We start from the raw sequence: 69,369 nt of genomic DNA on the forward strand, positions 1-69,369 counted from the left end.
GAGAGAGAGAGAGAGATTATAAAGAACTATCCCAAACTCTTAAGGACTCGGACTCACCAGCAGCGGGGAGGCGCGGCGCTTTTTGGGTTTGGCGACAAAAAAAGGTGCAGGTCAAGATTTAATGTAGTTACCATAGTAACAGGATGACTCCGGGCGGTGCTTTGGAAGTTGGGGACGTATTTGTGTGTGTGTGTGTGTGTGTGTGTGTGTGTGTGTGTGTGTGTGTGTGTGTGTGTGTGTGTGTGTGTGTGTGTGTGCGTGTGTGTGTGCGTGTGGCCGCCGGTGGCGTCCTGCTGAGCGGACGTAGACGTTACGGATCACTGAGCGTCTTCTCGCTCCTCCTAATGGAGCTCTTTACTGGCTGCAGGCCGGGGCTATCCAAAAAAAGCGCGCGCGCGCCGTTGCACCCGTGCGGGAATAACACGGAGGCAGCGGGACGCGCGAGGTTATGGCGCTGCGAGGAATCAACATTTACATTGTTTTATTTTATTTCTCTGCGGCATTTTTTTTATTGTTAATGAATAATAATTTGAGTGTCCTAGTTCATCGTTTTTTATTGTATGATTTTAAAGAGTCGTCTGGCTGAGCTGCCCTCTTCAATACATACATTTTTGCACATCGAAGGAAACGTGTTAAACCTGGTAACGCGTAAAATAATTATGTTATTAATTATTTATTAATTTAACTATAAATATATTTGTGTGAAAAGACGGTTAAAAGAAAAGAACAATTAGATCCCAAACTGAAGATCGAATGAAGCTGGATGTTTGTGTGTAAATGGATGAGACACAGTGAACAAAACAACAACAGACCGGTTACATTTCGCTGAACCTTTCAATTTATGTACCTGAATTATGCTTTCAAGTATGCACAAAATGTATAGAAAACTAATTAAAAAATTTGAATAAAATGCGTATTTCAATAAATTACAAAAACTCTGCAACGGGAGAAACTTGTGAAGTTTTTATTTAAATGCTGAACGCGGAAGAACATAGAATATAATATTCGTTTTGAATTGTCGTATTTTTCTAAACCTTTGCAAGTGATCTCGTATTTTTTAATGTGTCCACACGTATTGTGCACTATTTAAAGTCCTAAATGTAATAAATATGCTAATACATATTCATTAGAGATGATGCTGCAGGGATTCTTTGTTTCATTCAATGTGTTTCAAGTTTCCCATCACTCGTCCTGAATGTTTTTCTCATATATATTATATATCAGTTGATATATATTATGTATCAGCAGATAAATAACAAACGGTGTTATTTGATCTCTGATCAGAGTCACTCTATCAGCACATAAAGATTTATGTTACGACACGTTAAACGTTCTAATAGTTTCGTTTCTGTTGCTGCCTGACACTTCTTCTCACACACGCGCACACACACACACACACACGCGCGCGCGCACACGCACGCACACACGCACACGTTGGCAGAGATTATCTCTCTCCATCCAACCGTCCAGAGCCGCCTGGCGCCTCCGCTGGGCCGCAAATGACAGCAGACAAGAGGTGTAGCGTTTCCTATTGTTACCTCCACACACACACACACACACACACACACACACACACACACCCTGAGCGAGGACCCCATAAGTAACAGGAATGTTACACCCTGCAGCAAAAAAAATAATATATATATATATTATTATTTTTTTTTTTTTTTGCTGTTATGCACCAACCGCCAAGTCAAGTTCCTTGGATGTCTGATATATTATGGCAATAAATGTTTCCTGGTTCCTGATTTCCTGATTTTTGTGTGTATATATATATATATATATATATATATATATATATATATACAAGCATTTATTTAATAAATGTCTATTTTAATCTTCATTCGGATTAATACTTATGAAGTTATTTTGCAAACATGACAAAGTATTTAAATTCAGAAACCAAGAAGATAAAATTGCAATTAACATTTTTAAAGTTGTATCTCTTAATAACTCTGTTTTGAACTGTGTGTATAACGAGGCTGAGCCACCAATTTGACACTGGATTTCACTGACATTTTATCTGACCGATCTGCCTTATCTCTGTTTATGTGAAAGATAAAGAGCCAAACAGAAGCTCCAAAGGTCGCCGTCTTCTTCCAGCTCTGTCAGCACCAGTCGCCTGTGAGCTGGACAGCCTCTTTCCTCCTGATGGACGTTTGTCTGAGTCCATAAACTCAGTCCTCCACTTCCCCCGCGTGGCTCCATAGACAAAGACAAAACCTCAGAGGTCCCACTCATGATCCCTGAGGTTCACCCACAGAAAACGCTTGAATATTCACTTCAATTTGATATATAAAAGGTTTTGCTGTAAACAGCTTCTTCTTCCTGCATGGAAACAATGTTGATGTGAGCCTTGAGATTTTAATGTATGTTTTGATATCAAAACAATTACAAGCTTTAAAAGCATTGTAAAGACGCAGGATGTGGCACAACTGTGTGTTTATTTTTCTGTATCTTTACAGAATAAATAGAAGGCAAACAGATTTGGGATTATTGGAGATTCAAATATTGTGTATTCTCACATATTTTTAGTAACATAAATGATGACATCCAAATAAAAACAGATTTTCTTCCCAAAGAGATTAAAAAAATACTAAAGGTGTATAGAGACCATCATGATCCATTCTTATTGTTGGTGACCTCTAGCGGTGGACGTAACGGTGACCGGAGCAAAGGTCGGGGTGGATGATCGGGGTCAACTCCTTTCTGATGCCCCTCAAAGAGACACAAATCAACCGGGAACCGGCTCAACATCACCACGGTGCAACAAAAAACAACCACATGAGGCACAGAAAGACCAGAGACCAAGTCACGAGTCGCCATATTAACTGAAATCTGGCTAAACACGACCTGCTTATTGGCCTGGAAACATTTTGGAAACACATCCTGGAGGTCCTTCAAGGACTCCTGGAGATCTCACATAAAACCAAATGTCCCTTAACCAAACAGTTGTATTCTCTCTGCCTCGTTGGATTTAAAGCTTATTTATAGTGAACGGAGGCTGCAGCAGCCGTCTAAACCTTCTTTACGAGCGAGAGATGATGATGACGATGATGATGATGATGTAGCGTGAACGGAAGAGAGAGTTACAGAGACAAGCTCACAGATCTGGTTCCAGAGCAGCACATCACATTGATTTGTCAGTATCAAAATGTTGACTATTTGATAAAGTGATTCTAATCTATTTTCTAATTTCTAGTTATTTTGAGTTTGTTTTGTCCCAATAATGCTTGTCTGAAATAGTCCAACGATTAGAGTTGAACTGTAATATTGTTGTTATTATTATAGTATTTAAAGATATTGAAGATGAAAGAGTCATTGAACATTATTATTCAGATAAACTTATTTGCAGGACATTAAATAAATCCTATAAAATGTAAAATATGTGTATTCATCAAACATCATTTCTAAAATCTATTTTGATGCGCTTTGCTGTTTGTTTTCAAGAACAAGAAAAACCTGCAAGGGGGGGGTCCTGCAAAACGGAGAGGGGGGGCTGATAGGAGCAGATTAGTTCTGCTAAAAACGTCAGTAAGTTTTTCCTGCAGGAATCTTAATTGCCCCGTGGGGGAGGAGGGGGGGGTGGGGGGGGCGCTTATCGGCCCAGGCCGGTTATTAATACGACACACCACGTGATAGAGAGGACGGAGACACCGAGAGAAGCCGGCTGCTGGACGGTGCAGCGGGGGGAGTGTGAGGGGGGGGGACTTTGGCATCTCTTTTAAACTGAAGAGCAAATATTTGAGAAGAATCTCAACCGACCTCGCGATGAATCCATCGACGAGTCTCTCTGAAACCAGACGTGCGTCCTTCTAGATCAGGTCTTCGGTCGGAATCTGTCAAAATACGCATCAACTTCGACCTCTTTAAGACACCGAGACTGTTATAAGTACGCGATTTGTGTGTGATGATGATGATGATGCTGATGATCGCAACGTTTGGTTCAGAACGTACGTATCAAATTAAACTACAGTGCCAAACAGGTCCCCCCCCCCCCCCCCCACCCTGACCTGTTGACCTTGGCGGGCCACCGATCCTGCAGCGCGCAACATCCACGTGGAAACCGACGATCTACTGTGGAATGATGAAGGTAGATGTTAGTGACGGGGGGGGGGGTGCGGGGGGTCTGAGAAATACTAAATGTCCATATTCACACAAGCCCAAAAACACAACTAGGAGTACGCCCCAGAACCCCCCAAACGCTCCCCTCCCAGGCTACGCGCACTTTCCATTTCGCACACCCCTCCCCCTGACATCAGAGGACGCTCCTTCGCCGCGGTCCAAACTCGGAGAGCCCGACGCTGCATCTGTCACACACAGGAGACCCGCGCGTGCTGCTGCGTTTCACGGCGATGCGGGATCCCAGAGGCTCGACGCACCTCCAAGTACAAGAGAAAGGGCTCCTACGCGCGGCGGTGTGTTAAAAGGGGGAGTGTGGCGCGAGAGAGGGGGGGGGGGAGGGGGGGGGGGGCGTGCATGTTACTCGGTGGGCTTCACTTCCTCGGCGCTGCAGAGCCGGAGCTGGACGACATGATGCTGCAGAGTCCGCTCACCTCCACGCCGTTTTCCGTCAAGGACATCCTCAAGCTGGAGCTGCAGCAGCAGCAGCAGCAGCAGCAGGCCGGGTCCTTGGAGCTCCAGCACCGAGTCCTCCTCACTCAGCACCAGCTGACTGGGTCTCCTCCCCAGCAGCAGCAGCAGCAGCGGCGGCGGCATTTCCAACCCCCGCCGTCCTGCATGCTGGCCGCGTCCCGTGACAGCCCCCCCTTCTCGGACGCAGAGGACAACCTGGCCTACCTCAGCGCGCTGGCGGCGCGCGAGGAGGACCGAGGGGAGACCAGCCTGTCCCCGGACATATACGTCCACGCGGGCCCGCAGGGAGCCAAGCTGGAGGAGCAGGAGGAGCAGGAGGAGCAGGAGGAGCAGGAGAGCAGTGAGTCGAAGCGCGAAGCCGCCGCAGACAAAAGGCAACAATGGACACGTGTGTCAATAATGGTCCGAATAACAGCAGAGGAAATATCAAAGCGCTGCAGGGTGGTTTGCGAATAAATCAGCTGTTTTTAGTGTTAACAATCAGGTTTTCAGCGCCTGTAATAATCATTTGTATGTTGAACCCAAAGCCGAACCGCTGCTGCGGCCGAAATAACGCGTTCCCTCCGTTACGCACCATGGAGCCACGTGAAGTAATTATTAAATAAAATACAGATGTGAGCCAGCTAGAAAAAACATCCAATATGCATTGTGTCATTTATAGAAATTAAATAGTAATAATAATAATAATCCTGCAGCTCCAATATTCCTGTTTAGTGTTTTTGTATGTGTATAAATTTAAGATGACGCAGAATATGAAAAACTGCTTTAGCTTAATAAAAATAATGTGTCTTCCACCTCAGACACCCGCCCAATAAAGAGCTATCAGATGGTGCGCGACACGAACCCAGTAAAGTGTGCAAATGTCAAACACCTTCTGCTTGTTATGATGTGCGATCATAAAGCGACAATTAGTTTAAAGAGGCTCGGAGAAGAAACGACACCGCGAAGTAGCGCCGGTGAACAGAGGAACAATTATTCATAACTTACAAAATAAAGGAATTAGGCTTTAAGCACCTCAGAAAGTCACTAAAATGTAGAATATAAATTGCTGAAGTCTGTATTTTTAGTGCAAATATGTCGTTTTTTCTACGTGTTGCAGTTTATCTCTGATGTTTTTGTATATTTAGTTGTCTACTTTCAATAATCTCACAGTACTGCACGTAAAACTTTTGTATTTTAGCACACATTTAAAAAAAAACCCGGAAATGTTTTGTCTTAAATAATAATATTTAGGCTCTGAGGTGTTAATGTGACTCCCCGTTCCCCCGCCCAGAGGTCTGTGCCGGAGTGCCCCGTGCGGAGCCCTCGCAGGGCGGCCCCGGCGACTCGGAGCGGCCGCAGCCGAAGCAGAGGAGCCGGCGGCGGCCCCGGGTGCTCTTCTCCCAGGCGCAGGTCTTCGAGCTGGAGCGGCGCTTCAAGCAGCAGCGCTACCTGTCCGCCCCCGAGCGCGAGCACCTGGCGACCACGCTCAAGCTCACCTCCAACCAGGTGAAGATCTGGTTCCAGAACCGCCGCTACAAGTGCAAGCGGCAGCGGCAGGACAAGTCCCTGGAGGGGGTGGGGCAGCAGCAGCAGCAGCAGCACCACCCTCCGCCGCCCCGGCGCGTCGCCGTGCCGGTGCTGGTGCGCGACGGGAAGCCGTGTCTGGGCGGGACGCAGAGCTACGCCGCCGCCGCTCCGTACGGATCCAACCCGTACGGCTACAACGGATACCCGGCGTACACGTACAACAGCCCCGCGTACAACACCAACTACAGCTGCACGTACACCAGCATCCCCGCGCTGCCCCCGTCCGGCACCGCCAACGCCTTCGTGAACATGAACTTGGGCAACGTGGGCGGCCTCGGCGGCTCCGCGCAGGGCCCCACGCACCAGGGGCCCGCGGTCCCCTCGTGCCAGGGCTCTCTGCAGGGCATCCGGGCCTGGTAGCGTCACCGGGACACAACGAGCGTCTTTCTCTTTATTTCTTTTTTTTTCTACGGAGCTCTTATATTTTTGGTCAAAACGCAAGTATTGTTCATATAATGGATGCGAGTTGGGATTCAGCTGAATTCCCGCTCACGTTCTCGGCTGCTTGAACTGCAACAAAGCCGAGACTTAGTGCACAAAGTCCGGGTGTGCTCTTGGCACCGAGAGGACTGATGCACATGAGGGGAAATGCACGCGCATCGTATTTCAATAACAAAGATTATACGTTTTTTTATGAAAGAAAATTGTTTTTTAACATGGTAACTTTTTAGACTTTGGAGGAATTGAATTGCTGTGTTGTTTTTTTTGTCCGACAGATAATTGTTTTAGTCTATTTCACATCTATTCAAATAAATCAGAGAAATCAGGGGGAGACAAATGTGCACGTGATTCTATTCTTGGGGGAAATAAATTGTGTCCTTTACATTTGGTTGTTAAACATCCTCTGCGCGGTGGGAATTACGGTAAATACATCACCGGCACACAAATCCAAACGTCCCCCCCTAAATAATGCCAAAGTAATATTAATAATCCAATAATAACAATAATAATATTAATTGCTCCCACTGAAGCGAAGGCAGAACTCTCGCTCCGCGTTAAGGGGCCGAGCTGCTGGAGGAGGCCGGGCCACAGGGACTCTTTGTCCCGGTGCCAGGCGACGTGAAAGGAGGAAGTTGTTCTCCATTTGAGGTCCTTTAAGGGACGCGATTAAGCACCTAAAATAACTCCGGAGAGCGAGCAGCAGCCGGGCCGGGGACACGGGAATAATGGCCCTTATTGGGCGGTCGCACAAAAGGAGCGTGGTAGGCAGAGCCGGGCACTCAGCAAAGACAAAGGCGACCAGGGGCCGTGAGATTGACGTCCTAATATTCCCATTTGAGGGCCCCGGCAGCGGGTTGTTCTGCGCGGAGGAGGGGGTGGGGGGGGGGTGGGGGGGGAATGTGGTCACTTTTGTTCCCCTTCAGGAGGCTTTTTTTTTTTTTGTTCGCGGAGAAAGGCTCCCCGAGAGCCCCCCAGCCGCGAGGCTTCGGGGGCAGCCGGGGATGGAGGTGATGGCAGCGGGGTGGCGTCTGTGTGAAAGAAGGGGGTATTATTGCTACAAGTTTCACCATTTATCCCGATGTGGAAAACGAACGGGGGAACTTTAGGGGGGGGGGGGGGGGGGGGGGGGGGCTTTTATTTCAGCTCAGACCGATGTTATTCTCACAGGTAACAGCCGAACCCTGCAGGGATCCTGTGATTCACTTGTATTTTAACATAAACCACAAAGCTGGAGAATTACAGTGATTTCACGGGAACAACGTGTCAAATTACAGACAAAAAAGGAGAAAGTCCTGCGTTTTTATGGGGATTTATGGGTCCAATGGTTCGAGCCGTTATTGATTTAATGATCCAAACCAAATTGTATGAGTGATTTTAAGTCTGGATTAATTGATGAGTCAAACAGGACATGTCCTTCATCAATGATCACCTTCATTCCAGCTCATTAAATGTGATACGTTTCTCCGTAATTTTACATAATTTAATTTTTTTTTCTCTCTCACTATTTCTGGACATCTTTTTGGCTAAAACATTATTGGTTATTCGAACAAATAATAGAGGGCAACTATATGTTGAACCCCCATTTGGTTTGAAAGGGAAACGTGTTTGGGAAGTTCTAATTATTCTTTATGAGGTCTTGTCTAGGTGGCTATTACCCACAAGTGAGGCCTACACATGATTACATGTGGCGTGCGCTTCACGTTAATGATGGGAACCAAACATGGCGACATGCATGCTTCTAGAGAACGACCGGGATCCAGGTAGTTGTGTGACATTCAGGGAGGGAACTCATCAATTGCTGTTTTTCTCTGCGCGTAAAAGTTCCTCCGGCCTGAGAACGCGTCGCTTCCCAAAAGCCATTATTGTATAATTACAGCCACACTCGTGTCCTGATGGGAGACACGAGAACAAACAGCAGGAGCCACATTCATGACAGAAACCTCCGGAGCTCGTTTATCCTGATTCACGGGCTTCTGTGGGAAATACACGGCTGTTCGTTTGGATGGAACCGTCTCCCGAAGGCTCCGCGTGGCCCTTCGTTAAGATACGATACATAACTCATTTCCTAACTCCGCGAGTGATTATGCTTTACAAACATCTCGGTTCTCTCACTTCAATCAGGTCTCAATTAGCCGGATGAAGACCAGAAGCGTCGAGGCTCGAGTGTCGTCGTTATCGGCGCAGATCGGCGCGTCTCTCTCGGTGCAGACAGTCGGCCTCTGAGCCCAGATTGAGATCCGTGCGTCTGAGCTGTGAACATCTGATCTTCTCCCCCCCCCCCCCCCCCCACACACACACACTAATGGGGATTAATTGAGAGATAAAGGGAGAGCTGATAAACCGCGCGCCCCGAGGTGCGTCCCGGCCGCGGGAAGCAAACAGAGACGAGACACGCAGGCGTCGGCAGGTAAGCGCCTCACCTGCAGGGCGCCCGAACAGTGACAGGAACAACAGCATGACTATCAGGACGAGGAAACCATGAAGTCATTAGAAATATAAATATACTAACAAAGCTATACAATTATTAATGATGATAATAAAAGATGCAACAATAACAATAATGCTAGATTATTAATTTGCTTCTGATTCTGAAATATTGAAAACGATATTCATTATAATCCCAATAATAATAATAATTATATTATGAAGTTAAAGATGGAAAACAATCATCGCCTTGTTGTATCAATATTAAACACAATAATTTGTTTTCTGCATTAAAGGAAAAATCTAGGATTTTACTTTCTTCCGTTTTACATTTAAAATAAAATAAATAAAATATGTATGTATTTACTCAGAATCAGCCTCATTGTGGATTATTTTTAACACATCAGTCAAGCTGCTCCCTAAAATACAATTGATTGTGTTAACAAGCTACTAATCCTATTTCACAGGAACTTTTAGAGCTGTTCCCGTTATTTTGTCTACCCCATGGGAATTAGTTACATCAGTTATCTCTGAATCTAAAGTGTTTAAACCCCTCGACCTTTTTTTTAAATGTTTATCTTGGACTCACATTACTGCTGCGTAAACTAAGATACTGAAAACCACCAAAGCAAAAAACACCAGTTTGCTTGTTTCAGTTTTAACATTTTATATGAAGCACCGACGCGTCAGTTTTACTTCAACCAACATGCTCCATCTGTAAAGAGTTAAGAGTTGCATTGATCACAATACTTACATGAGACGTTGTGCCTCAAACTGATCAGACTGATCCACCAGACTCCACCAGACTCCATCCGACTCCACCAGACTCCATCCAGCAGACTCCACCAGACTCCACCAGACTCCATCCAGCAGACTCCAGCAGACTCCAGCAGACTCCAGCAAACTCCATCCGACTCCACCAGACTCCATCAGACTCCACCAGACTCCATCAGACTCCATCCGACTCCATCCGACTCCAGCAGACTCCAGCAGACTCCATCCGACTCCATCCGACTCCATCCGACTCCACCAGACTCCACCAGACTCCAGCAGACTCCACCAGACTCCACCAGACTCCATCAGACTCCATCAGACTCCACCAGACTCCATCCGACTCCACCAGACTCCATCAGACTCCATCAGACTCCACCAGACTCCATCCGACTCCACCAGACTCCATCAGACTCCATCAGACTCCATCAGACTCCACCAGACTCCATCCGACTCCACCAGACTCCATCAGACTCCATCAGACTCCACCAGAATCCACCAGACTCCAGCAGACTCCACCAGACTCCACCAGACTCCATCAGACTCCATCAGACTCCACCAGACTCCATCCGACTCCACCAGACTCCATCAGACTCCATCAGACTCCACCAGAATCCACCAGACTCCACCAGACTCCGTGTATAGACTCTTCATCTCTCAATCTGACCTCTATTTTGATTTGGATTTAAGTCTATTTCTATTTTTATATTTAGGTGAAAAATAACCCCTAAAACTATCGTGTATAACCTTCATATGTAAAAAGTGAAAAAAATATTACTAATCATGCAATATTTTAGAAACACAGCAGAGAAAATGTGTGTTGTTTAGTTTGAACCAGCCATGTTTACGTGTGAAATAAAAGCTCTACTCTCTAATCCATAATAAAAGGGGCCAGACGCCCGCGAGCTGCACAGCTCAGATGCTTGATGTCACACTTTAAGTTGTCAAAAAGTAACAATCATTTCAAAATAATGACATCAGTTTGCATTCGGTTCCTGTGAGGTTGAAATAGTTCAGGCTTTTCTCTGCTGACGCTTTAGTCAAATGACTCTTCTAATAAAGAAGAAAAGAAAGCAGGTGTTGATGTGTGTCGTCTTTCTCTGAGTGTTCTTTCTGTCATTAACGCATGTTGTTGCAGGAGGAGCAGTCGATGGTTCTCCTCCTCTCACGTGGCCTCACGATCCGCCTGTGAGGAGCAACACTCCTCCCATCAGAGGCCCGACGGGCCGACGGGCCCAGACAGGCCGCCTTCACACACGGATCCATTACACGCTATTATCACCGCTAATGCTACGGCAACTACAGCCGCACCTCGTACCCGTAACAACCCCCGCCTAACAACCCGAGACTTGATCTCTAGCATAAAGACCTGAGACTTGACTTGGACTTTAGCCTAAAGACCTGAGACTTGACTTGGACTTTAGCCTAAAGACCTGAGACATGACTTGGACACTAGCCTATAAAGACCTGAGACATGACTTGGACTTTAGCCTAAAGACCTGGGACTTGACTTGGACTTTAGCCTAAAGACCTGAGACATGACCTCGACTCTAGCCTTAAGACCTGAGACATGACCTGGACTTTAGCCTAAAGACCTGAGACATGACTTGGACACTAGCCTATAAAGACCTGAGACATGACTTGGACTTTAGCCTAAAGACCTGAGACTTGACTTGGACTTTAGCCTAAAGACCTGAGACATGACTTGGACACTAGCCTATAAAGACCTGAGACTTGACTTGGACTTTAGCCTAAAGACCTGAGACATGACCTGGACTTTAGCCTAAAGACCTGAGACATGACCTGGACTTTAGCCTAAAGACCTGAGACATGACCTGGACTTTAGCCTAAAGACCTGAGACTTGACTTGGACTCTAGCATAAAGACCTGAGACTTGACTTGGACTCTAGCATAAAGACCTGAGACTTGATCTCTAGCCTAGACCAGAGACATGACTTGGACTCTAGACTAAAGACCTGAGACTTGCCTTGGACTCTAGCATAAAGACCTGAAACATGACCTGGACTCTAGCCTAAAGGTTCACCAGAAGGTCCTTCAGCAAATTTTCCACCAGGCCTCCAGCAGACCCGTCCACCGTGGCTAAATCAAAGCTCCTTGTGGCAAAACTTTCCTGTCGTGTCGGTAGTGAGAACTACTCCCCAGAGGAGGAATACGTTGCAAACGTTAAAGGACAGGACTCACACGACCGGGCTAACAACCTACAACAGCTTCCTCCATTTCCCTTCATTTCTGTTCCATTAAGAGAGTTGACCTTGATACTGAAGATGTGTACAAACAGCCACTTCTCTCCACTGATCAAATTTGGAGTTTGCAGTGACAAATAACAAATTCTAAATTGATCCGGGCACATTCATGTTGGTGTTATCGAGGATTGAGGCAACGGAATACGGCTGAATCCCAAAATGACCATATTTCATCCTTCCAATTATCTGTTTGGTGCTGAAGAACTTAAGAGCATCTATTGCCGTTTCATACATCTTACTCTAGACTCATAAACTGTCAAATTTCAAAGGCGGTATTGCCGTATGCCTGCGCCGCTATGCGTCCTGACTCCGCTAAATATCCCCGTGGATCTCTGTGGAGAGCAGCCTGTGGGAGTTTGGCCCTTAAATGAGATATCCACCAATTGAAGATGTGACACATGCAGGCTTTAGTGCAAAGTGCTCTTCAGAGGCTGCTCAGTGTCTTCTGAGTCAGCTCACACGTAATGCTCGCTGACGTCAACCTAGCACATTTCACAATGGACGTCAATGTTTGGAGATGTCTTCTTTAACTGGTTTCCCGTGTGTCCCGGGACGGGAGACGGGGAGGACGTCCGCGGGCCAAAACCAGAACTCGTCCATCAACCCCAGATATCTAAATATTTACCCTGCAATCCACATTTATCCGCTCGCCGCTGCGGCTTTCTGGGTTGAAAAACGTGATGTTTTCTGGGAAGAAACAGGAGTGTGCGCTGTTTATCCAACGCGACCCACACAGATTCATCCCAAACTGTCAGGCTTTGCAATAACACACATAAATTGCAGTTTGCGTCTCACCAAAAATCATTAGAACCATTAATTTGAGTTCTGCACCAGCTGGGAAAATCTGGGCAGGGAAAATGTTTCTAGCTCTCATCGGCAGCTGACAGCAGAGGAGTCTTGAGCAATAAAGCTTATGAACCAGCAGGAGAAGATCTGGGCCTCTGAGACCTGTTCATTTTATCCTTGAGGATATTAACTTTCCCTCCTAAATGAGAGGAGATTAATAATAATTAGGAGGGAACTTGTGTGGTATAATATACTCAAGTGATTGGTTAATAATTTAAGTATAATGTAAATATACACTAATACAAGGAGGAAGGAAGTATTCTCACAATGTATTGGTGCATTATTGGTTAAGGATTTATTTAATCGATAGCATCATATTTTTAGGACTTATTTCTATTCATGTAATAAATCCTCTGTCTATAAGTTTTTTTCAGAATTGTTATGATTGATATTTATGATTTCAAACAGTATTGCAAAATACTGTGATCTGGGAGGTTGAAAAAGTGCATTTTCTTTTGTTTTACCCACTGAATGATCAATAGATTTGTAACTTTCAATGAGCATTTGGTTAGTAAAGCAGAATCAACCTGAGAAGCAACGCAACATTTCTTACGTTGCACTTTTTTTTTTAAAAGTGTCAGAAAATGTTACGTCGAAAAAATAAAATAAAATTTTTTGGAAATTTTTTAAAGATATGTCAAAAAGTGTTGTGGAATTTTTTTTTTTTTTTGAAAAAACAGTGGAAATGTTCAAAAAATGACATGGAAAAACAAAGATTCTGGTCAAAGATATTAAAAAGAAATGAGTCAAAAACTTAGGGAAAATTGTTGAAAAATATTAAGTCAAAAAAAGTTTCTGAAAAAATGTGTACAAAATATGTTCGACAAATGTCAACTGAAAAAAAAATATTAAGTAAAAAAATAAAAAAGTCAAAAAATTACAGGTCAAAATGTTTTTTCAAAGAAAGTTTCAAAAAAAAATAACATGAAACGTTTTGAAAAAAATATATTTTCATTTGAAAATGTTTTATAAAAGAAACGAAATATCTATTTTTGAAAAAAATAATAAATTAAAACAATATTCTCCGGAATGTAATGGAAAAAAGTTAAAGATATTAGGCCGAAAAAGGATTTGAAAAGCTGAAAAATATCATCAGGGAAGTTTATTGCCACAGTAGACATACAAGGAATTTGACATGGTGGGTGGTGTGTATGTGGGCGTATGTGGTGCGTCATGGAAGCAAAGTAAAAAAAAAAAATGATACAGAAAGATATTTCTACTCATTTGTACAACAAAAGTAGCAATCGACCGCAATCATTGGTCACAGACCAAAACATCTGCTGGATGCTTTGTCCTTTCGTTTTGTACAAATATTTATGTTCCCCAGAAAACGACTGCTGGAGACTTTGTTTGGAGTTTGACATTTATGTCTTAAGTTTTTAGTGAAACCAAAGCTGTTGAACAACATCAACAAGCAACAACGCTGCTGTTGCCTCATTAGCTTCGGAGCTAACGTGACATGTTAATTCCAGGAAAAAAATAGCCCTGAATAGCCAGAGACAATATTAGGAAGCTTTTCATGCACAATTATGAAGCTTGTGATACGAGGACCATGTGATACATCGTAGACCTGTTACCCCGGTGTAAGTGTAGGATAGAAAGTCCTTTTGAACCCCGTGGTGTGGCGTTTGGCCTTGTGTGAAGTTCCTACTAATATACGTTATCGTCTATATTCGGGTGACTTGCAGGCAGAGCTATTTACTAGTCTCACACACACACGGCGAGTTGAGTTACTGACACCTCATTTATCTTGGTTTTTCCCTCCCACACACACACAAAGTTGACCTTGGCCCCGACCTGCTGCCATGCGTCGGGGGCCATGACCTCACATGCCTGGACCTTTCCTCACTGACTAAACGGATCTTCTTACGTTTCAGTGCAGCGCTGCTGGAGAGGGAACGGGGGGGGGGGGTTTGGTAAGGTTAGACGAGATGAAAGCCTGGTAACTTGTAGGCGGGGGAACCACGCGGGGCCCTCGAGCGAAGGTGCTGCTTCCTGTGCAAACGGGACGCTGGAGAGGACACAAAGCTTCCTGCCGATCCTGCTTCGCGCTGCAATTGTGTGTGTGTATATTTATATATATATATATGTATATATATATAAAGTATCTTCATTTGGCCTTTGCATCTCTATTGAGTTCGATCGGAGTTCTCTATAAGCTTTCAACAAGCTGGAGCTTTAACTTTTGGTTCTATTGGAGATCTTTTTCTTAATCAGGTTTAGATGATTTGTGGTTTAAGTCAATTAATTTAAGAAGCAATTCATATTTTAGTAAATGCAATTAAAATACTTCCAAGCCAAAGGTGATGCAACAGTAATTTTTTTGAACTCCTCAATATTCTTTGTGTTGAATCCTGAATAAAGTTTGGCCTCCTCACCGATGAATATCTGAAGGGAGTGCAGAAGGAAGACGAGGAGCCCAGGTAAGTTCTCTCTTTGCGAGCCAGCACCAAGAGAAGACCCTGCTTCTGCGAGGAGCTGCCTCACCACTTTATTTACACTTCACAACATACAGGCGTCAAGCTTTTGCACATTAGTGTCGTGCCAACGAGTCCCGGTTCCCCGACCTTTGAACTCCTCACGGACGACACATTTGTAAACCCCAGTTTAATCCGTACGGTGCGTTTTAATTCATAGCAGTCAAGCTTCTCTTAGTCGACAATCTACCACATCATCCCCTCTCTGTATTCGAGTCGACATAGAGGCTTGCTTAGAAACGTAAACCAGTAGAGTTTATATATATTTACTGTATATTATGTACAATGTCATCCTCTCTAGTAGTTGTGCGTTTGATGTGAGCGGCTAACTGAAGGCAGGCGTACACGTTATCCCGCGTTGTTCTTCTTCTTCTTCTTCAGTATCGTCTTGATATTGAAGAAGTCGCTTTAAGTGCTGCGGTGATGTGAACAAAACTAGAACCACACGAGTCAATAACAGGGATCCTGCGATGGGGCATCACGTTTTCTGCTGCACTTAATCTTGATATGTTGAACAGAAGAGCGCCCCCCTGTGGGCAGCCGGCGACGCGTCGTGATGCAGTTCTTAGGTATTTGTATCAGGGTTACGTTTGCTTTTAATGACAAATAATAACGTTTTTCGGCGACCAACGCAGGGGATGAACAGCCGGCTCGGTGGGGGCGGAGCCTCCGGCATCAACAGACATTCCAGACACCAAACGTCTCCGCGGCGCTTTGAACTCGACTTCATTTGGCGCCGTCTCGATCGCCTCCCCCGCGCCGCCGGCTCCGCTCGTGCCGCCGCTCCGTGATGACGTACTTGAAGAACTCGTAGACGGACCAGCTGATGGCCGTGGACGGCATCTGGTAGATGATGCGGGCGTGGACGCCTTTGAAGAAGGCCGGCGCGCCGCCCGTCCGGTACACCGTCCGACAGGCCTCGCCGAGGCCCGAGATGTGGCGCGCGCCGGGGGCCGAGGTGGTGGCGGTGGCGGCGGCGGCGGCGGGCCGCAGCAGGTGCACGGCCTGCGCCTCCTGCGTGTTGAGGAGGGTCTTGCAGACGTCGAGCGGGGTGGTGGCGGCGGCGGCGAGGGCCCCGGCCAGCGCGCCCGACGCCACGTGGGAGGACGGGTTGTACTGTCTGTGCGGGTTGAGCAGCTCCTGCAGGTACTCGTAGGTCATGAAGTGCAGCGCCTGGAAGGGCACGTTCATGGTCAGCTGGGTGGTGTAGCTGCGGTAGAACGCCGCCGGGCCGTCGCGCCGCAGCAGAGAGCCCACGCAGTCCAGCACGCCGCGGTACGGGGAGTTGAACATCTGCATCCGCTGTTTCACGACTGGGGGGGCGACAGACAGGAGACGAGCGTTAAGGGATGAAATGAGGAACCGAGGAGAGCGACTAGGAAGGAAGGACAGAGGGAAGGAACTAAACCGTCACAAAAACACAATAATCTTAATACCATTAATGTTGAGTAGAATTTCTGGGTGTATTATACGATAATAAATATGTTTAGAAAGGTAATAAATGAGTTAAAGGGAATAACACCTTCTGTAATCACATTCAATAACGCTACTTGTTCTTAATATGATAATAAGTATCTACTCATAATGTTCAGTTTTAACATGTTAACATTAAATACTAGTTTTATGGAAGTATTAATTAGATTAAATTATTAAATGATTAAAAAAGTGTTAGTTGAGATAAACATCCGTCGACTTGCTCAAACTACACGAAAAACAGTCTGTTAATATTGATTCTCAACATAAACACGAAGCGAGCCCACATTGTATATTCGTGTCTCTCTGGGACCGATGACGAGTCTTTAGCACCATCAAGTGTCCAGAGGACAGAAGGACGCCGAGGCGACTGATCACCGATGATCCATTTAGTTTGATTATGACACGTGAACACATCACGATGAGATGATTCACCTTCGCCCAATACTCGTATTCACTCGGAGCCTGAACCCATCACAACGCTACCGGTGCTGCTGCGGTTATTAGCTCTCCGGTCTCACAAACATCCGTAACGTCCTGATCATCGGTTGACAACGACGGTGAGTCAAGCTTTATTTCACCACCAATGTTAATGTTAGTCACAAAGAAGTCTGAGTGTGTGTGTGTGTGGGGGGTGGAGGGGGGGGCGGGGCTTTACCTTCAGCTGGGTTCATGATGGTGTCGTGCAGCACTGTTGCTACGCAACCTGCCACTCCTGCAGAGCAGACAAAACGATTCGTTAAGCCTGAACAAACTTCTCCAACGTCGTCAAACTATCGTCTCTGATCCAACAGGAGTTTCAGCACTCGAGCCTCAAGACGTTTCCTCCTACCGTTGGCGAAGTGGCTGTTGGCGCCCGGGTGGACGGAGTCGCTGAGCGAGAACTTGATCTTCTCGTAGCTGGCAAAGTAGAGCGCGTGGGCAGGCCCCGCCCCCACCGCCAGCACGTTCACGCCCCGGATCGGCCGCCACACGCCCTCCGTCCGCACGATCTGCCGCAGGGCGTCCATCACGTTCCGGTAGCGCGCCGCCGGCTCCGGGTGGAGGCTCTGCATGCGGGTCTGATGGGAGAGGAGCCGACGCCAAATCATTGTACACTCATCATTCAGGGCGGTGGCTGAAGAACGCACAACGTGTGTAAGATGCGTTTGTGTCTCACACTGACGACTAATGGCGCGTTTCCACCGAGCGGTACGGTACGGGTCGGTTAACCATGATTTGGCGAGCGTTTCCACCGCCAACAGTACCCTTACTTGAGAGGCGTGGTGTATTCCAGAAGGTAGTGATGAAGTCACTTGATAGGCGTGGTACATGGCGGAAAGTAGATTGACGTCATTCGATTACGCGAAAACTGAAAGCTAACCGCGAACAACGACGGAGGACATACAGCCGATCCGGTTCCTGCTTCTCGATATGTGGCTGTTTGTCACAAGGAGACGACACTCTTTGTTTGAGCAAAGGCTACATGCTGCAGGTGTGTTACGCGTGTTGTCTTCCCCCTTGCGGCACGCGCAAATGACGACACTCGTTCAACCAATCAACGCTCTGCAGAGAGTCTAGCTCCGCCCTTTAGTACCAAACAACTGTGCCAGGTGCCCCAAAGGAAGGGTACCCAAAAAGTGGTACGGTACGGGTCGGATTTTTGGTACCATTCTCAACTTTTGGCAGTGGAGACACAAATAAAAGGGTACCGACCCGACCCGTACTGCACCGCTCGGTGGAAACGCGCCCAGGTTGTGATCCAGACCTGAGGGAGGAGGAGCGCGCCGAGTGCACATAGGAAGTGGTGCAAAACAAATACCACCCGCCGCTGGCTGGTGAACATCCGTAAGCCCGGAAAAATCCCCTCAGATGAAGATTGCGCAATCGAAACCCTTTTCCTAACATGCAGTAAGTGAAGCCCCCCCCCCCCGCCAACGTGCTTCAGCAGGACGACACAGAGCGCTTTGTGTTCACACGTCACACAAGCACCAGCTGAGTGGCGATCAGGCGGCGTCACCGTCTCGCTGTGACACGAGGGGGGGCGGGGGGGGGTCATGCATTGACCCGTGTTAACAGGAAGTGATGGAGACCCCGATGAACGCATGTAACATGTGATTCGGTAAAAGATGTTCCACACGTTGTCCATGTGTACGAACACTTCAGTTATATTCTGTGTTGACATTACAAATATTGTGCACGTTTCCGTTGTGTCAGACTGCTCGTCGCTGTCGGCACGACAACAAGTCGCTACACAACACGTCCTTTGTGTGTAGTCGTTGACAGAAACACTACGACGTCTCTAATGAGGACATCTTGTTGGCGTGTGGGATCAATAAGCTGGACGGGTCAAATAAGAGAATATATGTGTCCAAACAACGTCCGTTCCACTGATTTAAACATCAAAAGTTTTGGCAAGTATGAAGATATGAAAAAAAATAGTCAATACTCAACATTGCTGCGACATTATGTAAAATACCGTCTGTTATAAGTGCGCCAATGAAGAAAAGAAGAGAAGAGCTACGGTTTTCCAGGTTTAAGTAACTCTGGAAAGTCCTCGGATGGATCCGGAAACAGGAAATCGAGTCACGATTTACTGGCAAGAATGAACTAATAGATTAAACACGTTTGCCAACAAGGAACTAAGATTGTAAAAATAAAAAAGGTCTTGGAATAGAGGAAGCTGCGTGCCAAACATTACTGTAAGAAACACCCACAAACATTTGTGCTTCCTCCTTCCGACTGAGGCTGAAACAAGCGACGGAGCAACACGAGACAAGACTTCAGAACCGGAGACCCGACCGGCCCGTTTTAAGCTGCACGGATTCAGATTTATGTTCAATGCTTTCTATTGAACAAAAACACACACACACAATGGGAATTCAAAGTAACACAATTCCAGCCAAGTGAGTCACAGTAATGTTTACTTCGACCTGCTGTAACTGACAGAAAGGTCATTGTGACAGAAGCCTGCAGTGGATTGTGTGAACTCATCATGAAGGAATCTGTTACTACAGAACTTTGTTTGACCCACGACGGCTCAAGAGGAACAATGTTCTTCATCTTCTGAACGACACGAGAGTCTGTAAAGAGAATTCATGTCCAAACGCCAAAACATCAATGAGATTTAAGTCATGTGTCCTTTCCTCCATGCGTATGCGGTGCAATGCATTGTGGGGCATTGGTGGTCTCTTTGAGACGGACCACGTGACGTCTCTCATATTGTGCAACTCCTGACAAACGCACATTCACACGAATAGAAGCTGGTAGTCAAACTGTGTCCGCTACACTTCCATCATTACATCATACGGTCATAAAACCATCCAGGGGTGTCCGCTGTATTGATTGACGGATTGGTAGCTGATAAGACACGCTGTCTTCTGTCAGAATCAGCGGGCTGTCGACCTTTGACCTAGATTAGAGACAGAAGGAGTCCTGCACGTTAAATCATCTTCTCTTCACGCAGACCTTCACCACGACCTCCTCGGTCACATCCTCAGTGATGTCCAAAGTATTCTCATTAACACACTAGTTTGTTTTTAAAAAGTACATATAGGAAATATACCTCTTAGCCGCAAGTGAAAATGGCGACGTAACCATTTAAATAAGAACTGTGGGGGGAAGTGGCGACTTCAGGAAGCTGTATTACTTCCATAAAGAGTAAGACGTGTCCGATAATGGAGGCATGTTAGCCAAAAGGTAAAACTGCTGCTAGCGCTAGCTAGCTAGCAGGCTAATGTCGGGAGCGTAGACGATATTGTCAATTTCTAATTACTCAATAAATTAATTATTGAAACGTTAAAATTCTGCAAACGTACTCACCCTGCTAGCGTTTTTTGTATTACTTTGACAACCTTGTGTTGCGTTTATTTTACGTTTATGTAACGCTGTCTAAGTTAGTTAACTGACCTCTGTTAGCTAGCTTAGCTCATAGCCTGACATTAATCGAGCTCCGGCTTGTATTTGGGCCTCCGTTAGCGCTGGGGTTTAACTCACTAACATTTAACGTTAACAGCCGCCGTTGTGACGCGAACGGGCCACGCAGACTATTCGGACAGGTCGCGAGCAGCTCTTGTATACCTTGACACAGTCGATGGGGTACATGAGGCAGTGCTCCATGATTCCGGCCACGGACCCCGCCAGCATGTGCGTGCTGGTCGCCGCTCCTGGAGGCAGCCCTTCGTAGTCTATTTCGGGCTCCACGGAGGTCGTTGTCTCCGTGGGAGTCAATCGATGCAACACCGGGGTAAAGTCCTGCTCCCCTGGGATTCTCGGCGAAAGAGACCCGACGAAGCCCCCCGTGGCGTCCAGCAGCCTGCCGCCCATCCATCGAAGCTCTGCCCCGGCTGCGGCGCCCGGAACCCGGCTGTCTACCCCCGGCGTCTCCATGGACGCTGCCCGGGACACAAAACCGTCCGCTTCCACCCGAGATGGAAAAAAAAAAAAAGGTAGACGCCGCGTAGAAGCTCTCAAAAACCGAGCGCTCTATCCCGGCAGCTCAGTCGGTCTCCCGGCCGGGGACGCGGAGTGTGGGCGAGTCGCTGCAACTGCGCGGCAGGCAGCTGTGGAGAGCCCGTGAACCGGGACGCCAGGCAGGAGGGACCTCGGTGGGTTTGCCGGTGAGTCACGGCAAAAGCTGAAGCCGATTGGTCGAGCTGACCGTCAGTGACTAATAATCCCCTCCGATTGGCCGAGTCCGTCTGGTAATAAGGCGGGTAAATTAAGTGGGCGGGGTCTTCGGCCAAAGTGGGTGCGGTTGATTTTATAACATCAGGAGGTCACGCGTATTTATGGGAAGTGTCCGAAACAGGACGTCCCGAGTTGGAATTGAAACCGTAACTAAAAATGTGCACTACAACTTAAGAGGGAAAGGAAAGTGAAATTAAGAAATATGAATTTAGAAAATAAGTATAAGAAATAAGTAACACTCAACCGACTCTCTGTCCTGCTCCTAAATGGCGGAACGAGCTCTCTCTACCTCCACTAAAAGACTAACAAATTGTAGCACTTACATTTCACTTATAATGGCTCTTATCTATAGCAAGTTGTACATCTTGTTTATCCTTCTTCTGGGTTTGTATCCTTATGGTGGAAATGCACTTACATTACACTTTTTTGTATAGTCCAACAGATATGGAATGATGAGCTGTTCCTCAGAGAGGCCTGAGGGAGGTAGATGTTTTTGTGTCTGGTGGTTTTGGCGCACAGAGCTCTGTGTGTGAAGTCAGAAAGAAACAACTAAGAAAACATTGAAGCAATTACAATAACAAATGCAACAATTCAATACAACCAATTGAAATGTCCCACTTGGTCATTATTATCTATTTCTTACTTGAAAATAAAACTGTTTCTGATACTGGCCAGATTAAACCTATATAATGCAAAGGTGCTGTAATCGATTGTTATGTTAGAAATGATTTATATCTCTTTACTTTACTCGCTGTTGTGGTGTCGCTGAATAAAGCAACTGCTGACAATCATCTACAGCTCGCTGTCATGTGGCCACACGGTGGTGCATGTTGCTCGAGTTGGGAGTGAAAATGTGGATATGAACACCTATAAAAATAAAATGTCCAAACATTCTAAATATAGATCTCGATCTGTACATCACAATCACATATGACATAATCTTTTTGGGATGAAGATGAAACTGCCCATAAATAATAGATTCTGACCATCCAATACTAGCATGTACAATGATAATAAAATAATTATTCAAAGTCAAATAAATCCATTTGTATCATCTTTGCATCGCACACGCCACACCCCCTTTGCGGGTGACTCGGAGTGGGCGTGGCTAAAGCCGCTTCATACTGCCCGCCTCATCCGTACATCCGATGACGTGTACGATGACGTAAGTGCGCAGGCAGACCGGAAGTGTGTTGGATTTTCGATCACTTCCTCCTGTTCGTCTCTGCCTGGGTCTTCTTCTTCTTCTTCTTCCTCCTTTTATTGTTTTTAATAATCCCCCTGAGACCCAAACGTGTACCTGCGCGCGTGCATTGCGGCGGAGGAACACCTGCTGCTGTCATGGCGGAGCTGCGGCGCGTGTAGGTGAGCTGATGGCGGGAGGAAGGGAGCATATGGACGGTTACCGCTAGCACACGGTGACCCGCCGGTAGCCGGTAGCCGTTACGTGTGTTTCGCGTGTCTTGGTGTTTACGTCGTTTATGTTCATTTAAAAACACGTGTCCATGTGCTCATTTACTGCGCTATACGTGGTTTACGTGACGTAATATGCTACACACATGTAACCCACACATACGTGTTGTACTTGATATCTGCTGCAGTAACATGTAACATGTTATACCAGTGTTACACACTGATAATACCGTGTGAATTTTGTTCCGTTTTCTTTTATTCGGCTTCTTTTTTTCTATGGTGGAATTTCAGCACATCAATAGAAGTCTGACCTTTGATGCTATAAAGTGCAGTGACGTCATTGTGTATGTAGGTCAGAGTAATTACTTCATTTATGGATCCCATGTTATGACACACACCTTTAAAAAGTTAATGTTCTGCAAATACTCAGGAATAATAATCGAGCGAGTAGAACAGAAACCAGGACGATGGCAGAACATTTATCAGTTTGATTCATTTCATAACTGGATTTCTTTACTATCGCCTGCTATTCGCCTCCTTTCTCTTCTGGCAGAAGACGAATGACTGGACGGCATCCCGATCAGACCGAAGGCACCATGAGGTGACGTCTGTGACATCTTGAATCCCCCCCTCCCCCCCCACACTCCACCACCGGGACACATGGCGAGGATCTCCTCCTCCTGCCTGCCGGCCTCCTGGTACTGCAGCGTGTCCCTGCTGTCGGTGGGCTGCGCCCCCAGGCAGCGGCTCCTGCTGCTGCTCCTCGTCGCCTCCGCCCTGCTCCTCCTGGGAACCTACCAGAGGCGCCTGTGGGGCCCGGCGCCGCCGCGGCGGCCCGGCTCCCACATCAACAAGTGAGTGAACGCCGAGTCCTCGGGTGCTCGGCCCGTCCGGAGAGGAAGGACCCGGCCGTTTGATTGACAGAATTCTGAAAGGCTTTTCCAAAGGAAACGACCACCGTAATGTTGTAAACGTGTTGTAAACATGTTGTAAACGCTTTGTAAACACCAATTAATTGTAAAGGAAAAGTAGAATCCACCCACTTTCCCACATTGCTGCTCCCACGTGAACGTCCGCTGATAAGTGTGTTATTGAGGCCAGTCGGCTCAAAGCGACGTGGACCCCCCCCGCGTGGGATCGTCTGCAGCTGCTGTCCTCAGAAGGCCGGAGGTCTGCTGTGTGTTTTAGAGGTTTCATGCAAAGCAGCAGGAACCTGTCGGTGGAGCCGGTGGAGCCTGAGGGACGAGGAACCAGCTGCAGGACCTGAAACTGAAACTATTCACTCGCCAGCTTCTTTTACATTCAGTATCTACGGAGCACGTTCCTCAGCTCATGTTCCTCTGCCCCCCCCCCCCCCCCCCCACACAGATACCTCTCCATCGCAGAGTCCATGGAGGTCACCGACGTCTCGGACGCGGCTCTGAACTACGGGGTCGTGGTGGACTGTGGCAGCAGCGGCTCTCGGGTCTTCGTGTACTACTGGCCCCCCCACAACGGGAACCCCCACACGCTGCTGGACATCCGGCAGATGAGGGACCGCGACCGCAAGCCGGTCGTCAAGAAGATCAAGCCCGGTGAGGAGGCGGAGCCCCGTCGGTCTGACGTGCGCGTGGCAGATTTCGTGTCGTCGCGCTGCGTGTTGTTTTTGCGATGGAGCCCCGTCCGCCCCCCCCCCCCGGGGCATTGTGGGAAAGCAGCATCTCTCAGTCGCTTTATTTCTTCATTTCAATGTTTGTTTATTGTTTCTAAACAAACCGGGGCCATGAATAAGTGTTCTGTGCCGAGTTAGCGGTGAAAAGGACAGAAACCGTCCTCATTGTGGGACTCAGCAGACGTCTCTGTGCAGCTGGAGGAGGATCAGTGCTTGTCTCCGTCCGTCAAAGCGGAGTGTGGAAGACGTAGAGCCGCGTGCAAAGCTCGTGTTCACCTTGATGGTCGACTTACTACATCAGTGAGGTAATAAGTCAATAAGGGACCATCGGGGGACTTTATCTCAGTCCCAGAGTGCAGATTAGATCCTCTCGGTTTGTCTCGCGTGGCAGTTTGGACTCTGAGTCCCACGATGTCCTCACAGTTCAATCATTCCAGATCTGATTCCCGGAGACAGTGAAATCTACAGATCCAAGAGATAAACCGTCTCTAAAAGGCCTCGCAGCATGCAAACCACGTAGTAACCATGGAAACTGCCCCCGTGCGTCTCCTCAGGTATCTCCACCCTGGCGACGGCGCCGACGCAGGCCAGCGACTACCTCCACCCTCTCCTCCACTTCGCCGCCGCCCACGTGCCGCGCAGCAAGCACAAGGAGACGCCGCTCTACATCCTCTGCACCGCCGGCATGAGGCTGCTGCCGGAGAGGTAGAGCGACCCGGGGAACCACAGAACCCCCCCCCGGCTCCCACCTGACGCCCCGTCACGTGTCCTTCAGAACCTTCGGTGATAATCCCGTTCCTTGTTTCTCTGCATCCAGCCAGCAGACGGACATCCTGCAGGACCTGGTGACCGACGTCCCCCTGCAGTTCAACTTCCTGTTTTCCAGCTCCCACGCCGAGGTCATCTCCGGGAAACAAGAAGGTGAGGCGGTGGCGTGAGGAATGAACGTCCACGACCTTTTAACGCCTGCTGACTGCGTCCCGCCTGTCCTTTGTCCCCCGGTGTCCCCCGCTGAAGGCGTGTACGCGTGGATCGGCATTAACTTCGTGTTGGGCCGCTTCGATCACGCCGATGAAGGTGAGCGCGAAGGTGTTCAGAAGTCTCTCTTCTCCATCTCCAGCAAAGTTGATTCTGTGGAAGTCTGTCAGCCTCCAGACTCCTTTGACAAAAGCATCGTTTTACCTGTGAGGACACAAGAGCTGCTGCTCTGCCTCAATCAACTAGATCGCTATATAATGTGACCTTTGTGTTTCTAGGCTCAGGGTCAAGGGTCAGTTTGTCACTCAGTAACTCCAACAAACTGCCGACCAGCATGAGCAGGGAGACATGGGAGGAGATTTTCCTTTGGGTTCGGTTTTTCCGAATGCAGGTTCTGTGATTTAAAATGAGTGTTTTTCTCAAAGGAGTCTGGTGTCTAAAGCGATGAAAGTATTGTGAATACAGCTGAACATTACTTTGTTTTTTCTCTCTTGTAACGTCCACTAATGACTCTAATATGGACTCTAAATAACGTCTCCGTGTTCCTCAGAAGACGTGACAGTCGAGGTGACGACGGGCGCTCAGAACCAGCAGCCGATGAGCAGGCGGCGCACGGTGGGCATCATGGATATGGGCGGAGCCTCGCTGCAGATCGCCTACGAGGTGCCGAGCGCCATCACCTTCAGCTCGCCGCAAGAGGTGAGCGGGAACACTGCAGGTGATCGGGTGATCGGGGCTGAGCCGTGATTGACGTTTAAAAAAAAATGGGTCTTTTTGTTTCAGGAGGAGGCGGGAAAAAGCGTCCTGGCCGAGTTCAACCTGGGCTGCGACGTGGAGCACACGCAGCACGTCTACCGGGTCTACGTCGCCACCTTCCTCGGCTTCGGGGGGAACATGGCCCGGCAGCGGTACGAGGACCGCCTGCTCAACGGCACCGTGGCGAAGAACAGGTTCGGACTCTCTCCTCCAGAACCGGACCGGAACTCCGCCCCTGGTTGCGGTTGCTCTTTTTGATGAAGGGCCACGGGTGAGCTCTTCCTCTCCCCCCTCGCAGGTTCCTCGCCTCGCAGACGGGCCTGAGCGAGGAGCAGCCGTACCTGGACCCCTGCCTGCCCGTCAGCGCGGCGGACACCGTCGTCAGGGACAACCGCACCGTGTACCTGAGGGGCCGGGGCGACTGGGCCCGGTGCCAAGAGGCCGTGCGACCTTTCCTGGGCCTCCACAACGGCACCATGTCGCCGGGCGGCGTCTACCAGGTACCCCCCCCATCCCCCCCCTCACTGGATCACCTGGATCCTCACGATGCCGGATCACCTTTAATCCCATGTTGTTTCCCCCTTTTTTTTTTTTAGGCGCCCATCAATTTCAGCAACAGCGAGTTCTACGGCTTCTCCGAGTTCTTCTACTGCACAGAGGACGTCCTGAGGATGGGGGGGCCGTACGACAGCCACAAGTACTCCAGAGCCGCCACGGTACCCGTTTCCTCTCCGCCAGTCAGAAGTCGGCGCGGCTGCTTGATGGCAGGAGGCTGACGGTTTGTTTCTCTGCAGGATTACTGCCTCACCAGGTGGTCCGTCCTCCAGCAGCGTCTGGACAACAAGCTCTTCTCCCAGCAGGCCGACGTCAGCCGCCTCAAGTCAGTGCTCCTCTCGTTGGGAGGGGTTCTTTCTTTTGTTTAATCAGTGTATATATATATATATCGATATATATATCTCAGTAGCGGCCAACCAGTTTCAGTGAACATCTCAGTATGATTCAATGCAAAAAAGGGTATCAAACATGCATTATTACTTACATTATTACAGTTATTTGCAACATTTCTTATCTTATTCAAACAATTCAGTATATCAATGAATGAATATATATAAATAAAACAATGTGTATATATATATATATTGAGATGAACCCGATCAGTTGAGGAAAGACCAACTCAAAAGCCCCACAAAACACACAAAGAATTATTTTGGATAAAATGTGTCTGTTTTCATCCACTTCCCGGTATAATTTACAGGCAATACTACAAGTTTTCCTTGTTCAACAGCAATTGGTACTGAATTAGAATCGTTATAGAACGTGTGAGTTAATAGATTGACTTTAGATGAATAAGAGTAAACACTATTATCCTTTGTAGGAGATGCTTCGTGCCTCTGAAAGTTGAGTTTAAGACGTGGTGAGAGGACAGCTGCTGCCAGATGTGTCCCCGCAGATAGATATTAGATTTACTGGAATGGTTACCACATGTCGCGGGTTTGTTTTGGGGTGTAAACGTGTTGTTTAGCACCACAAGGAGGCGCTGCTGAGTCACGTCTGCGTCTCGTCTCACTTCCTGGTTGTAAAGTCTCGCGTGTGTTGCAGAGCGATTCACCTCCAGAACAACAGGTGGAGTCACGTGTTTCTGTTGAAGACGACCTGCAGAGTCACGTCTGTGTGTGGAAGTCGTTGGTGGCTTTATTTATTGATCATAGACTTTATTGCCCCGTGCGTCCACACTGCTGCTTTTCATCAAGGACACATTTGCCCCGTATTTTCCTCCACGACTTTGTTCCCCTCGTTTGTGGAGATCTCCCTCCATGAATCAGAGGCCGTCCGGCGTCCTCATAGTCCGCCAGTGACGGCTTGTACAAGCGCTCATATTTAAAAGCTCTTCAATCTGATCTGTTCTCTCGTCGACGTTCTTCCTTTTAATAACGGCCGTATTGTGCTGTGAAAACGGAGACGTGAGACTCCGTAAAGGACGTAGTCAGCAGACCAATCACAGCCTGGTGCTGCAGGACGCTGCGTCGCTTTAGACGCTAGTCTATAAAAATGGGTCGACGCACACAAGGAGGTGTGAAAAGACACGCAGGGGACACGCGAGGGGACACGGGACTCTTGCGTCTCTGAAAACGCAGGAGCATAAACTAGGCTTCACGCGCTCTTCTTTTGCTCTAAAGCACTGATGTGTGATCTGGTGACGCGCGTGTTCTCAGGTATCAGTGCTTCAAGTCGGCCTGGATGTACGAGGTGCTGCACTCCGGCTTCCGCTTCCCCCCCGACTACCAGAACCTGAAAACGGCCCAGCTGGTCCACGACAAGGAGGTCCAGTGGACTCTGGGAGCCATCCTCTTCAAAACCCGGTTCCTGCCCCTCAGGTAACACACACACACACACACACACACACACACACACACACATGAAGACAGGTGACTACGATCTCACTACTGCAGAGGTGAAAGGATAAATAAAGAACACGGCTGCCCTCCGTCTTCCGTCCCTGGACGTAGATGAATACACTACGATCGAGATGTGACCTCTGACCCCTCCCTGCAGGGACCTGCGGCAGGAGGTGCTGAGGCAGAACCACCCCAGCTGGCTGCGCTCCTCCTTCGTCTACAACCACCACCTGTTCTCGCTGTGCATCCTGGTGGTGCTGCTCGCCATCCTGCTATACATCCTGCGCCTGCGGAGGATCCACCAGCGCGAGCAGCGGCAGGCCGACACCCTCAACCTGCTGTGGGCCGAGGAGGGGGAGGCCCTCCTCCCGTGAGGGGGAGGAGGAGCCCGGAGAGTCTGTTCATCGCCGCGGCAGCTCGTCCTCTGCGTCTCTCCGGGGGACGGAGGGGAGTCCACGCGGCACAGCAGGGACTCCACAAGTAACTCCGTGGGAGAGCGTAGCCACTTAGCATGCTAACGTCGGCTAATTAAATGTTAAACATCTTAAGGGCAGCGTTGCCTCTCGTGATTCTTCACGGTTTCTTCCTCTTTTGTTGTGGGAGAGTTTGTATATTTTTGTAGGGTTGTATTCCAGATGTGTCTGCATCTGGTGACACGCCAGAACATTCCTTGATTTGATGCTCCGACGCCACTTGTGATGATGTTTGTATGTGTGGGGGGCAGCAAAGAAGCCCCCTTCAGGGCGGATTTGAAACACTCTCAATGCAATAACTCCTTGAATAGAGAGCGTGGTTCGTGACGTCTGACGCGGTTTCTGAAATCGCCATTTATGAGGAAAAAAAAGCCACAAAAAGAAGCATTTCAAAGCTGTAACTGAGGCCAGTTGTTTGTTCTTACGTAACGTGCAAACTGCACAGATGTGCTGACTGTGCAGATGCAGAGAAAGCATGACGATACAAATGTGAGCAGCAGCAGCTGAAGCTTCCAGAGGAGTCGAATGACGCGTTGATCCCACTGTGGGAAGGTTTTCTACCCAATGAGGGGGCCTCTGTTCTCACACACACACACACACACACAGGCCTCCTATTGGCGGTGACGCTGATGCGTCCCGACACTCACCTGTCAAACTGTCCCCGTGTGTTTGTCCTTGTCTCAGCTCCTCTACTTCTCCCTCAGTCCTGCAGCGTCTTCACTTTTAAATGGCGACAGAAGCATTTTTTCTTTTTTTTTTTTAACCCTGCATTCCCCTCACTTGACCTTTTGACCTCTCCGATGGGTCCCGGTGGAGTGTGTCCTTCCAGAGCTGGGCGTCGTGCAATGTTTGACTGTGATGAAGGCACCTTTCTAACATGTGAATAGAATCTATTCCGGTCCAATAAAGGGTCCTTTCCATAAAGCATCAGTCCGTTCTGTTCACCGCAAACATGTCGGCTGCGTATTTCTACGTTGACCCTGTTCGACCTTTTGGGGGAGGAGCCTGATCTTCAGCCGCCTCGCGTCTCCAGCCCGTAAGAAACAATCCTCGGTGCAGTGACCGGCGTGCGGCCTGCAGGCGGCGCTCTGCGGCCTTTAGGCGCCCACTGATCCAACACCTGGAAACATCAGCACCGCGCGGCAGGTTCCTGAGGAGACGTTAAGGTTTAAAGCAACACGGAGACGCTTTTATTTTAAAAATATACTTTTAATACAACAGCTGCATATAAATATTAAAATATACATAATACAGGTGTACAGTACACTCACACAAAACAAAATATTAGGCTTCTATTTGTACGGCACTTGTATTTTTTTTTTTGTTTGTTTTGTAACTATTTTCTTAAAGGTAACTTACGTTAAAGATGTGTGTTAATGTGTTATCGTGGTTACTAGGTTACGGAGACGGGAAGAAGTATACGTGTTGCTGTACATAATATGTGACGTGACGTTGTGGAATGTTTGCGCTGCATCGCTTCCCATCATGCAACGCGACGACAACCGGGCTGTCGGTTAAAAGCCACGGAGGTTCGTCTCAGCCGCCTCTCGAGTATCATCGTCATCGTCATCTGATGAGCGGAGACACACGAGCTGTAAAAACACCAGCAGCTTTGCAGAGAACAACTCGGCTTCCTCCGTCAGGTGAGATCAGACAGCCGAGTGCGGCCATCAATCAATGGACTATCAAGGCCCGCCCCTTTTTTATCAGACGTCCTTCTTCTCTGATCACGCTTGGATTGCGCCACGCTAACGTTAACATAGGAATGTTTGTCATTGTAAAAGAGCATTTGTGGTAAAAATGTGTAAAGACAATAAGGGAAATGCGAGTAAGGAGAAGTGACGGCGTTTCGCTCACGGAGCCGCGTAACGACGATAAATGTTACAGCGTAAAACCGACGACGAGGCGCTAAGTTGACGAACATCGGAACGTGGCAGAATTCAACCGGATCAAAAGCGTGTTTGTCTCTGTACGTAATGAGGCCCACGGAGACAGAAACGAAAAGCTCGTTGACCATTTGCCAAGTCCAGCCCCCCCCCAACTAAACAGCCAATGTGGATCCAGCTTTCACTTTCTCCTCAAAGAGGGGGGGCTGAGGACTGTTTACTTCCCTCTGTCTCCGGCTGACTTTATGCAAAGTCACGCTCCACTAAAGGTGCTCTGGCGCATCGCAGCGCCCCGTCTCAAAAGCCCGGGCCCCTCGAGGAGGTGAGGAGGTCAGGGCTCCTCCCCCAGCGGAGACAGGAAGTGGAGCTTCTGTCGGAGGGCCGGCGGCGCGTTGCAGAGATTTGGAACGCCGCCCAGACGAGAGCTCATCAAGGCTGGAAACAAAGCTGAGCGGCTTCTGCCTCCATGTTCCTCAATCGGAGGGCGACATTTTGGTTGCCTTGTTTTTGGCTGTGTGTGCGTGTGTGTGTGTGTGTCTGTGTGTGTGTGTCTGTGTGCGTGTGTGCGTGCAGTAGTCATGGTGACTCGGCTGCACGTGGGGCTCTGAGCTGCAGGCACTTCACAAGGCGACGCAAACAAACTGCTCATTACAACAGAACATAAAGTGCCCCCCCCCCTCTTGTGCCCCTACACGTTTGCATTGCTTTATCTTTTCTTACAGTAGCACCACACTCCGTCTCTTCTCCACCTCGGGGGGGCGGGGGGAGGTGCTTGTTTACCACAGTGCAGTTCAAAAGGGTCTTTGCTCTTTTCGTTTTTTACGTCCGACAACATTTAGAGACCTCGGACACGTCGGTCTGCAGCTTCAGCAAAGACCACAGAAGAAGGGCTGATTTTAGAAATCTGACCGACGCCCACTACGTGAGCGTTGGGGGGGGGGGGGCATCATCAAAAAACAACAAAATCATAACTAAAAAAAACAACAGCAAAACAAATCTTATTTGCTTTCTAGATTGTTTTTTTTCTTCTAGTCGTTCAGGCAGGTGAGCTACAGGAATCAGGTCGGGGGGGCTGAGGAGACGGCTCGGGGGGGGGGGGCACAAGGCATCGAGGACTCTTCCCTTTCTTGGGGAGGGGGGGGGCGTTTGAACATCGTGAAGCCGGAGCAGATGGGTGAAAAGGAGCCTCGCTGTAGTGCATTTAAGGGGACGTTATGCAGGCAGGTAACCACGACGACGATCACCAAACAGCTCCGTCACCCCCGACAACGACGTCTGACGGAGCGCTCAGCAGTTTCTTTGGTCAGTTTGAATTAAGGTGCAGGTTTTCTTTTTTTTCCCCCACTGTTCTCTGCTTTCAATGGGGTGAAGGGTGTTAATGGGGGGGTGAGAGGGGGGGGTCGGGGGGGTCGGGGTTAAAGCTTCGTCCACACAGCAAATGTGACGTTGTTCCCCCGTAACATCTGAATGGTGTGCAGCCCTCAGAGGACAGACATGTATGTATAAAGCACAAACAGGCTCCTCCCACTTCCTCATTTTAGGATTTCATCCTTAAATACCCCCTGGACCTCACTACCCCCCCCCCACCCCCCCGACGACTACGACCATCTACAGAACAGTGCAATGTCTATTCAGAGGCACACTGGGACACACACACACACACACACTCAGAGGGAGAGAGGACCAGTATGTACACACACACACACACACACACACACACACACACACACACACACACTGATGACGGAGGCCTCTCTGGCGGAGCAGCCTGACGGAGCGGTGAAGAAGGCTGTTTGGAGGCAGATTCCTCCTCCTCCTCCTCCTCCTCCTTCTTTCAGCACCTCCACCCACAGGTGTGTGTGTCTCCGTGGAGCGGAGGCGGGGGGGCCGAGCAGCGTGGTCGGAGTCGTGGTGCTGTGTCTGGTGGTGCCGGGAGGGAGGAGGCTTGGGAGGTGATGGGGGCGGGGGTTCAGCCCACCTCCTCGTCCCCCCCTTTCCGCTGGCCGCCCGCGCTGGCCGCTAAAATCCTCTGCACGAAGTCCTTGGTCCGCCCGGCGACGAGAGGACCTGCGGTTGTCATGGAAACAAATTGGGACAGTGAAGGTGAAGCAGAAGGTGAGTTTGTATCAAAACGTCCACGTTCATCGATGACATCGTCTTTATATTTAATACGTTTGATCCTTGGAAGAGTCTCACCGCTGGACTCCAGCAGGATGTCCTCCAGGCGGCGGGTCATCCCCCGCTCGTCCTCCTCCTCCTCCTCCTCCTCCTCGCTGCTCTCCACCCGCAGACGGATCACCTCCTTGATCCTCAGCAGGGCTCCCAGCAGGTTCTCTGGGGGTCAGTTAATGTTATTGTTTTATCTATTTTACTGTTCCCCAAGTTACAACTTAAAATGTGGATTTAAGTGGTAAATGAAAATCCATATTAACACATTAAGCATGAACAGTGTTTTATGTGGATAAAAAGAAGTACAGCTTCATTGCAGACTGACGCTCTCATCTTGAGGTCAAAGCTTTCAGCTTGTTTATTATTAAGAACCATTTCCCAGAAACCTGCTGGTTGGTGTTTGTTTAAAGAGCAAAAAGGAAAGTGAAAGGAAAGCAAAGAGGGGGGAGACGAGGGGGAGAGGGGGGGGGGACGAGGGGGAGACGAGGGGGGGCTTGTGTGCTGTGGCTTCCTGCCTGACAGATTTCTTTCTGAAGAACGAACCGCTGGTCTGGAATCAGGGATGACTGGAATGTTAAAAATGTGACGGGAAGAAGAAGAAAAACCGAACAGACAAAGAAGGTCAGATGGTGGTTGTTGAGGAGGAGGAGGAGGAGGAGGAAGAGGAGGAGGAAGAGGAGGGGTGACGGAGCCTCGAGAATCTTGTTACGATCGGCTTTCTGCTCGATTTCCCTGAGTGGCTTAAAGACGACGGTTCCACATCCTGCTTTGTGACCTCTCTGCTTCTCATCATGTGACCTCTCTGCTTCTCATCATGTGACCTCTGCTTCTCATCATGTGACCTCTGCTTCTCATCATGTGACCTCTCTGCTTCTCATCATGTGACCTCTCTGCTTCTCATCATTTCACCTCTGCTTCTCATCATGTGACCTCTGCTTCTCATCATGTGACCTCTCTGCTTCTCATCATGTGACCTCTCTGCTTCTCATCATGTGACCTCTCTGCTTCTCATCATTTGACCTCTGCTTCTCATCATGTGACCTCTGAACTCACCGTATTCCTGGTTGAGCCCCCACAGCTTGATCTTGTTGGCTTCGTGTTGGGCCTTCTTCTTCAGCCGGCAGGCCCTGCACAAGAGAAGAGGAGCAGCGTCAGCCTCCAGGTCCCGTCACTGTGCAACCCCCCCCCCCCCCCCCCCCCCGCGTGTTTGCAGTGAGGCTGAGGTTTAAAAGGTCATCCTCAGTACGGTGAGTTTAAATCAGAAGTCAGAAAGATTGGATGTGAAACCCCTCAACCGTCTCCTCAAGCGCTGTACAGTCGCTAACCCCTCCCCCTCTCCGCCCCCCCCCGAGCTGTGACTCTGGTGGGGGGGGGCAGCTGGGTGGACCCTCTGGTACCTGGAGGCCAGCTTGTTCTTCTCCTTGCGGGACCGGGCCCGGGCCGGGGCGGGCAGGTCGTTGACGGGGCCCATGCCGTCGATGGCGGCGTTGAGCTTCTGCAGCTGCTCGCCGATGCTGCGGAGCTTCACGGGGTTCGGCGTCAGGTCGCTGGCGTCCGTCTTACGGGCTTTGCGCCGCCCTTTTTTGCCTGGGTGAATAAAACATTTATTTATTGTAAACACGAGTTCATGGTCTCGGTCTCTAGTCGTCTTCAACACAGCGTGATGTTCTGTTAGTGAATCATCGTCTTTATGTAAGATGAGCCAGGATCCACTTGAAGAGTCGTATGTAGGGCGCACGCCTCGGGGTCCAGATCACATGAGAGACGGAAACGGGACACGTCCGCGGGACACGCTTTGTAGTCTCCCCCTCGCTCGGTCCGTGGTTACACTCGTTTATGTGGATGGTCCTCACCTTCCCGCCGGTACAGCGTGCTGGGCAGAGTGCTGGAGCTCCAGGACAGGGACCAGTGGACGTCTCCGCCATGTTTCTTTTTGGTGGCCGACTGGCGGGCGCGGCGGTACTCCCAGAAGCATCGGCGCTTCGAGGGCCGCTCGCCCGGCTGCCGCGCAGGCTCCGCCTCCGCCTCTGCAGGGGGAAGAGAGACGTAGGAAGGTGTCGTCAATCTTCACGCAGAAGGAATGCCTTGTTTAGGAGTAATCCATACACAGGACGTAGCGTCGACACATAAAGAGAACACTGACCGGGTACTTCATCGATACCGGAGGACTATCCTGTCAGGTCACATGACATGCTGTCAAACACATGCCCACTGCACCGCGTGACCCCGCGAACGACAACAACGCCGCTTCAAAACCCACAGTCACACGCAGCGAGATCACGTCAGACACACACACACACACACACACACGACAGGGGCGTCACGGCGACCTCCCCGTGACCTCGTATCATGAAGTCTGAGATTTGTTGTCGCCGGGGGCGATGTGAGGACGTCACTTCGCGTTGGCGTTATTAAATCTACACGCTTGTGTTTCTGTAGTCTGAAGGTCGACATGTTGACGAGTATCTTATCTGGATTATATTATTTATATTTATATATATTATATTATAATGATCGCTGCGTCATAATTAAAAACGAGTCGACTCGCTGCACCATTCAGATCAATGAGGAGAAAATGACAACAATATCGTTTATCGCAACTATTTTTAGGACAACAGATCCGACAAGCGGTCTCTCCCGTCTCAGGTAGGGTCAAAGGTCAACGCGAGGACGGCGTGCTGAACGAGCTTCGCTGCGGACGCGATGCGGTCCGAGGCCTCCGCGTGAAACTCACCACACTCCGTTTCAGAGGAGCTGGAGAGTTCGGCCTCCGCCGCCGTCTCCTCCTCTCCCTCGTCTCCCTCCTCGTCCTCATCGTCGTCCTCTTCCTCCTCGTCCTCCTCCTCATCCAGCTCCTCGGCATCCAGCTCGGCCTCGTTCTGGCTCTCCTCCCGGCACGCCGCCTCCTGCAGCGCCTCCCTGACCCGCCCGCCCTCCTTCCGCGAGTTGTATGCTGGCCCCGCCCCCTCCCCCTGGCCCAGGGAGTAGTTGTGCTCCTCGCTGCAGTGCTCCAACGCCAGACCGGCGGCCTCCTCCTCCTCCTCCTCCTCCTCCTCCTCCTGTGCCACTTGATAAACTTCCAGCTCCCTCGGCGCCCCCCCGCCTTGTCCCGCTCCGTCCGCTCTTCCCGCAGAGCAGAGCGCCCTCTCCGTGGTCGCGCCAGCAGAGCCACGCCCGTCCCCCCTCGCCGCCGCGTCGGCCCGCATCACTTCCTGGGGGACGGGGGAGGGCGCGCGTCTGCTGCTGCTCCTCCTCTCCTCTTCCTCCTGCTCCTCCCGGCTCCTCCCCCAGCGGCCCATGAGGACGGCCTCCTCCGAGCAGGCCAGCAGCCCCCCCCCCACGCCGAGGCCCAGCTTGGTGTAGCGCGCCATCTCGTCCAGCGAGGACACGTCCCAGCGCTCCGGGTGCAGGTCCTCGCCCGCGCCCCCGTCGTCCACCAGGTCGCTTAGCAACTCAAAGGGCCGTTTCCGAGGCGACGCCGGGGAGCCCAGCATGAGGAGCACGGTCTGGAAAGGGAACAGAGACGTGCTTTGAGCGCGAGCGCCATCACGCGTGACCTCCGTCGCAATACGTAGAATAACGGCTGCGCTCGCTTCGCCGCGGGTCACCCGGCGGCCCTCACCTGGTCGTACTCGGTCCTGCCCCCTTGTGGCGACATGGCCAGCGGGTAGGGGCTCAGCAGGCCGCGGTGACCCCCGTAGGCCTCGCCAAACACAGGCTCCATCCCATTCATACCCGGCTGGGAGGGAGGAGAGGCGGGGTGAGGGAGGAGAGAAAAAAGAACAATAACAACCATTGGGGGGAGGGAGGGGGGGGTCCTACTCTACCTGAGGCATGCCCGACGCGGGAGGGGTCAGGTTTTGGTCACGGCGTCGACTTCTGCTGCGTGAAAGAAACACAAAACAACGGCGTTTAGATGGAAGTCAAAGAGAGTCCAGAGAAGAAGAGGAGATGACGACATTACGGTGTTTTACCACAGGTCAAGAGTTGAGAGGGTCCAAAGGGGCGGAGCTCCTTTCACATGGCGCAGCTTCCAGCCTCCCAGCCTGGGGGGGAGGAGGGGGGGGGGGGCAAGTAGAGGAGGGAGGGAGGAGGTGAAGGAGGAAGGAGTCAGACACGGCTTCCAGGCATGCTGGGAAGCTGTCTTCCACAATAGAAAATATACCAATAAAAGAACCAGATGTCAAAACTGTGACGTCGTCCTGTCAGCATCTATTCGAAGGATTAGGAATTAAATGATTGGATTTGTCTTTAGATATTTGCTCTAATAGAAACGTACGCGGGATCAATACAGTAACCAAATATCAATGTAATATTAAACCTCACGTGGGCCAGAAACAGTGGAACACAGAAGCCTCGTTATGATATCCGACACGTGCAGTGGTTCCCATTACAACTCAAAAAATATTAACAATAATAGAAAAAATATATACATTTTCCCGGTTATTTTTCCACGCTGACATTATTGTGTCCTGAATAAGTCCGCGTGGCGCTCGGTCCTGCCCCGACTGTCGGCCCTGTTCAGCCTGTTCGGCCTGTTCGCTCACACACTTCATTAAACATCCCAACAGAAAAAAAGGAATCTGTAAAATGTCGCATTTAAAAAAAAACATAATGGAGCTCAGCCATTATTTTCTGGCTTCTTCTATTAATAAATCTTTGTAAGCAACATAAAGAAGACACCAACGTGCTGCTGGTGACACAAATGCGGGACACGAGGAGCATTTAAAACAGAAAGCGCAGAAGGTTGCGGAGCAGCAAAGTATTCATGTCACATTTGTAGATGATTACCAGCATCATTTAAACACTACGAGCATCCAAGGACCTCATTTGTTCATAACTACGCGCTCATCCTCACAGGCACAAGATCTCTCACCGCTTTAGTCAAACCCAAAGTAAAAAAACACGGCAGGAGGAGGCTAAACGTTAGCATCGGTGTGCTAAGCTAGCCAGGTTAGCGTTGAGGTGAATTTAGCAGCGCCGGCGTGTTGTGAGTAAAACAATAAACAAAAAGTCAGTAACATTTATATCGTGGTTCCGTTTCATATAAGTTCTTATTGTCACTCTTCCACGTGTTGAATTACATATTTAATACAATATTATAGAGACGCTGGGACGTTTAGTTTGCAACGCAACTTCCTGTTGGACAACTGTCCCCCCCCAAACCAATCCGCTGTAACTCATCCTGGACCAGGAAGTCCAGAACCACTCAAACTGGAAGAGGAGGCCGTTCGTCCCCAATGTGGAACCAGAAATCCCAAAACCGGGAACTTTTCCCAACTAAATGCTCTCGTGTGGGACGGAAGTTTATTTTGAAAAGGTCTGCAAAACTGTCTGCGCGTAACAGGAGGAAATTAACAAATGTATCCGGAACAAATGAGGAATGACTGGGGTGCTTTCTTTGCACGAGGGGGAAAACCGCTGTGGTGGTCCCCGACAAAAACACAGAAGGAGCCCGGCCCCCTAAAGAGCCGCTCCATCGGCTCCACCCATTACAGACCAACCTCCACCCGCGAGGCCGCCCCACCATCGACTCCAGACTCACCACAGAGAGAAACGGGAGGCCACGGTTTATGAAAACGGCAATCGCATCGAGCTCCTTTAAGAAGGGGGGGGGGGGTGTATGATGAAACCCCGAGCAACACACACACACACACACACACACACACGCAGCGTTAACAATGGCGACCCACTGTTCGGTACCTGGAGGAAGCGGCTCAAACTGACCCGGGATCAGCGGGCAGAGAACAATGCTTCCTCCGCCCCCGGGTTGACCTCAGGCGACCTCGGCATGAGAAAGAGAGTCTCGGCCGTGAGGCGCCGCCTTGGCACGCCGCGTGGAAGATAAAAAAAAAAAAAACGGCGTTTGGCACAAGGCAGCCGAGCCAGCCGGCGGTGCAGACGAGACACTTGTCAGACACACACGCGCGCGGCGGGCTGGAGGAGATGCGGCAGATGGAACCCGGCGGAGTAATCCCAGGGATAGGAATTTACATCTTGCTCGGCTGAGAGGAAGATGTGCGATCGCGGAACACAAAGTTTACTCAACAATCACAAATCGCACAACGTCTTTCTCCTGATCGGCTGTGTTTGCTATGTGCTAAATGCTAAATGTGCTAGTTTACATGATCTATGCGCTGAATGCTACATGCTACATGCTATTTGCGCCCTCATGTTCGCCTCTATATCCAACTATGTTGTTTAATATGCAACGCTGTTTTCTCACGTTATGCGTTCGGCGTTGAAAGTTTATTTATCTTCTCGATATGTTTGTTTGTTTATTAAAAGGTGAAACATAAATGTCTCGTTTTGTTTATAATCACTTTGCTGTCACACAGGAGGAAAGAAAGAAAAAAAAATTCACATCGAAGACGCCGGAATCAAAGGATTTGGACGCAATAATTTGGGCTTATAGTTGATAGATAATCTTATAATAATATAATCATGTTTTTTATTAGTTCATCACCACAGCGATGCATAAGTGTATTTATCTGTATGTGCATCAGTGCACATCTCATCCTATAATCATCACATTACAGGTCCTTTAGCTGTCGCTTTTATCCAAAGCGACTTACATTACATTTAACACGTGGCTTCCTTTTACATTTTGCCCAGGGGGGCAATTAGGGGTCAGGCGTCTTTGCTCAGGGACACTTTGACGCGGAGCAGCCGGGGTTCGAACCGTCAACCTTGTGGTTCCCAGCTCACGCTCTCTACTCCTGCGATTGTGTGTCGGTTCATCATATTCTCGGTCCAAAGGTCTCCACACACACACACAGACACACACACACACACAGACACACACACAGTCTACGGGGGAAACAATGGGAGAATTGAGGCACCTAGAAACCCAGCGGGGGGCCGATAAGCGGTGAGAAGCGCCGGCTTTTGGTCGCGATCCGCTCTGTAAACAAGTCGGAACAAGTGTGTGTGTGTGTGTGTGTGTTTGTTTGTTTACAGTGTGGTGGGTTGTGGTTGGTGCGCTGCAAATTCTACTTTCACTTCTACGCACATTTTAATGTCCTCTCTCGACAATACAAAGACACAGTAGACACACCTGCAGCTGCTGCTGGGGGACGGGGGGCTATTAATGACTAATAACAGGAAATAATAATAATAATAAGCGTGTTAAATGTGTTTGTGGTAAAAATAGGTGACACAATATCACAAGAACTACCTAAAAGTCATACTTTTTTTTACCACAATCACACCTTTTTATTCTTTGTTGAGGTTCTTCATAAGTTCTTAGTACTCACACGTGAGCTCAGTACCGACCTTTCAAAATAAAAGGTACTCAGAAGACAATTTACCAAATTAAAGCTGCTCAAAAAACAACTGCGCTGGTTGATAAAGCCCCCCCCCCCCCCCCACCACACGTTAATCTGGGAAGAATGAACCCGATCCGTGCAACAGAACTGGAGCGGGGGGGGGCGGTGCTGTGTCCGCATACCAGAGAAGGTTCCGTGGGAGCGGCGAGTCCCGCATGGCACGGCGACCCCCCCATTTCACACTGCTTAAAGTCACAATCCATGATCCTCATTTTATTTTGAAATGAAGCGTAATCCCAGCAGACAGGAGCGCGGAGGGAGACGGGATGTCCGGATGTCCGACACGTGGGTCGATTCCACGGGTCCGACAGGTGGACAAAGTCTCGTTTTATTATTTAGGCGAAACAATATGTGAAATATATGCAAAATAGTGGCGCGTGCAGCGTGTCGATGTTGCCACGCAACCGCGTGAAAACACGAACGCATTTAACGTGTAACACTGGGATCGAACCCGTGTTTCTAATCGACCCCCCGGGGGCCCGGAGCCCTCGCGCGCTGCCCGCCGCCTGGATCCACGCGTCCGAGGCCATGTTTGTGTCACAAGGGAGCCGCTAAAAGGCTCCGGATCCCGGTGACGACACGACGTCACCTTCAGCGCTCGCTGAAATTCGCAATAAAAACGCGCGTTTATTTACGGTGCGGCGCGCGTTGTTTTTGTGTTTACCTTGTCGCGTGTCCTCGGGTGTCCTCGCGCCGGAGTGAAGACTCCGCCGCAAACGAGGAGGGTAAAAAAAAAAAAAAAAAAAAATGTCGGCCTCTCCGGGTGATGTTATCAAGCACCATCCGCGAATAAATCCCGGGTTAGATCCGCGGGCAGGAAGTTAGTCCGCGGCGGTGGTCGAGTCCGTCCTTCATGGCGGACAACCGGGACGGAGAAGACGGGTGTAGGATCCTCCCTCCCCCCCACACACACACACACACACACACACACCCTCCCTCCATTGGAGCAGAAGCTCAGAGCTTTTAGAAGCCGAATCCTTTATTAATAAAGTTGTAACCTCTGTACAGCTGCCCCCCCCCCTCTTTGTGTTAACATGGTAGCGTCCGCGGTGCTTCGCAGACACTCTCACAACGGGCCCGCGGGTCAAAACACTTTATTTTAGGGGACGCAGAAGGAGCCGCGACGAGAGCGAGAGAGGGCGTGTGCGCGCGAGGTGTTCGGTGCTCTTTGTTGTTGTTGTTGTGTAGGCTACCAGTGGTGGTGGTGGTGGTGGTTGTTGTTGTTGACGCAGTAGTTCGCTAACGTTGAACGTCTCGGCGGACCGCTAAAGGAACAGAACACAGACGTGGGACACTGACCTGATCGAAGCGGGTCAGCTGTGAAAACAGTCGCGGCGCTCGGCGGCGGGTTGAAGGGGCATTTGAGGTGAGCAGTGATCCCGTAAACGAAACGGTAGAAGCCTGCGGAAAGCGCGGAGGTCTGGTCCCGCCCGGCTTCCGGCGCGGCTTTCAAAATAAAGGTCGACCAGAATAAGATACGGGTCTTTGTACGTTGTACGGTCCAAGTAACGTTGGACGCACAATTTGGTTTAATGATCGGTGCCTCACAATAAATAAGGTACACTGGTAAAATACATCATCTACATAGGAAATGTTGAACAGTTATGAATACACTTAAACAAGTATCGTGTATAGAAAATAGTTGTGCAAGGGTGTGTGACTATAAGTAATTGTTCTCAGGATGACATAGTAGATCAATATTACCGATACCCTTTCTATTCTCTAAAAAAAATGTAAACCGTTTTATATACATGTAAACTTTAGATCAGAAATCTTCAACACACTTGTTTTTCTTCGTAATGTGTTAATTTAACTTTATTTTACCACTAAAGCAAATTGAATATGATTGAATGATTAGGGGAATATTTTCTAAATAATTCCTTTGCAATATTTTCTTATTAGTGCATCTTCCAACAGCAGTCTTACATCATGACACACTCAAACACATTTTCCATATATTCATATATTACATTGTAATTCCATGCGACTTAACTTGTGTAAAATAAAACATATGTCAAAACAGATTATGTTGCACATAGAATACTAAATGGGCGTTTGCGGGATTTCACGTGGCAGCATTTTAGATTTAAGATCGAACACGTGAACGGTTGTTAGCGTCCTGCTTTTATGACGAAAGGACAACCTCCGTACTTCCGGTCTTGGTGCCACCTCGTTGCCGACAGCTTGACCCGCGTTGAGGTCTGTGAAAACGAATACGGTTGATGGCCACGTCACGGAGACGTCACGGGGGCGTGGTCACACGACCCGTCTTTAAGGACACCGGAGGTCCGTTTCAAGTAGGAGGTTTAACAAACTGAGTCAAACCATAAACTCTGAGTTGATCTCGGACACATTATCCCACAGTACTCCGCTCCTCCGCGCTCTTCACTGGTTACCAGTGGCACTTATTGTAAGTCGCTTTGGATAAAAGCGGCAGCCTAATGACATGTGATGTGATGTAATGTGATGTAATGTAATGAGTAGGTTGACTCAGCGTTGTATGAAGGCAGCATGAATGGAGCCGTGATACTACGAGTTACCATGGCAACCGCCTATGGACCTGGACATATTGACGCAAACGCACGGCGAGAATGAAGCCGTAATTGGAAAGAAAAGCAACACCGCCACTGCAGCAAGGGACAGAGAGACCGCTGTTCCAATATAGTGTTGTCAGTTAATAGTTAATGTGCACACTAATCATAATCCAAACGTTTTACTAATTCACAGTGGGAAAATGACATTTTCTACACCGCTCGTTAGGATGCGCTACACACAGGCTTGAAATACACACCCATGCTCATGTTTAATCACAAGAACCATATCTGGGACAATGGTATTGGACGGGCACGTGCACAGACATTGTGGGGCACCCGTCGCCAAAACGATTCATGAAATTAAAAATAATAACAACAGTAGGACATTTTCCCTGTTCTTCTGCATTGTGCTGCAAATTTAAATGAGATAAACAATGTTGTGCATAATAATCAAAAGCTGACAACACACACACACACATTTGTTTGTACTGTTTTCTGACGGAGTTGAAGCATAAGCAGCATTACACTGACGCTCAGCGCTGCACGAGGAGGAGGAGGAGGAGGGGGGGCGCCGCGGAGCATTCACTCAATAACTATAATATAACTCAAATAAATGCTCCGTCAGATATTAAAACACATTTGGGGGGAATTGATGACAGAAAGAGTGATTGTTATTCTTAAATATTGATGAATGAAGAATTGTGCTCCAGCAGAAGGAGCACTTTTCTTATCCAGGGCCAAAGGGCAACAGGGGTCTGTGCACGTGCCTGGTATTGGATCTATAATGTGTTTTATTCTGTGTAACTCCTCTTCAATGGCTCCACTGGTGTGTGAGAGAGAACAAAAAGGTTTAACAGACGTTTCAGAGCAACGCACATGTTCCCCCGGTCTGCATGCAGCAGCTTTACCAATATTCTGATGTTGTAGGAAACTGCGGTTTGTAGAAAAAAGGTAATATGGTAATGTGAGAGCGTGTCCACGATGAGGGACGTTAGTTATATGAGGACTGATGATAATGAGATATGCTGTGTGATTGGCTGGGCTGCTGCCAGAGGGAGGAGCCTGTGGAAGGAGAAAGAAGACCTGCTCCCGACCAGGTGATGTTCACAGGCTCAGTTACCATGGTGACTGAGCCTGAGCTTTAGTTACCTCCCTTTGTGAAACAAGCCAGAGTTTCTCTCATCTCAGGGTGAACAAACTCTGAGTTTCCTGAAACGGACCCCGGGAGGATCGAAGCCGTTGACCCCGCTGACCTCACCGCTGCCCCACGGTAGCTAACCCGCTGCCCATTTTATTTTGAATAGCCTAATATCACAAAGGAAGAAGTCCTTTATAAAACTTTGTATTAAGAGTATCGCTATAAGGCATTATGTGTACGTGTGAGTGCTTATAACTATAACATTGTAAGTGTGTTTTATTGCATTATAAACATGCATTTTTTCAGGCTTGCTCATATCAAAGTTCCATTTTCATTTCAGGTAGTTGAGTTAATTCTTTAAAGTTCTTTGTTCTTGGTGTTAAATTGTTGTCACAAACACCATAGTTATATTTTTTCATTTAGTGGTTAAAACCTAAATATAAAGAGGATTTTTGCACCTGCGCGATGAAGCATTTTGAAATCTGTTGAAAGTTGTATTTCAACACAAAACAACAATTCCGGTCCAAACAACATACCGCGTTACATTATACATTAAAAAGATGGTGCCATAGATGATGTGGTTTCTCACCACTTGGTATTAATAATAAATCCATGCATCTTAGTCATAATCATTTTAATAACCTTGCATATCAAAACGTTTGTTAATGGGGAAAGAAATGAGCTCCATTGTTAAATATCAACCTCCTGATTAGCCTCAATTATCCTGCCGTTCTTTCACCGTGTATTTAAATAAATATTAAAATATGCATCGTGAAGCGGCTCCCTCGTGACGAGGAGAAACCAGCGTCCACAGGGGAGCTGCTGTTATTCAGACCGCCTCGTACAGCCGCCTGCGCGAAGGCCGTTAAATCTTAATGTGGAGAAAGTGGGTTGCCATGGCGCTAAGCCACAGTTTATGAATATTACAGCAGATAAGCTGCGGGGCGTCTATCCGCCGGGAGAAGCTTGTAAGCTTTGGACAACAAGCGTTCATCTGTTCCACAGATACGTCCCACATAAAGGAGAAACCTGCCATTATTTGGCGTGATATCAGTCCTTTATCAATCAAAATCTACAACACGATAATCTGCGTCCAGGGAGAGACGAGGCGGCGCCGTGTTCGTCCTCTCAGGCGCTAATGACACAAGTCGCTTCACATGCAGCACAACAAGGAGCTTCCAGGTCCACGTTCAACAAAGCTTTATTTAAAAAGCTTCCTCATTAACAACAGACGTGTAGAAACCAGAGACTGAGACCATAAACTCATGTTTACAGTGTTTACTGAGGGAATAAATCCAGAGAGAAGTAGAGTCATTTCCTCATAGACGTCTATGGGAGCAGAGGAGTCGCCCCCTGCTGGTCACTGCAGAGAAGTAGAGTCATTTCCTCATAGACGTCTATGGGAGCAGAGGAGTCGCCCCCTGCTGGTCACTACAGAGAAGTAGAGTCATTTCCTCATAGACGTCTATGGGAGCAGAGGAGTCGCCCCCTGCTGGTCACTACAGAGAAGTAGAGTCATTTCCTCATAGACGTCTATGGGAGCAGAGGAGTCGCCCCCTGCTGGTCACTACAGAGAAGTAGAGTCATTTCCTCATAGACGTCTATGGGAGCAGAGGAGTCGCCCCCTGCTGGTCACTACAGAGAAGTAGAGTCATTTCCTCATAGACGTCTATGGGAGCAGAGGAGTCGCCCCCTGCTGGTCACTACAGAGAAGTAGAGTCATTTCCTCATAGACGTCTATGGGAGCAGAGGAGTCGCCCCCTGCTGGTCACTACAGAGAAGTAGAGTCATTTCCTCATAGACGTCTATGGGAGCAGAGGAGTCGCCCCCTGCTGGTCACTACAGAGAAGTAGAGTCATTTCCTCATAGACGTCTATGGGAGCAGAGGAGTCGCCCCCTGCTGGTCACCGCACATAATGCAGTTTCACATTCCGCTTCACTCGATCGAATGAAAAATGCTAAAAGCAGAAGTATGAAACATGAGATGCTGAGTAAATGATTTTACTGGTTAATAGAAACTTTTTACAAAAAAAAACAAGTGGATCAAAGCTGCAAGCTGCACAGAATGCAGCTTTAAGACGTGACGCATCGTCTTCACTCTTCAGAGCCGGAGGTTAACTTTAACATTTTGTGACGCAAATGAGCGAGTAAATGCACCTTCCTCTTACCGTCTGTTCCCTCCGTTAAACCTGCCTCCGATGAGGTGTGTGTGTGTGTCTGTGTGTGTCTGTGTGTGTGTGTGTGTCACTGTGGGAATCGGGCATGTGGGACTCAACCTTGTCCTTGGTTGTCGAGGTGACTTTAAACTGCACGAGTCCTTCACCTCACGCACATCTGCCTCAGCAGCAACATCTGCAGCCAACAGGATCCATTCAGTCTCTTTCGCACACACGCACACACACACGCACACACACACACACACACACACACACGAGCCTCAAGCAATACGATTGACAGGCCAAATGTTTGTAATGGAGAGGTGTGTGTGTGTGTGTGTGTGTGTGTTTTGGTCACAATCAAAACAGCAGCAGGAGACGCGTGTTTGTTTCTGTGTTTTATTCTTTATTTCACATTCACATAGAAGCTTTGACTTCACACTAACACACGGTCACGTGATCTCGTCTCCACCAACCAGCGGGTCTGTTGCTCAGTGGCTTCCACACACACACACACACACACACACACACACGCACACACATGCACACACGCACACACACACACACAGACAGAAGATGTTATACGGGCGGATTCATGAGAGAAGAACGAAGTAGTAACGGTGACGTTTGCCTAAATAATCCAATATTATTCCCGATCGCTGGTAGAAAACGAGCGTCTCCTGAGCCGACATCCAGATGTTCCTCAGCGTTGCAGCTGTGTCCCGAGGAGACGAGAGACACGCCGTGTGCATCACTCACCGAGGGATCTTATTTGTAAAAAACAGTCTGGACCTTTTTCTTTTTTTCCTCATAAACTCTGTCTGACCCCCCCTCCTCCATCTAGCTCTGCAAGATAACCACCAGAGCCTCGTGCTCCAGATGTGCAGGTGCGCTCTGGGAGGCGACGCCGCCGCCACGACCGCCGAAGAGGGCTGGAGGAAAAGATACAACGCAATTTGGTCTTTCTAAAAAGTAGCTGTATATTGATTTTGATTCTTTTTGGCTGAAGCAAAGTGGTTTTGGAGAGGATGGAGGGGGGTGGGGGGGCTGTCAGGGTGGAGGAATGGGGCGTGGAACAGGGGGGGGGGGCGGAGGCGTCTGAAAACGGAGGCCGGCAGGTGGATATCCAGCAGATCAGAGCGGGATGCTGAGGTTCAGAATCGTCTCCATGTGGTGATGAAGAGGTTGATGTCGGTCATGTGACTGAGCTTCTCTGTCTCCTTCAGGAACTCCTCCATCACCAAACTCTACATCTTCTCTCCTCTTTCCTTCCCCCCAGAGACTCCTTCATGCGTCTTTCTATTCGCATAAATATGCAGAAATTGGATTTGCATTTATGCAGCGATACAAACAGTGAAAATCTTTGACTCCAGCAAATGAAACCAGAACGTTTTTTCTGTTCTGGTAATAATTGCGAATCAGCACATATTTTAGAAGCCTTGCATGTGGAAACACGGAATTTGAGAAGCAGAAATTACTTTAATGTGAAGTAATGAACAGTTTAAATATTGATTACTGTTCCGAAGGCTTCTGATAGTGAAAAATAAAATAAAATAATCTTCCATTTCCACCAAAAGGGGTCGAGAGAGGGCCTGAATGGTGCAACGAGATCACCATGGCAACGAGAGCCTCGGCGGCGTGCGGAGGGAATGTGGGAGGAGCTTCATGCTGGAGTGGAAGGGAGATTCTCGTGGCCACACACACACACACACACACACACACACACACATTACGTCACAGATAACCACGGCTACACAACAGGGCGGCTCGGACGGCGAGGTCATCACTGACGTCACCGCACAGCGGCCAATAAATACAAATACTACAAATAGTTCACGTTCCCTGACGGCAGGGACACACGAAAACAGCCCAAACAGATAAACGTAAATAAGTTAAGCTCCTACAGATTGCACGTTTCAGAAGGAGGAACATCTACAGCTAAAGGACGACGTCACGGTTTCATCATTAGAACAGGAACTCAGCTGTTTAGTTGTGACTCCGAACTACGTTCGATCAGCAAAGAATGATTCTTAATCCTTAATGTCGATATTTACAAAGGCGGAAAATAAAAAGTAACTCTTCAGGTGTGTGTGTGTGTGTGTGTGTGTGCGCGTGTGTCTTTGTGTGTGTATATGTGTGTTAAATGGGGCGTTATGTTGAAATAAAAATCGAGAAACGGAATGATGGAGAGGCATCACGTCACATGGTCCTGGAAGAGAGAGAGAGAGAGAGAGAGAGAGAGTAGATATGAACCATACGAACCTGATTGATCATAAACTTGTACGTTCTTTAGGAAATCTCACTAACAGGTAAATCGTCCAATCACAGCTCAGTGGGGCGGGACTAAGTGGTGCATAATGTGCACAAAAAGTCTCAGTAAACAATCATTTGATTCTTTTGTTGTCACCAGACATCTGAAGATGCTGCCGGTCAGTAACCGGTTGTATTCATTGATAATAAATAATAATAATACGTTGTTACACGGTTGGTTTCGTTCCGCCTCCTGTGATAAACTCACCTGCTTCACTCCCAGAAGTAACGCAGGTACCAGATGGTCTCGTTCTTCAGCTGCGGGCCGAACAGAGGGTTGGCCTGCGCCAAGATGGCCACCAGCCAGCTGGGCAGAGAGGGGGGGGGGGGGGGGGGGTTAGAAACACTTTACGGCACAGGACAACGATAGATCACCGTGGCAACCGCGAGAGACTCTCAGCTGTCGTCCTGGGAGCTTAATTCATCCTTAATCCGTTAATGACGCACGGCGGCCCGTTGCCTCGGTGAAGCTGCCCCCCCCCCCACACACACACGCACCTCCATGGCGAGGTTTATTTCTAAACAAATCACTCCTTCCGTTGTCAATAATCCCTCAAGTGACATTCTGCACCATGCGGTTTGTCAACATTGAGCATTTGTTCTTCATGCTTCTCTTTCTAGATCAAGTTTGAGTCCATGAAGGAGGAAGACTCCCATCTAGAGGACCGATGAAGATGCTGCATCCTCATCACGTTTCTCTAAGCACTCAGTGCACACGAGCGTCTTCATGTGCATCTTTTTCAGGATAGTCGGTCTGACTTCAAGCTGCAGTAGATTCCCCGTGTTGTGTGATCAGGGTTCGTGTCAGATGTCTTTAAGCTTCTTGGTTTTGGAAAGTAGAAGCTCGGTGTTTGATCTCCTCATCACATCGATCTAAATGTGAAAGTGCCTCCTGTGGGGGTCTAACGCTGATCGAACATCAACAACATCAACGCAACGCTGCCGTGTTCTCAGTGAATAAAATGCAGTTTACATTCTCCTCAATGTTTTGTGTGAGATCCACCTGTTTTTTTTTGGTCAAAAGTTTCTATTAACCAGTAAAATCATTTACTCAGCATCTCATGTTTCATACTTCTGCTTTTAGCATTTTTCATTCGATCGAGTGAAGCGGAATGTGAAGCTGCATTCTGTGCGGTGACCAGCAGGGGGCGACTCCTCTGCTCCCATAGACGTCTATGAGGAAATGACTACTTCTCTGTAGTGACCAGCAGGGGGCGACTCCTCTGCTCCCATAGACGTCTATGAGGAAATGACTCTACTTCTCTGTAGTGACCAGCAGGGGGCGACTCCTCTGCTCCCATAGACGTCTATGAGGAAATGACTCTACTTCTCTGTAGTGACCAGCAGGGGGCGACTCCTCTGCTCCCATAGACGTCTATGAGGAAATGACTCTACTTCTCTGTAGTGACCAGCAGGGGGCGACTCCTCTGCTCCCATAGACGTCTATGAGGAAATGACTCTACTTCTCTGTAGTGACCAGCAGGGGGCGACTCCTCTGCTCCCATAGACGTCTATGAGGAAATGACTCTACTTCTCTGTAGTGACCAGCAGGGGGCGACTCCTCTGCTCCCATAGACGTCTATGAGGAAATGACTCTACTTCTCTGTAGTGACCAGCAGGGGGCGACTCCTCTGCTCCCATAGACGTCTATGAGGAAATGACTCTACTTCTCTGTAGTGACCAGCAGGGGGCGACTCCTCTGCTCCCATAGACGTCTATGAGGAAATGACTCTACTTCTCTGTAGTGACCAGCAGGGGGCGACTCCTCTGCTCCCATAGACGTCTATGAGGAAATGACTCTACTTCTCTGTAGTGACCAGCAGGGGGCGACTCCTCTGCTCCCATAGACGTCTATGAGGAAATGACTCTACTTCTCTGTAGTGACCAGCAGGGGGCGACTCCTCTGCTCCCATAGACGTCTATGAGGAAATGACTCTACTTCTCTCTGGATTTATTGCCTCAGTAAACATTGTAAACACGAGTTCATGGTTCATCTCTAGTTTCAACACGTCTGTTGTTAATGAGGAAGATGTGTTTTTTTAAATAAAGTTGAGCTTTGTTGAATGTGAACCTGAAGGCTCCTTGTTGTGCTGCATTGTGACGATCTGTAGTTTCAAGTCTTCTTCAATACAGCATGATGTTCATTTAGAGTCAAACAGACCATAAAGCAGAGGATGCTTTAGGGCGGGGCTTACTGTGATTGACAGGTTGACAACAAGCTGCTGCTTCGCCAAAAAACAATCACGCCGACGGGCCAGAAACTCGAGGTGGTTGGCCGGCGTTCTGGCCCGTCGCCGTTTTTTTGGCTCCCACGCCGTTGCCACGGTGACGCTTCCACTCTTTGCTGGCAGAAGCGCCACTAAAGCTCCATAACAGCCTGTGCGGCTGCAGCGACACACCACAGAAGAAGAGCTTGTACTTACAACAGGTAGCAGCAGACCGCGGTGAGGATGAGGCTGGTGACGATCACCCTGCCGGAGGAAGACGAAAAGAGGGGGGATTTATTTATATGACCTCATCTACATTGTGAATGTAAAGAGTGACCGTGTAACGCTTTATTGTTCCAGGTCGCTTCTTGGATGCGTCGTCCCAGAACGGATGACTCTCTGTGATCATTCTGATGAACGACCAACGGCATTAAACAAAGTCACACGCAGTAAAAACAAAGATGAGATAAAACATATGTATCTATGAGTCTATTTAAAAGAACAGGTTAACGTTAAATGTCATAAATAATTATACACACTCATACTCATTAATAGAGTGAAAATATGCATCCAAATGTCCCGGCCATGTTTCTTATTTCCCAATGAGAGATGAACCGGAGGAGGAATGTACCTGCTTGATGAACACATAACCTCGTATCTGTTAACTTAAATGATGGTGATGATGATGATGATGATGATGATGAGGAGGAGGAGGGGGGGGGGGGCGTTGGGATGGACGCAACATGACGCGCACGGCCTCCATCACCGAAGCACCAACAGAGCAGCTCAGCGGAGCCGCGTGCGGAGGAAACGATCCTCCGCACTTTAGACCCAGAAAAACGCTTCACGAGACCAATGCGTGGAACGCGTGGAATGCGTGGAATGAGTGGAACGTGTGGAATGACACGGCCCCGGTGATCGCCGTTACCCGCCGAGCACTCACCCCCGGTTGGGTCCTTTGGGCACCAGGAAGGGAGCCACGACGCCCACGAGCGCCCACAGGGCGGTGAAGCAGATCATCGGCAGCGCGAGCGAGTGTGAAACCATGACGGCGGCGCGTGAGGGACGAGGAGACGGAGCCGCGAGGAGGAAGGACGAGCCCGGTGTGTCCTCAAGGAGACGAAGCGCGTCAATGGCCGCGCAGCCCGCCCGTCGCCCCGCGCCGCGTCCCCGCCCACTTAACAGAGGAGAGGCGGGCGATTGGTCCAGACGCAGCAGCCCGCGGGCGCCCATTGGCTCAGCTGGCCGCCTGTCTGCATTACAGGAAGCGGGATTGGACGGATGTTTGTGTCAGCAGGTCGCAGCAAAGCGGATTTTTAAAAATAAGATTTTATTGATCCTGACAGAAATTGTTGTAAAGATTACAGAGAAATAGCAGAAAATAAATAAAATAGAATGAAAAAATACTTAAATGACATAACAATAATAAAGTAAAAGAAATTATACTGACACCAGATCAAAATGGAATACAATAGCAATAGCAAAGAACAATTTTAACTATATAACTATTTCTACTATTCAAAAAATCTAATAAAACAAAGATAAAATGAGTAAACTTAAAAATAAAAATGATCACAAACACCAAAAAGTAAAATTGAAAAGTAATATCATGTGGTGATATAGTTGTATAACTCATTTTACCCTGCTGATCAAACCATAAAAGGTTTGATTGAAATTGTGCTGCAGCCTCAAATATAATATTTGCATTAATTACGAAAACGACCGTGTAAGTAGATGTTATAAACGGCATCAGTCCCGTTATCACTTCAAATCATTAATCCCTTTTTGATATTCAACACTGACTTTTGGCTTTTCTTTATAGGCTTTAACATTCACGATAAACCTAATTTAACAGTTAGTCACTTAACCCGGTTTTATTTTAGAGTCGACTGGTGTCAGGGATGCGTGTGGGAGACAGGACTCAGACCTCTCAGGAAAACAAAAGACTTTTAGTCAAAAGGCCAAAAACCACAGGAACCAGGGGAAGAACAGCAGGCAGGAAACTACAGACATCCAGGACGATGGACAATGACGCCACAAGTGACACAAGAGACACACGGCTTAAATACACAAGGGAGGTGCAGGTGATTGGACACAGGTGGAAACTATTAGACGATCACAGGGGACGACGGGACAAGGCAGGAAGTGAAGTTACCCGGGGACACGAGTGGCAGAAAACTACAAAATAAGACAGGAAGTGAACCACACCGTGACAGACTGGTGCTGTGTCCCTCTTCTCTGTGCTCGTTATACGTACACAACGTTAAAAAAACAACAACAAAAGAGGAGAATCTGCATGTGACACACAAAGCAGCGGACGGACAGTTTGTCTCATCCGCACCAACCAACTGTTCTACCCTGAGGACAAGGCCCCTCAAGAGGGTCAACCGGGGGGTGGACATTCTCCCACGTGGGACAGACTGGTGGATTTGTCCCTCGTGGGAAAATAGATTCTGAAACAGGTGTGAGACGATCAACATTTTGAAGGTTATCAATGAATCGTTGTAACGTTTCTATTGTATTTGTGTTGTGTCGTGTTCTTGCCTCTAGAGACATTTAACAACTGACCTGCTTCTTCGCGACTTACAATAAATGCAATATTAAATACATCATCTTAACCTTGTCTGAATTGTCCATGTAATTGAATACTGATACTAGATTACATTGTTTTACCCAAATATGAAACCAGTGTCTCTGACCAGCAATGTGGCCCAGTGGGAAATGTAAAGTCCACCACTAAAGCCACAGGGTGGCGCTGCACTGCTGGGACGGCGAGCGGAGTGTGAGGAGGGAAAGGTTCGTTCTCTTCACGGGACTGTCCTGTGGAGGTAGATGTCTTCTCCAGTAAGTAACTCTCATTCTGAATGCCACTTAACTATGAACGTCCAGGCTGGTGGAGCTGTGGGGGACGGCATCAGGACATTGTCCATCGAGTCTGACAGGCGGAGGCCATTCATGGAGTGGGGGGGGGGGTTTGGCTTGTAGTCAGTGAGGTGTTTGAGGCCTCTGCAGACCGACGCGGCGTCACTTGCTGAGAACTGTTGTTGGAGAACGGAAGCACAGTGAGCGCCCTGGTAGGCTGGTGTCATTGGCCAATCACATCTCTGCGTCCGAGTCGCGTCGAGAGAGTGACACCTCCCCCCTGATGGCCCCCCCAAGCCAAAGTAAAAGCCGCGTGTTAATGTAAATGTAAATGTAAGTCACTTTGCATAATGTAACGTCTCTGCATTTGGCTGAAACAGGAAATCAGTTTTTGGGGAAGTTGTTCAGAAGAGGCGTTTCCACAGCAACGGGAGGCAGATGTCACACGGCTGTTTAACACCCGTTTAACAGATAATTATAAATAGTTAAAACCACGAATGGCAGCTTCTGTGAAGTAAACCGCGTGATCAGCCGGGTGAACTTCCTGTTCCTGTCAATGCAGCCTGAGACCTTTAGTGAAGTGTTTTCCACCATAATTCATTATTAACCTTTTATTGATCACGCTTTAACATCGTCGTCCATCAGTGAGTTTACCATCGCAGTTATAGTTAGTCAAATTAATGGTAGTGAAGTTAAAATGGTGTTAAAATGTGTGTTTGTGTGCAGGCCGGTACCTCCAAGGACGTGGACATGTTCACAGCAGCCATCTACTGCGACCACAGGTGACCCCTGACCCCTGACCCTGCGTCTCCGGTCACTCCGGTTCTAAACGTCTCCACGCGGCCCCTTCGGGTTCTACGGGAACCGCTCGCACTGCTACTGGGTTCTGGAGCCGTACTCAGCTGACGGGGTTCTTCGGTAAGGACGATGCTCTGATGGGGTTAAAGGTCAGCTTACAACGCGTTCATCAGTCTGTGATTCAGCACTTGGACTTTTACAAACACACCTGCGTTGGTGGGAAGTATTAAGACTGTGTGTGTGTGTGTGTGTGTGTGTGTGTGTGTGTGTGTGCCTTTAATCACAACTCTGATCAAACCATAAACTAGGGATGATTAAATGACCGTAAGAATTTAATTTAGATTCCAAATGTATTAACCGACAATGTATGTTTTGTTTACCGTTTTCTCCGGAGCGCACGTGTCGTGTTTTCCGCACAATAAGGCGCATAAGATCCTGCAGTCAGACGTTTGGCGTCGGGGCGGGTGGATGGCGGGTGGATGTGGGGGGTGGGGAGGTGGAGACGGTGCTTTCAGGGTCCGATCGATGCCGCGAGGTGCGTCCGCTCCCCCCGCCCCCTCGCCATCCGCGCCGTAAATCTCCGGCTGCTTTTAGAATAACTTGTGTTCCCCGTTAAGATGGTTCAGCTCCTGCAGAGAAAAGGGCGCCGTCTCTCGCGCTTTAATCTCATGAAGTGCTCGGAGAGAACGACAGCTTCGTTTCTCCGACGCGCCCTGAAAGCAGCTCCGTATCCCGCTCAGCGTCTCGCCGTCGTGGACGAGCTTTGGCGTGTTTGGCAGAGTGAACAACCAGTACGGATCCACCGATCAACCAATTGATCCGTGTATATAAGGCGCTCCGGATTATAAAGCACTGTCGTTTTCTGAGGAAGTTAAAGCCTTTTAAATGCGCCTTTGAGTGCGGACAATACGGTATATTGACTTTAATACTACAAGAGGGCGCCGCGTTTGTTGAACAACGACAGGCGGACGAGAGCAGCAGTTTGGAGCGAGAGCCTTATTATTTTATTAATCTGTCCGTTTAAATTGTTTGTGCTTCATCAACTAATGTTTCACATAACTAACGTGCCGCATCATAAATATTTTGATATTCATTTCAAACTTTTCAAAATTGAAATTAAAAACATTTAATTTATTGATTGTAAATGAAAATTGTATTGTACATTATTGCATGAATGTACATGGATTTCTGTCTAAATGTTTGAAAAAGTGACATGTGAATATTGTCGTGCTTTTTTGTTCATATGACAACCGGCGCCCCATATTTAAGGCTGTGAGCCCTTTTACCATAACACCTCAAATAGAGGCACATTTCATTTTGAAATGCGGTCCGCATGACCGCAGTGGAGAGGGGGTTGGCGGGCGCGGAACGTCGCGCAACCCCCCCTTGACCGGACCATCGGCGACGGTGAAGGCAGGGGGGCGGAGGGGCACGGGCGCAGATGCTCGCGGTTAACGAGGGGGGGGGGGGGGGGGGGGGGCGCGGTGAAATCCTTGTATAACAAGAGCTAATTCATCCGGACTTGCCAGGTTGTCCTGCCGCGGCGTGAATTACCGTAATTATTTTAATGTTCAGTCGTCAAGTCTTAAATGTTAAATGTAGAGCTAAATGTAGACTCTACATTTAACATTTAGATTTAGATTTAACATTTAGATTTAGATTTAACATTTAGATATAACATTTAGATTTAGATTTAACATTTAGATATAACATTTACATTTAGATTTAACATTTACATTTAGATTTAACATTTACATTTAGATTTAACATTTAGATATAACATTTACATTTAGTTGTAACATTTATATTATTTAACAACTTTGTTACTGCCAAACATTATCCTTGGAAATGTTATTGCATGAATGTACACGAATTGTCTCTAAATGTTTGAAAAAGTGACATGTGAATATTGTCGTGCTTTTTTGTGCACATGATGCAGCATTATTAAGAACACATTCAGGGTTACAAACCAACATCAGGTGCTGCTTCTGTGGCTCCAGCTGTGCCGGTAGGACCCGTTAGAACAGTGAACGCAGCATCATTTGTTAAACGTAAGTGGCCGCTGATGCCTCCCTGCTGTGGTTACGATGCTCTTCTGTTCCCACGGTTACAGGGGCGCTGAGATAGAGAGCGTCCGGGTTCTTCACGAGCGCTTCTGTGCACTTCGTCGACTTCAAAAACGGCAACATGGCCACCGAGGCCCTGCGGGAGCTGCAGGTGAGCAAAGTGCAGAAGAACTGCAATGTCACTGTAAGATGTTCCACAGACCTTGTTCTCCTGGAGGAAGTACTTCAGACAAATAACCACTATCAGAGTGATTTTTAAATGAAGAAAAAATGAGTTATTCTCCTGTGTCATCGCCCACTGAGGTAACTTGAACAACTAAAAGCGTCCGGGGAGGAGAAACCGGTTTCTACACAAAAACCTGACCGGGTCTTTGCCACCAGTTGCTTCTCGTTGTGGTGTTGTTGGTTTCCTCCTGTTACACGTTCCCCTTCCTTCTGCCTGTCCCGGCCTCAGGTCCGGCCTCGTGGCCTCCATCTTGTAGGATGGCTGCTGCCCCTTAAAGGGGACGTAGCACCCATCGGCCACGTGGCCCCGTGCGATGCCACAATATAGCAACACGTTTCCCTCACTGCTCACAACGAGCTCCGTGGAGAGTCTTTGGTATCGGGTCCTTGTTCTGGGTGAAAGTCTTAAGGGCTTCACACGGGTTCTTTTTAGAGCTCTGAGCACCACAAGCTGAGTTCCATCGGACCCCTTTTTGTTTGAGACACTGCATCTCACACGTAACATACAAGGAAATGTAAGAAAAGAGAAAAATATAGATACTAGCAATCAATTTTTCATCTCTTTTGTACATTTACACTATGAGGTGTTGTTAACATTTAAGGTCTTCAGAGCGACTTTCAGCCACTTTCATATTGTAATGGAAATGTGTGAACGATAAATGAATAAAGCAACATTTGTGTGAGTTGACAGCTTGTTTGTGTTGTTTGTGTCCTGCAGTGAATGTGAGGAAGACGTATGAAGAGCTGCAGAGAGGACATATTTATCTACATGTTAACAGGAGGACGTCACACTGCAGCCTTTCACTTAATGTGAATTATTACAGAGAATGAAGAGACGTTTATGCTGCTTACAGGTTCATCAAGATGATCTTCACATATTAACAACACTTTTATGATGTTTCCTTTTAGCAGAAGTAAGACGTTAACATTAAAGCAGCTTCTTGTTCTGCAGCTCATGCATACTAATGACGGAAAGAGGAAGGAAGCTCTGCTGGGTGTTGAACAGCAGCTTGTTACCAACTCCAGAAGAGACGAGCTGACCTCAGAGACATCAGCCTCCTCTTTAATGTAGACGTGTTTCTGGTGACTTACTGAATAAAGAGTTTCTGATCTGCTGATTGAACACAGAGGAGCAGCTATGAGTCCATCAGCCGGTGGATTAGTCGTCTTCCTTCTCTCTGTACAAGGTACTGTACTTCTACATTTATATTGTGAGGCCGTTACACACCTCACACACACACAGGGAGCTGTGTTTTTACTTCACACACAGGTCTGATGTCATCACACACAAATAATGACTAAATGAACATTAACAAAGAAGAAATGCTCTGAATAATTTGTCTCTGTTGAACTTCCTCTAATGGTTCAGCAGCGTTTCTTTGCATTAGACCACATTTAGAGGCTGTTATTCACTCCGAGTCTCTGACGACGTCTGTTCTTCTTTTTGGAGCATTTTATTGTGTATTTGTGGTCATTTTTATTCTCTTCCTGGTTGTTCAGTGTCTCTTTGAGGGACATTTTGTAGCTTTGATCCGTGTCACAGATAATTGATTCACTGCCGGATGCTGAAAAGTCACATTCTGTGGTTTTAGACAAATAAATATTGTTTTGGAAAATTCTATTTCTTATTTTTTGTTGACTTTTGAAAGCCAGTCGAGTCTTAAAACACTTCTTATCAGTGACGTGTGATCTAATCAGCACATAAATGGCACGTTAGGGGGGAGGTGTGAAAATGTGCGTTTCCGTGCCGCCATTTTGTCAAAAATTGAGCAAATATGGGCGGTTTCGTGTGTGTGTGTGTGTGTGTGTGTGTGTGTGTGTGTGTGTGTGTGCCTTTAATCGCAACTCTGATCAAAACATAAACTAGGGATGATTAAATGACCGTAAGAATTTAATTTAATAAAAGTGTGTAAAATAGTAAGATGTGCCCTCACACACACACACACACACACACACACACACACACACACACACACACACACACACAATATATTTCAGACAAAATGGCGGCCAAATTGCCTGAACAGACACACGTGTATTTTCACACTTTCCCCCCAAAGGTGCCGTTCATATTCTACTAATCTATATGTCACAGTATCGTTCCCCTCAGAGTTCTGCATTTCTCTACAGTTTCCATCTCCACTCTGCAGCAGACTGACCACAGACAGAAGAGCACAGAGCAAAGACACTCTTCTTCTCACCAACCAAACCCTTCTAATACTTCAACTTGAGCTTTTTCAGGTCCACAGGTTCAATACGTCGATGTTCCTTCCAGCTGCAGAGTCCATGTGGACATCGTGGACTCTTTCATTACTTTCTATAAACTCAATGATTTTCATATTTCTCATAATATCTTTTCTCTTCAGTAAACTACCAATGAGAGTGTGTCCTGTGATGTTGTTCTGAGTGTGACTGTGGTTCCTGATGTGCTGTGTTACAGTGATACAGAGTCAGGATGGATGGAGAGTGAATTACCATCAGACTGACGTCTGTGCTGTAAAAGGATCAACAGTGGATATAAGCTGTGACATCACATACCCACCTGGAATAGATCCCTCTGATATAAAGGACAGATTCTGGTTCACTAAAGAGAAAGATGGTGAACCTGTGGATCTGAGAACAGACTCTGAGTATTCAGGCCGTGTCAAGTATGGATGTAATAGCGTTAGTTGTTATCTGACCATCACATACGTGAGAGAGAGCGACTCAGCTGAGTACAAATTCACATTGATGACAAACAAACCAGGAGAGAAATATACTGGTTCACCTGGAGTCACTTTGTCTGTCACAGGTAACATTTTAATTCACATATTAATCATCTACAAATGTTCAACATCTAGAAAACTAGAGTATAAATGTCTTCTGTGAATGTTGACACTTTAATAAATAATATTCACTGATTCAGGTCTCCAGGTGCAGGTGAGAAGATCAGATTCTACCTGGTTGGAGCTGACGTGTCACAGCAGCTGTGTTCTGTCTGGTCGTGCTGAATACGTCTGGTCCAAGAATGGAGAGATCATCAAGACAGGATCTTCTCTTCTAGTCTCCTCTGGTTCTACAGACAGATATTCCTGTAATTTAAGAGGACCTTGGGATAACGGTTCTCCTGCAGTGTGTAAGTTCACTCCACTGTGTCGGCCTGTGGAGCTTCAACAACATCTCACATGGAGGCACCAGACCGCTGCATGTAAACTAGAGGCATCAAAAAGATGAAGCACAACGTTCCTCAGGAGGTGGAGCCGTGGTCCACTGACCAGAGGGTTGCTGGTTCAATCCCCGGCCCCTGCAGTCTACGTGTAGAAGAGTCACTCACACACTGACACAACAATATGATTCTAATCACAGCTGTAAACACGCTGGAGTCTAAATGTTAAAGGAGACACAGATCTTTATTTATGTCATTCTCTTATTAATAGAAACACAAATATAAACCATCAGCAGACAGAATAATGTTATTTTCATAAAGACTCAAGTGAATTATTCCAGAACATAAGTAGAAGTGACGTGTCAGCTGGTGGAGGAAACAATCAATAACTCCTACAACAACTAGAAGTGAGAGGACAGACTCAGCTAAGGACACAAGCAGCATCTAAAGAGAAGAATGTGTGGAGATATGAACATTACAAAGGATTAAAGGCTGCTTATTGTCACTTTACACCAGCAGGAGTCTCACCTGTGACAGCTGCTGTGATGAATAATAGAGATAGTCTGAGAGAAAGACACACAAGTATTCATTCAAATGATCAACTATCTACGCTAACATCTTCTAACCTCTTAGTATGTTTATTCACGTCTCCTCCAGATGGTCCACAGCGTCCCTCTGTGTCAGTGAGTCCCTCTGCTGAGATGCTGGAGGGCGATTCAGTGACTCTGACCTGTAGCGCTGATGCTAACCCAGCAGCTAACTACACCTGGTACAAGGAGCATGAAGACTCACCACGAGCATCAGGACAGAACTTCACCATCACTGACTTCACAGCTGAACACAGTGGGAATTATTACTGTGAAGCCCAGAACGAGATGGGACGTAGTAACTCCACCTTACTTCGGATTACTTCTTCAGGTAAATCACACTCATTCTTTTGTTCCTTCACACATTACATCAACAATCCAGCTAAAGAAGTGACTCACAGTTAGGGTGACCAGATGACCTCTTTCTGAGACCTAAATAATGCGTCTGGGATTTTGCTTCGTCGGATATTTGTGTTTCTGAGTCTTTCACAAACTAGTTATTCCGCCCTCACAAGTGGTGTAAATGGCGTCTCCCTTACGCTCCACCTTCCTGCGCGAGCTCTGACTGTAGAGAGAACAGTCATTGGTCGACCGATCGCCATGTTGCCAGATACACGATAATTATCCTCCACATACGACCATTTTGAGCCTTTGGTACGATACTTGACCATTTCCAATGTGGCAACACTGAGCACCTTGCCGCCTCCACTAGTTGCTTTGTTTACAGCACATGACATCTGCATCTCTTCTTTTAATATGTGGCCGTATAAAAGAATTGATTATTTAGAATTTTGTTATCATCATTGCTTTAATAAATGGACCAGACACATTAAAGAAGCGCTGGACTAAATGCCAGAAGAGAGATTTGTTTTACATTTGCACTTTGCAGTTTTGTTAAAGTTCAATAAATAGATGTTCATATAGTCATGTGTGACCTTTGTATGCAGTCACAATGTCATGGTGCGGCATGCAATACGTTTTCTGAGGTCCCTGTTGGGAAAAGTCCTTTTCTTTGTCCTGTTTATAAAAAGATGAATGTTACATGTGAGCAGCCTAAATAAACAACGGCGTGATGTTTGGAGCATTCAGGACACCTCGAGGTTTACAAGTTGCTCTCCTGCTGCTTGTTGTGACCGTTTACATCACCACACAATCACGTTCACACGCACAAACACAAACCAATACTTGCTTTCAACATGTAGAGCTCAAGAGAGTGAGTTCTTAATTGCACCACATGTCATTAACATACAAGTCTCACATTGGACATGAGCTTTTCTTCAGCGCTGGATTCTCTTCCTGAGCTGCTTGGTTGTCGCTTTGTGACTCTTCTGTCGCTAACTTGGGGATAAAGAGGACGTCTATGCAGCCATAGATATTATATATAAAGGCTAGATGTCTTTGGTTTGTTATAAACATCAGAGATGTAGTTATGACACTGCATACGTATGAATAATGTTCTGTTTAATATCATTTCCGTATGAAAACCCATGGTTACAATTATTCATAAGTACGCAGTGTCATAACTACATCTGTGTGCAGGGAGCGGATTTCAACATGCATCTTGTACCTATTTTAGAACATTATTCTATTTGTTAGAACGTAACATCATTTTGTATTATATATATAATAATTATTCATATAAGTACATGTTTTACTACCAACACAATGTTATGGGTGAGCCAGCTGACCGACCCAAGATGGCCGGATATTCTGTTTCACTGAGTTAAACATCTTATTTTTGTCACTAATTCATCCTCCACCCTCCATATTTAATAGTTTATATTTGTTGTTGTTTGCTTTCTTTCCCGTGTAGGAAAATGGTCAACAACAGCTATTATTGTCATATCTGTTCTCCTGCTGATCATCATCATCCTCGCTGTCCCCTACATCAAGTGAGCGGTTCAGCTTCACTGTGATAAAATGCAGATGTGGATCTTACATTCACACAGTCGTTGAATCACTTGATTTGATCATTGATTTGTTTTTTCATTCATTCTTCTGTGCAGGATGAGAAGAATGTCCCCAGAACGGCCTGAACCAAGACCAGAGAACGACACTCAGGTGAGGAGGAAGAGCTCAGTGTGGAGGCCTGTTAGAACCTTCATCATATCATGAATAACTTAAATATTAATCCTGTTAGTCTCCAAAAGGTCAAACTATATCCACGTACACTCTGGTTGTACTTAATGTCCTTAATGAATCTGTGTGCGTGTCCTTCTTGTACACAGCGTGCACAGTATCCACAGACACACGATGACAGTTTGTAGATGGAACTTCATTAACCTCAATGACCTTAATTACAACCATTAAACACATGAGACCTCCATGAGAACCTGTAGGGCCCAAAGGAGTCATTAGAGAAGAAGCCCTGCAGATATTCTACTATCTGGTCCTTTGTACTTCAGTCCAACAATACTATCCAATAAGTACTTCTTGTTCTTTGATGCAGATCCCACTGGACAACGAGGGAAACCAATGAGAGGAATAGAAGGAAGTGAAGGAAGAGGAGAAAATGGAGATGGTGCCGTCCACATGTATCCACTTTGATGAAGGCAGCGAGTGACAATCTTTACTGAATATGGATCCGTCTCTGCTTTTATCATCACTGTTTTATTGCTGTTTAAACGTGTTAATGATTCATTTAGTGAGTTTACGGTTCTTTCACTGACGGAGATGTGAAGGAGCTGTGGATGATTCTTAAGCTCTTGATTTTTCGATTTCTTTCGATTCTCTCGATTCTCGATTCGGTCTCGATTCAGAAAAGTTAATAATCGGAAAAAAATATTTTTAAAAAGTCCGTCTCGCGCGAGATATTTGCTCGCTCGCGGAGCGTGAACTTCCTCGCTCGCGAGGTTAATCTCTGCTCGCGCTCGAAGGTGTTTTCTACGCGCTCGCTGTTGTTCTTTCTGACAGTAAGGGGGCGGAGCCAGTCACCATTGTCTCTACACCTGATTGGTTACAAACCGCGTCCTTGGATTGGCTGGAGTGATGCATCCACACAACTATAGAAGCCCATTTCTGCACTAAAGAAATTATGAGATAAAACGTTTTCAAGAAACAAACGCCCCCCTTGGGTAACCGTAGTGGACCGTAGACGACAACCAGCTACAACCGTCATTTACCATCATTACCGGCACATTAAGACCAATGCGTCCAGCTCGCAGACCGGTCCGTCAGTCTGAATCTGAATATCTTGCCAACTTTACCCAACTATGGAGGAGCCTGCGCAGATCTTACCTCATTTTGATTTTCCAAAAAGTCGATCCGTATTGAAAGTTAACAAGATATTCACAGATTTGGACTTTTTTTCTGGTATTTTACAAATACGGACGGGTCTGAGACTAAGAGCAGCTTTTTCTTCATTTAAAAGAAAAAGTTTAGAAGTAGTTTAGAATCGATAATCGGATTGGAATCGAATTGTTGACCTCTGAATCGAATCGAATCGTGAGGTGCCAAGAGATTCCCACCCCTACTGTCAGCAATGAACCCACACAGATATGTGGTCTGTTACTGTACAGAGTTTAAGCAGCTTAAACACACCTGCATGAATATGAGGTTTGACATGTTGTATATTCACCATCGTTAAGGCTTCCATCAGAGAAGCATCAGGGAGCCAATGGGAGGCCAGCTTGTAGTCTGTAATCAGCCTTTAAATGTTACTAATCAGCAATATGTTACTACCAGTTCTATACAAGCATCTTCAGGTACATTTATCTGCAAATAGTCTTTACCAATATTGCCAATATGCTTCTATTGATTCATCATTTTGACTGAAGTCGCATCACAAGTTGAGAACTTGGCTCAACTTAAAGTGGCTGAATTTGACTATCAGAGTGTTAACAATAGTCCAAAATAGACCCTTTAAATTGACATGCAAAATATGGAAATCACCACATGTTTCTCTAATTTTGGAGCAGATGTGTAACAGATGTGTTGTGGGAGATTACCACTGGTAGTAAAGCTCAGTCACAAAGGAAGTGGCTTAATATGAATTATACTATGGTTATTTAACCAGAATGTGTATTTTAAACAAGCTACATGATTTCTTTTTAACTGTTTGGGCTTCATGCATCTATAAAAACATAGTAAATGTTGTAAATACAAAGAGCTGCAAGCTACAATTGTTTTTTTTATGTAAGTTCAAAAACATTTACTTCCTATGTGAGTTTTATGTCTAATAAATGTATCATTTGATGTTGTTGTTGTTTCTTCTCTGCAGTGACCAGCAGGGGGCGACTCCTCTGCTCCCATAGACGTTGTGACATTGTAAACATGAGTTTGTGGTCTCAGTCTCTAGTTTCAAGTCTTCTTCAATGCAGCAGGATTGTCGTGAACCGGGTTTTCTCCTCTTTTCCTTTCCAACCCTTTTTTCTCTCACACACACACACACACACACACACACACACACACACACACACACACACACACACACACACACACACACACACACACACACACACACACACTCCCAGCTGCTTCTCATCTCGTCATCCTCTCTTCCCCTCACCTCTTCCTACCTTCTGCAATTAGACTCTCTATTTCTAGCCTGCCTCTTCCCCTTGTTCTCTGCCAGAGTATTGACTATGCACCAACGTACCTGTACCTGCTGTCTCGTTTCTCCTGCCCTGCCTTGTCGTGTTCGTGCCTTACGGCGTGGCCCGAGTCCAAACCTCTGTTCCACCCAGCCTCCCGTATGACGTGGGCGGCCTGCTGTCTGGAGTGCTCTACCTTCGCCCTGGAGCTCGTTCCCTGCACTCTCCTCTGTTAAGCCTTCAGTGCCATTTTGTTTTTGGACATTCTAATGGCGCTCTCTCCTCCACCCACACAACAATGATGTTCATTTAGTAAATGATGGTCCATTTAGAGTCAACTAGACCACATGAAATACATACTTATACTGTTGATACGCTTTGCAGTGTGGTAGATTCTCTCTGCAGTTCTTCCTGGTAGCTGTTGAGCAGATATAATATGCCACATTGTTAATGTTGTAACATGATCATTTAAGGACGAAGGAGTCATCAGGGGTCCGGTTTACTAAAGAGAGGACGCATAAACCCAAAGTACATGTTATTAACCTTATAAAGGAAGATCAAACTTAATATAATCAGATACATACAGATGAGATGCTGTGTATGTTTGTGAGCTATTCATTTGCAGTTATAATTTAGTTACATATTCCTAAATATTATTGTTTACATCTTGGGTTCAATGTACTAAAATATTAAGATAGATTTATGTTTTTGTAGTCAATTAAGTTGAATAAAGTATACTTATTTGGTTACAGTAATTGGACTCATTAATTGTGTAACACTGTGGGCACCTGGAGGATATTTAAGGGCGTAGCCAGGCATATGCACCTGGGTGAGATGGAGGGCAGTGTGAACAGCATAGGAAAGGCAGCAACGTTATGTTTTTTATGCGTTTGTTTTGGAGTAAATGCGAAATAAAAGGAAAAGACTGCTTGGACAATCTGCTCTCTTGCTGCGTAAAATAAACTTAAAACGGCTGAACGAGTGGGATTCAAAAGTCGTAACTGCAGCGATGGAAATGTTTGAAGTTTCAGAAGCTTCGATGGGGATTATTGTTAGAAATGGACTTGATCGGAAAATAACCACATTTTGCTGTTTTTCTTGCACTCTGCCTGCATGTTAAACAAGAGCAAGCATTCAAAATGTCTGACGTACGAACGGCAAGCGACGTTGAGACAATGGCAGAAAAAAGAGAAACTAAATTTACTTCTAAAAGCTTGGACTTCTTCACCGAAATGTATCAGCGGAAAGGAACAGAAGATATAAACAAGCCAAGGATGGAGAACTTTGAGAACTTACTTGCGTTAATGGCATCAATGAAAATCTCAAGTCAGTGAATGCTGAGCTTACGAAGTTCATCAAGTGTTGCTAAGACGCAAATGACATGCATGCGTCGTTTATGAACTTACCTTTAGAGGAAAGCAAGCCAGTTCAACACCTCCCTAGGGAGGTGTTTCAGGCACGGCCAGCTGGGAAGAGGCCCCGGGGAAGACCCAGGACTAGGTGGAGAGATTATATCTCTGCACTGGCCTGGGAACGCCTTGGGATCCCCCAGTCAGAGGGGTCCTCTGCTGGAGCTGTTGCCCCCGCGACCCGACCCCGGATAAGCGGTTGAAGATGGATGGATGGATGAAGCCAGTTCAACTCCTATACCAAAACCTCCAGTTAAAATGGATGAAAAATGTGTCATTGCTTTGTTATCAAGCACGATTAGTGCAACCTCATATACAAGGTCTTACTGAGAGCTATCAGAGTGACATAGTAAATGTTATGCAGAGGCAAAATGAAATCTCTGCTCTGCTGGCTCAGCAAAATCTATGCTCTGTCCTTCCTGTCAGAAACATTCCTGTGTTCGATGGACACCCTCTTCAATACAGGTCTTTCATCATCAGAGCTTTTGGAAATGGAAAGACGACTAATAGGAGTGACTGTCGACACTTTCTCCAACAATACACCTGTGGGCAGCCAAGAGACCAGAGGCCTCATGTACAAAGGGTGCGTACAGTGCCGAACGCACTTTTTCACGTCAACGATCAGATGTATCAAGAGCCAAATGACTGGAAATGTGTGCTGCCTCACGCCAACTTCAGGGCTGACGCCCTTTTCTACAGCTGTCGATTCTTTGGCGACACTTACAGGTGATGTTGGGAAACTAATAATAAATAAATGTTTAATTTGTCCTTAGACTGAGTGATGTGCACATCTGAGACACAGGAACAATTAACACGTGTCTGCAATTACACGAGTGGATATGAAAGCATGCATAAAGTGGTGCAATGCATACTATTAAAACAATGGCTGCTTTAGCACTACTAGAAAGACATTGCAAATGGTGCAATAAGGAGAGAGCGCAAATTTAGAGACGGAGAGCATTTGCTTGCAAATGAGGACTCATCAGCCGCTTCAGGTTCCCGAGGACAATCCTCCTCGAACTATGTGCAGAGCTGCGGCCGGCGTTTGAGCGCAGCAGCTCCTCCTACGTTTGCTGCTTATTCCTGATAACGTGCCAAATAGCACATTTTTGCGTGCCTCCACTTCTGAAAGTAGCACTTTCCATCTCGCTTTCGGTGAAGCTCTTTTTTTACCATCTTACTCATTCCTTTTTTCTATCTTTTCTGATCATGCAGAGAGGGGGATCGCAGGTGAAGGGCTCATTTAAATATTATTTGCATATTGCATATAAGTAGGGGCGTGGACAGGGAGGAGTCGGGTACTACGACATGTGAGCTCAATTCCACGTTCATTGGGATGTACAAAGGAATTGTGGCTGGATTCATGCGTTCGCACACATTGATACATCTGGATATTATATATAGTTTGATCGTACGCCATGTTTCAGTAAGAAATCCACTCAAGTCTTTGTACATGAGGATCCTGGTGTGCAGTTGTCAACATCTACCTTCAGATTGAAACTTCCTCATAAACTAAAGGGAAAGATGGAGAAATGTCGGAGTGCCTGTCAGGTTGTGGACGTGGCTGGACCCAAACGCAGAACAGACAGACACAGCCGTCAGGAGGAGAGTGAATTAGTCAGTTTATTAATCGACACGACTGTGGAGGTGCAGCAGGAGCGGGCGTGAGGAGTGCAGAGGAAGGAGGGGGTCCCGGGTGATGATCTCCTCGACAGTGCGCGGTGCCCAGTGGTCCTCCCACGTGCAGGAACAGACAGGTGTCCCTGTAACCGAGGAGGTGAGACAAGAGGTAAGTAACGCGATTTACACTGAATGAAAAGAGAACAACAGCCGACTCTCGGCTTGACTGGGTGCTGGTCACTGAGACTCGCGAAGACTGAGGTCGACATACGTGACGTGAGTAACGATCCGACGTCGGCCGGTTGTCAGGCTCTCCCTCTTATCCCCTGGTGATTGTGGCTCCGGTGAAGGTGCGTGATTGCAGAGCTGAGACAGGTGCGTGCGAAGCCAACCTCTCCCAGATCCACCAGAGGGAGACCTAAACCAGCCTTTACCTGGGTCCAGAGGGGGGAACTCTGACAGTACCCCTCCCCCCACGACCGCCACTAGGCGGTCCACCTGGAGCCCCCGGCTTCCGCCGATAAAACTCCCGGATCATGCTGGGGTCCAGGATCAGGCGCCGGGAAACCCAACACCTCTCCTCCGGCCCATAACCCTCCCAGTCTATCAAAAACTGGTAGCAACCCGGCGTCGGGAGTCCATAACCCACTTTACTGTAAAGGCTGGGGCCCCCTCAATCATTCGGGGAGGCGGCAGAGGAGGTTGGGGGGGGAGGAGGTGACAAACCGACACCGGTTTAATGCACGACACTTGGAACGCTTGGTGTACACGAAGGGGCCGAGGGAGCTTGAGACGGACCACCGTGGGGTTGATGATGCGTTCGATGGGGAAGGGGCCGATGAACCTTTGCGATAGTTTCTTGGAGTCCGTCTGGAGGGGCAGGTCCTTGGTTGACAGCCAAACCTTGTCTCCCACTGAGTATGAAGGTGCGGGGTGAGCCTCTGAGCAGTACTAGCAACAGGCTAACCTGTTGCTGGTACTGCTCAGAGGCTCTCAGCAAGGAAGCCCGGGCGCGGTGCCAGGTCCGATGGCATCGGCGAAACTGCTGCTGTATCGACGGTACGGCCAGCTCCTTCTCCTGGGACGGGAACAAGGGAGGTTGATAGCTGTAAACACACTGGAATGGGGACATACCTGTCACTGTAGTGGGAAGCGTGTTGTGGGCGTACTCCGCCCATGAGATCTGCTCAGACCAGGTGGA

At 47.7% G+C, this 69,369-nt stretch overlaps 6 protein-coding genes and 1 long non-coding RNA gene across 12 annotated transcripts in view; 4 read left to right on the forward strand and 3 right to left on the reverse strand.

Moving 5' to 3' along the window:
* Window positions 1-4,204: 4,204 nt before the first annotated feature.
* Window positions 4,205-6,943, forward strand: LOC144383087 (homeobox protein Nkx-2.5-like). Its single transcript, XM_078079805.1, has 2 exons — window positions 4,205-4,936; window positions 5,870-6,943. Exons 1-2 carry the CDS (start codon window positions 4,480-4,482, stop codon window positions 6,523-6,525), a joined length of 1,113 nt encoding a protein of 370 aa, XP_077935931.1. The 5' UTR covers window positions 4,205-4,479; the 3' UTR covers window positions 6,526-6,943.
* An 8,392-nt stretch (window positions 6,944-15,335) lies between these two features.
* LOC120815132 (mitoferrin-2) lies at window positions 15,336-21,521 on the reverse strand. The gene is made up of 4 exons (XM_040170145.2): window positions 20,921-21,521; window positions 17,694-17,922; window positions 17,520-17,576; window positions 15,336-16,701 (listed from the first exon to the last, which is right to left on the reverse strand). Exons 1-4 carry the CDS (start codon window positions 21,227-21,229, stop codon window positions 16,115-16,117), a joined length of 1,182 nt encoding a protein of 393 aa, XP_040026079.2. The 5' UTR covers window positions 21,230-21,521; the 3' UTR covers window positions 15,336-16,114.
* Window positions 21,522-22,529: 1,008 nt separating this feature from the next.
* LOC120815131 (ectonucleoside triphosphate diphosphohydrolase 7-like) lies at window positions 22,530-30,120 on the forward strand. Of its 2 annotated transcripts, none has more exons than XM_040170144.2 (13): window positions 22,530-22,894; window positions 23,496-23,796; window positions 24,311-24,516; window positions 25,148-25,298; window positions 25,411-25,514; window positions 25,611-25,670; window positions 26,122-26,270; window positions 26,355-26,521; window positions 26,626-26,827; window positions 26,924-27,043; window positions 27,122-27,207; window positions 28,541-28,702; window positions 28,881-30,120. In XM_040170144.2, exons 2-13 carry the CDS (start codon window positions 23,603-23,605, stop codon window positions 29,095-29,097), a joined length of 1,818 nt encoding a protein of 605 aa, XP_040026078.2. In that variant the 5' UTR covers window positions 22,530-22,894; window positions 23,496-23,602; the 3' UTR covers window positions 29,098-30,120. The 2 variants fall into 2 exon arrangements, with proteins under 2 accessions (XP_040026078.2, XP_077935936.1); XM_078079810.1 differs by having other exon boundaries at window positions 22,692-22,894; window positions 26,125-26,270.
* Window positions 30,121-31,793: 1,673 nt separating this feature from the next.
* Window positions 31,794-42,011, reverse strand: LOC120815129 (uncharacterized). 4 transcript variants are annotated; one of them, XM_078079812.1, is made up of 10 exons: window positions 41,879-42,011; window positions 37,226-37,297; window positions 37,079-37,133; window positions 36,874-36,990; window positions 35,986-36,757; window positions 35,105-35,278; window positions 34,649-34,838; window positions 34,305-34,378; window positions 33,279-33,416; window positions 31,794-33,149 (listed from the first exon to the last, which is right to left on the reverse strand). In XM_078079812.1, exons 3-10 carry the CDS (start codon window positions 37,085-37,087, stop codon window positions 33,052-33,054), a joined length of 1,572 nt encoding a protein of 523 aa, XP_077935938.1. In that variant the 5' UTR covers window positions 37,088-37,133; window positions 37,226-37,297; window positions 41,879-42,011; the 3' UTR covers window positions 31,794-33,051. The 4 variants fall into 4 exon arrangements, with proteins under 4 accessions (XP_077935938.1, XP_077935939.1, XP_077935937.1 ...); XM_078079813.1 differs by having other exon boundaries at window positions 37,079-37,130; window positions 41,879-42,008; XM_078079811.1 differs by lacking the exon at window positions 41,879-42,011 and adding an exon at window positions 41,244-41,512.
* A 4,781-nt stretch (window positions 42,012-46,792) lies between these two features.
* LOC120825512 (V-type proton ATPase subunit e 2) lies at window positions 46,793-55,078 on the reverse strand. Its single transcript, XM_078079824.1, has 6 exons — window positions 54,965-55,078; window positions 54,521-54,718; window positions 51,868-52,177; window positions 51,141-51,188; window positions 48,926-49,024; window positions 46,793-48,616 (listed from the first exon to the last, which is right to left on the reverse strand). Exons 3-5 carry the CDS (start codon window positions 52,155-52,157, stop codon window positions 48,931-48,933), a joined length of 432 nt encoding a protein of 143 aa, XP_077935950.1. The 5' UTR covers window positions 52,158-52,177; window positions 54,521-54,718; window positions 54,965-55,078; the 3' UTR covers window positions 46,793-48,616; window positions 48,926-48,930.
* Window positions 55,079-57,812: 2,734 nt separating this feature from the next.
* LOC120815186 (cell adhesion molecule CEACAM20-like) overlaps window positions 57,813-69,369 on the forward strand; it is a 73,019-nt gene continuing 61,462 nt past the window's right edge. Inside the window, exons 1-4 of one of the 2 annotated variants that reach the window (XM_078079819.1) lie at window positions 57,813-58,062; window positions 59,316-59,666; window positions 59,781-59,990; window positions 60,678-60,938. In XM_078079819.1, the coding sequence (XP_077935945.1) occupies window positions 58,014-58,062; window positions 59,316-59,666; window positions 59,781-59,990; window positions 60,678-60,938 (871 nt within the window). In that variant the 5' untranslated portion in view covers window positions 57,813-58,013. The remainder of the gene's footprint in view (window positions 58,063-59,315; window positions 59,667-59,780; window positions 59,991-60,677; window positions 60,939-69,369) is intronic. The other variant, XM_078079821.1, reaches the window with a different exon arrangement.
* Window positions 62,530-64,801, forward strand: LOC144383089 (uncharacterized). Its single transcript, XR_013450542.1, has 2 exons — window positions 62,530-62,668; window positions 63,057-64,801. It is a non-coding gene; the product is annotated as an uncharacterized LOC144383089 (long non-coding RNA).

Source organism: Gasterosteus aculeatus, chromosome 9, assembly GCF_964276395.1.
Source record: "Gasterosteus aculeatus chromosome 9, fGasAcu3.hap1.1, whole genome shotgun sequence".
NCBI lineage: Eukaryota > Metazoa > Chordata > Actinopteri > Perciformes > Gasterosteidae > Gasterosteus > Gasterosteus aculeatus.

Excerpts from the sequence above, each read along its gene's own strand:
- LOC144383087 (XM_078079805.1), top strand. The coding sequence starts at position 4,480 with ATGTTACTCGGTGGGCTTCACTTCCTCGGCGCTGCAGAGCCGGAGCTG. Across the intron at positions 4,937-5,869 it reads GCAGGAGGAGCAGGAGAGCA|AGGTCTGTGCCGGAGTGCCC; the intron begins GTGAGTCGAAGC and ends TCCCCCGCCCAG.
- LOC120815132 (XM_040170145.2), bottom strand. The coding sequence starts at position 21,229 with ATGGAGACGCCGGGGGTAGACAGCCGGGTTCCGGGCGCCGCAGCCGGG. Across the intron at positions 17,923-20,920 it reads ACCCCATCGACTGTGTCAAG|ACCCGCATGCAGAGCCTCCA; the intron begins GTATACAAGAGC and ends CTCTCCCATCAG. Across the intron at positions 17,577-17,693 it reads CAACAGCCACTTCGCCAACG|GAGTGGCAGGTTGCGTAGCA; the intron begins GTAGGAGGAAAC and ends TCTGCTCTGCAG.
- LOC120815131 (XM_040170144.2), top strand. The coding sequence starts at position 23,603 with ATGGCGAGGATCTCCTCCTCCTGCCTGCCGGCCTCCTGGTACTGCAGC. Across the intron at positions 26,828-26,923 it reads CGCCGGGCGGCGTCTACCAG|GCGCCCATCAATTTCAGCAA; the intron begins GTACCCCCCCCA and ends TTTTTTTTTTAG. Across the intron at positions 27,044-27,121 it reads AGTACTCCAGAGCCGCCACG|GATTACTGCCTCACCAGGTG; the intron begins GTACCCGTTTCC and ends GTTTCTCTGCAG.
- LOC120815129 (XM_078079811.1), bottom strand. The coding sequence starts at position 41,362 with ATGGTGCTTGATAACATCACCCGGAGAGGCCGACATTTTTTTTTTTTT. Across the intron at positions 36,991-37,078 it reads CCGCGTCGGGCATGCCTCAG|CCGGGTATGAATGGGATGGA; the intron begins GTAGAGTAGGAC and ends CCTCCCTCCCAG. Across the intron at positions 36,758-36,873 it reads GCAGGACCGAGTACGACCAG|ACCGTGCTCCTCATGCTGGG; the intron begins GTGAGGGCCGCC and ends TTCCCTTTCCAG.
- LOC120825512 (XM_078079824.1), bottom strand. The coding sequence starts at position 52,157 with ATGGGCGCCCGCGGGCTGCTGCGTCTGGACCAATCGCCCGCCTCTCCT. Across the intron at positions 51,189-51,867 it reads CCCAAAGGACCCAACCGGGG|GGTGATCGTCACCAGCCTCA; the intron begins GTGAGTGCTCGG and ends TTCCTCCGGCAG. Across the intron at positions 49,025-51,140 it reads GCGGTCTGCTGCTACCTGTT|CTGGCTGGTGGCCATCTTGG; the intron begins GTAAGTACAAGC and ends CTCTCTGCCCAG.